This window comes from Lytechinus pictus, chromosome 5 (assembly GCF_037042905.1).
Source record: "Lytechinus pictus isolate F3 Inbred chromosome 5, Lp3.0, whole genome shotgun sequence".
Classification (NCBI taxonomy): domain Eukaryota; kingdom Metazoa; phylum Echinodermata; class Echinoidea; order Temnopleuroida; family Toxopneustidae; genus Lytechinus; species Lytechinus pictus.
The window spans coordinates 9,014,939-9,075,886 of NC_087249.1; the positions used below are offsets into that span (position 1 = coordinate 9,014,939).

At 38.2% G+C, this 60,948-nt stretch overlaps 2 protein-coding genes across 2 annotated transcripts; both read left to right on the plus strand.

The window, feature by feature from the left end:
- Positions 1-32,213: 32,213 nt before the first annotated feature.
- LOC129260540 (germ cell nuclear acidic protein-like) lies at positions 32,214-38,503 on the plus strand. Its single transcript, XM_064099318.1, has 4 exons — positions 32,214-32,346; positions 33,477-34,928; positions 37,309-37,446; positions 38,438-38,503. Exons 2-4 carry the CDS (start codon positions 33,732-33,734, stop codon positions 38,501-38,503), a joined length of 1,401 nt encoding a protein of 466 aa, XP_063955388.1. The 5' UTR covers positions 32,214-32,346; positions 33,477-33,731.
- Positions 38,504-50,081: 11,578 nt separating this feature from the next.
- On the plus strand, positions 50,082-60,705 carry LOC129262464 (mucin-4-like). Its single transcript, XM_064099761.1, has 2 exons — positions 50,082-50,242; positions 54,979-60,705. Exons 1-2 carry the CDS (start codon positions 50,102-50,104, stop codon positions 60,682-60,684), a joined length of 5,847 nt encoding a protein of 1,948 aa, XP_063955831.1. The 5' UTR covers positions 50,082-50,101; the 3' UTR covers positions 60,685-60,705.
- The last annotated feature ends 243 nt before the right edge of the window (positions 60,706-60,948 follow it).

The following is a 60,948-nucleotide window of genomic DNA, read 5'->3' on the forward strand; positions in this document are numbered from 1 at the left end:
GTCTTCTCTTAGCATTGTCTACTAGATACATGAATGGATACTTGCGTATCATAGCAAATTTTATCATTTACAAAACATGAAGAAATGTAGGTGCTCGTAATGGGGATGCATTGTCCAACATTGACAGCCCTTTGCTTACATGCAATTCCTTGGCTATGGGAACGTGATTTGTGGCTAAAAGCCTCAGAATGAAAAGGAGATGAAGAAATGAAAGTACGCTCGGTAAGCAACATCCACGGGAACCGCAAAGCAACTTTCGATTGATGTTTGTGAAATGTGGGATTATGCGGTGCTTAGGAAAATTGTGGTTTTTTTAAGGGATGAGAACATGTAGAAGCGATTCTTGGCATTTTTTTTTTGGCTACAGACCTGGGAAAACTAATTGTCGCTCTTGAAAAAACAGGAATACAAGGAAAATGTTACGCCTCAAATTAACCATTGTATCACTATCGCAGCGAAATTCTTTACTTTTGAGATGTACTTCTTACAAACAAATCCACACAACACAACGCCATGGTTAGGTTCACACTTGCTGATGTTTTTTGAGGTGACACAACATATTGCTCCTGCGACAATTGCTCTGGGTTTAAATTTGTCTAAGATGAAGAGTTAGGCTTAGGGTTGCATTAGGGTTTTTTAAATTTAGGTTTAGGGTTGGGAATAGTGTTAAACCCAGGGTTGATGTTGTTCATTTGATTAGTGTGTGGAATTTAGAGCGGAGCAATTCTCACAGGAGCAAATGTCACGGAACCGATTTTTTATAATCGTAAGATGGCTGCAGACAAAATACAAAGAGAGAGGTGATCTTGAAGCCATCTTGTTGTGGGTGGTTACCTTGGCGAAGGAGGAAGTTTAAAAAAAAGAGAAGAGATTGAACAAATTTATATGACTCCTACATTAAGTCTGTTTAGCTAACAAGTGTCAGTTTCACATTATAGAGAATAAGTAAGTAGGTAAAAGAAATGCTCATAATCTGGAATGGAATGGAAAGTAAACTAAAAAATAAAAAAAAATCCATATCCTGGTTCTAAAAACAGTTGAGAATGGTGGAAGAACGATGGTTGAAATGCGTCATCCCGTGCCGAAGCTCTTGAATTAATCTTGGCATTTTAAGTGCATTATGTTGCCTGACTGTCTGCATTTCTACCTTGCTGTATAAAAGTGATGGTGATTATATTTGAAAGTGAACAGAGTACTATGAATGGAACAGTCGTGAAAGATGGCTCAAGAATATTTGGTCAGCTATAGCATTTATTCTGAAGGATTTGATTCATATAATCGTAGAATTATTTCATGACTCATCATCATGATGGTCATCTTTATTTTCATGCATTGACCATGTTTATTTGCCATTTCTTTTTCTTGATATATATATATATATATATATATATAGAGAGAGAGAGAGAGAGAGAGAGAGAGAGAGAGAGAGAGAGAGAGATTCTGTTAGGAAGAGAGCAGGAAAGAAAAACACGGGGGCTTAGGGGATACGCCCCTGAAACACAAAAACGGTCCTTATCCTTAATACTGCCCACTATGCCTCCCAGCATGGTGGGCGGCAATGAAGTATCTCATTCTCAGATCTTGGTGATTTTTGGTCCTGGTTAGTTAGTTGGTAGACATTCTGGGATTAAATTATGCTTTTATTTGTAAGTGTGCATGCAGTTAAATGAAGAAAAATTATCTGTAGACATGGGCTAGCATGGGAGTGCATGTACAGTGTATGTCCTTAGAGCGTCGTATCTGAGTTTGGTTATTTTTGTCCTTTCCTGCTCACGACTAATTTCCAAAATGACTGGCTGAATGATGACTATATTGTGTTTCGTGGGATTACTCCATTTCGTCCGCGGGTTAATCGTCCCAACCATGTGTGTACAAGACCTTAACCTCTGTCTCTCTCTCTTTCTCTCTCCACGACACATCCAGTTAGCAAACCTGTTCATCTCCTGATACACCCCTAATGAATTTATCAACCGAATACCTTGTCTGTGTAGAGCGTGACTCACATCACGCAATCCTCCCCGGCCCGACCTCGAAACCCGCATTCTTGTGCTCGCAAAGAATCGTTAATTACTTGCCTCTCGTCCATAATTGTTGGTTTTAGTCATTTTCAGCATGCTGATATAACAACATGGCATTCATTGGACATGGTTTTGTTTCAAAGCCAATGACTCCAATTTCCATTGGGTGTCATTGTGTAACATTTGTGTTGATTGAACGTCCATGGCAAGTGTCACAAAATGACAAATCAAACCCTTATATACTGTAGGAAATATAGGAAACAATGAAAGTGCGTTGCTTCTAACATTTGGCCATTTCTTCTTTCTCGGCTGTTGATTTGATTTCAGGTCAACATTTCAGTATTTTGAGTAGGTCGACATCTAAAGTAGATGCAGAGTGGCACAGTTAACATGAAATACTCCCGTTTCAGTCAGTCTACACAAATACTTTTCAGGTCAAACGGCCGTATGGTGTGTTGTGGGTGGGCTTGAAATGCAAGGGAATCGATTCTAATGGCAAACACAAAAAATAATTCAAACGCTCTTGCAGTAACCATGCACTTTGTTTGTGTTTTCCTATTCATATTTGTGATTCTTCATGAAATCACTTGAATAACGTACTCTTGCCTGACTGGAGCATGTATGCAGAAACTAATCAGGTCGTAGAATCACATCAATCCAGATAGGTTAACGAGTCAAATGGAATAATGGATCATATCACAATGTTTTTCTTCTGCAGGGCAAAGAAATATGATAGAAATGATCAATTGCATGCTTGAAAAATGATGATTGAATCATGTAAGACGATCACAGACGTGTCAGGCTTGGGAATTTTCTTCCTTTTGGTGATGATTAAAGCTTTGATGGATCTCTTTATGTGTACTATAACCACTGGGGGCGACCTACAATGTATCAGCCACTACAAGATCTGATAGCCTTTTGATACTCACTACTTTAATGGGGGGGGGGGGAGAATGGTCATCATAGAAAAGCAATGAAATCACCAAAATTTGTTCAATTGTGCATTAACCTGTCTCAAAGCAAATTTTTAAAAATATTTTGAAATTAGTGAAAACTTGACTCTACATGAGACTCCCCTCCCCCAACCCTTGCACTTGTTTCATCTTCTTTTTCACTTTTTCTAGATATTTATTTGTTTATTTATTTATTTGTTCATTTACTTCTTTTATTTATTTATTTATTTCATTATTTATTTATTTTCTTTATTTATTTCTTTATTTATTTATTCAGTTATTTATTTATTTATTTATTTATTCATATTCCACAAATCCTCAAAGTACATTTCATAATAAATCATTTACAATGAAGAAATACATCAACTGCGTAACATATGCAGGGTTGAAACGTACCAATGAAATGAAAAAAGTGGGCGGGCCTACTGAAAAGCAAAGCTTGTAAGATGTAGACCCCCTATCAAAATTTTTTACAAGGGTAATGTGATATAAGTATAGTAGAAATAATCAGCAAAATTCTATAAATTTATATAGATATAAATATTGTAACATGAATGTATATACACTTTATAAAAATTTGCACAAAATTTGACTTTAAAATACACAATTTGCTCTACAGAATGCTGACTGGTAGTCTACAGTGCAAAGCCAGTTTCTATGATTTTCAAGCCATTTACCTGTTCAGTGAAATGGACACTTAATTTTTTGTCCTATTGTGATTTATTCTAGCTTGAATTTGCAACACACCTGGAGGGTGTTTCATAAAGCTGTTCGTAAGTTAAGAGTGACTTAAGAACGACTGGTGAACCTTTCTTATGCGCTAAATAATCACCAATGAACATTTAATGTTGAATATCATTTACCACAAGAAAGGATCACCAGTCGTTCTTAAAGTCACTCCTACGAACAGCTTTATGAAATGCCCCCGTGTTCATTTAAGCAATTTTAATGCTTTCATGAGATTATGGAAACAGTTTATTTATGTGGAGCGTTGTGGCTCAGTGGATTAGTCTTCTGACTATGAAACAGAAGGTTGTGAGTTCGAATCCCAGCCATGGCATAATTTCATTCAGCAAGAAATTCATCCACATTGTGCTGCACTCAACCCAGGTGAGATGAATGGGTACCTGACAGAAATGCCACTGCGCTGTAAAAGGCTGCAGGGCTAAAGCCAGGGTAATAATATCCAAGTCCTTTGGAAGTGCATAGGGACGTTATGACATAATGTAATATGCGCTATAAAAGAACTGCGTTATCATTTTTATTATTTCCAGCAGCAATATGATATTGCTATTATCCAATCCATAATATTAGCAAAGTGATTCGATATACTAATTGTTTGCTTTAGGAGAAGTAGGCCTATATTGTTGAGCGAGTGAGATTGCAATCATACTACTCAAACAAATATTTATATCGATATGAGTGAGATATTTAAGCAGTGCAGTGTTTAAACAACTGAAAAATCCAGTCATTTTGTACGAATCTTTAAACGAAAGTAAACTTCATGGACCGATGTACTGTCTGCCGGCTGTGTGGTTTTGAAGCAGTTGTGTATCATCGTTTGGCAAGCCATTAAGAAATATATGTATCTACTTCAAAGATCAAAGGTCTATATTTGAAATTGAGCAATTCGAGGATATGAACATGCGAACCGCCCAAAACTAACAAGCGTAACCGAAGAAGGTAGAAAAGAGAGAGAGAGAAAAAAAATGAGTGTTTGTATTTAAATTACAATGTACACCGCAGCCGAAGTGTCGTGCATACAAGAGGCGCGAACTGTCTTGCTTTGGAGGTTTATGTTTTATAGATGACTTTTTGACAATGATTTGGATCGAATTTGAGGTAATGTAAATGGTAACCGATTGTAAACTTTCCCAGCCCTGTTGATTCGAGGTACGTGATGGGGTTTTCGTAATGTCCTTGTATTCATATTCCATCAAACTTCCTCCTCTTTCTTAATTCGAATCCAAGCGCAACATATATGCGGCATAGAACATTTATGTACATGATGTATGTTTTAGTGTACATTGGTGTGTGCATGGTTGTGTGCATTGTAGTATGCCATTGTGTCGGATGTTACGACGCACTAAAAATCAATCTCTGTGCACATTTTCTTTCATGATTATGAGCCACCGTAACACATTGGATACATTCAGCCCATGAATGTATTGATTTTTTTAATGTTGTCATGCACATTCTGCCAAACTAATCATTCTCGACATCTGTCAAATCGTGATAGATGTGTAACAGGATTTTACGTCGTTAATTACCTACTGTGAATCTCTTACCAGTTGTATCAATTCAGGGGGGGGGGGATGCTGTGAATAAATATACGTACATCATGGGCTCTCCTGGTGCATTATATTTTCTTTCCCCATAAATTAGGAAATTTGAATGATGTCATTGGCGACTGGTACATTGCCCCGCATTAATTAAAAGAACCGTTCTCTCGCAATGCATGTTTGCACATTATCCATCATGGTATTCTTATTCTACCAGTCTGAACTGCCCCCCCCCCTCCCCGCCCGCCCGCCTACCATGCTTCATTCTTTGATACATATGTAGTGTACCCATGTCAGCATCCCGTCTCCTCTCTGAGGGGGCCTAACACGCGCCCATCCACCACTCACCTTGCCCCTCAACAAGCGGGGATGACTCAAGCCTTGGGCCATGTAAGGCGATACGTCTCATAAATTATTTGGATTGCCTCGTGACTAATATGTTTGCGCCATTCCAAAAACGGGACATTTGTATGAATTCCAGTATCCACCACAATTATGGATTCCACACCCGGCCATCTTCCACCAGTAAATTATGCCACGCATATATGCTGATAAATGGCCTGTCCCAATTCATGGTAGTTTTGTATTCAGGCTCATTGTAACAATGGTAGCATCTATTGTTTTACATGTAGACCTATGGAGAACACTGGATAAAAAAGATGCTCTTTGGTACTCTATATTTGGATAATATTGTCATTAATATTATAAAATATACATGTATGCCCTGAAGTGCCTTTTCAGGCTAACAACTTAGTATGGTGCACCAATATAATGCTGTATTACTTTTATTATCAACTTTTGAAATATGACTTGATCCTATTTTTAACTGCAGATTTTGTAATGACTTTTAAAAAAAAGTAAGACTACACTCTTGGTGATTGCCGGTTGGATTATTTGAGGTTGAATTATATTTCAGATTATCTAATTATAAATGTCTAGATTTGAATTTTAATATGTAATTCAATATCAGGTTTTAAATTCTTTCATTTAACCTACCACTTAACAATGGCCGGGTTTTTGTGTTTTATTTCCTAGACAAGAAATATCTTGAATAGTGAATCAAACGGTAAATTGCCATTTCGTCTACTGCCATTCCGTCCCTCAACATTTCGTCCAATAACCATTTGATCCAATTATCACTTCGTCTAATCATCATTTCGTCTATAATCTTTTGTCTCATAACAACTTGGTCTAATATCCATTTCATTTCATTCATTTTGCACAATTAAGACTTTGTCCATGGAAATCAATAACCAGATGTTTCATGAAACACCTTTTAATATCGCGTATGGAGAGGTCACTTTTATTATCATTATAAGTGTCATAGGGTGTTCAAATTTATTATTAGACCTTGTATGGTTTTGATTCAGTACTTTCTTGAAAGTATTCTTTTATTTTTGCATTGGTTAGTCAAATTGAAAGGTAGGCATGTATATTTTTGTAGAGATTCTGCTTGTTTTGAAATTTGTTTTATTTCATAATGAATTTGTTTAATGTCACATGAGATTCTGTATGAGTTTTGCAGTTTAAAATGCTATCTTTGTATAGAATCTTTTAAAGCAACAATAAATCATAAGATAAGAGAGAAGAAAGTATTACTGTGAGAAAGAACGGGGGAGTGTGTGATAACGAAAGAGAAATTAGAGAAAAAGAGTCGAGCGATGAAAAACAACAGAGGAAGAAAAACATTTTCCAACGTTCTTGTTTGCATTAATCAATAAATGGGACACGGGCCAGCAATAAAGAGCTTCCCTTCGTAAACAGAATGCTTTCCTCTCCCGTTTCCCCTCACGCGAATCTCATCATAACCGACCGGGGATGCCAGGACCTTTCCGCCATATTTGAAGAAAAAGAAAGAAGAAAAAAAAATCCAGTAGACGTTATTAGAGGGACCTGGTGATCCCAGGCAACTTGATTGAATGTAGTCGACCTTTCATGTTGGGAAGTAGAACGAAAGAAGATTTAAAGGTAATGTTCACTTTCAGAAAAAGACAAACATGCGTTGATTCCTTGTGCATGATATACTTTCTTATTGGATGTTTAAGTAACTCACTAGTGGATACGAATGGAATGGAGGATGATTTCCATATTTAAAAAAAAGCATCAGTCAAATGTAACTTAATTCTGATGTACATACTACATAGTAGACTGTGAAGATTGTGCATTAGTTTTCGCAAGTAACAGATTCAAAGCAATTAATTAATACATTAAAGGTTCAGCGTGTGATGGAAAATTACACATTCAGGAATACAAGGGACTAAATTATTAATTTGATGTTGTAGAATTTTAATAGAATATGCTCAATCTTGAATTTAATAGGATAATATAATAATAATAACGCAGTTCTTGTATAGCGCATATCACATTATGTTATAACGTCCCTATGCGCTTCCAAAGGACTTGGATTGTATAACCCTGGCTTTAGCTCCGCAGCCTTTTACAGTGCGGTGGCATTTTAAGGAATTAATTCCTGCCAGGTGCCATTCACCTCACCTGGGTTGAGTGCAGCACATCGTGGATGAATTTCTTGCTGAAGGAAATTACGCCATGGCTGGGATTTGAACCCACGTTTCAAAGTTTAGAAGACTAATCCACTGGGCCAAAACGCTCCGCAATTTCATTATTGACAGCATAATTCATGACTGGACATTTTTTTAAACATTTTTATGCTTACGCAGTGTCTTCTTTTTGTTGAAAGAATGCAAATGACTGAAAAGCGAATGAAAATCTCAACCATTCTGTGGCATGGATTTTATATCTTTGTATATAGGGAAAAACATGAATTGTGGAGATAGAAATGAAGAGAGAGAGAGGGGGGGGGGATAGACAGTAGATGAACAATGTTGGGGGGGGGGGGGTTATCATGTAACCAACGCTAGAATGGTATGGAGGTAGGCGACCTGGGAGACCTCTGCGTTCCATCCCTTATAAGTCATTTTTCTAGGGTGCTTTTAGATCTTAGCACATTTTTCCCAGTTTGAGTTGGACCAGTGCCCAATGAAAGAACTTAAAGGGATGTACCAACATTGTCAAAAGTAGACAAATTTGCCCTTGATGGAATAAGAAGTACTATATACTGTTTAATCTTTTCATAGTTTAACAGTACCTGAACATTTTAAAGTGGAGCCTTGTGGCCCAGTGGATTAGTCGTCTGACTTTGAAACAGAGGGTCGTGGGTTCGAATCCCAGCCATGGCGTAATTTCCTTCAGCAAGAAAATTATCCACATTGTGTTGCACTCAACCCAGGTGAGGTGAATGGGTACCCGGTAGGAAGAAATTCCTTGAACGCTTGAGCGCCTAGGCAGCCCAGCTACAGCCGGGGTAATAATAGTAGGGCCCGCTGGGAGAACAGTTTTCAGAACTGAAGTGGCTTCCCTGGGTAAATATACCTATATTTTTATTATTATTAAGTCATTCACTAAAACAAAAAGCATGAAAAGGTGAAGGTCACCTTCCACTTGGTCTGAGTGTGCCTAATGAGTGTGCCTAGGCACACACCTCTGGTTTTCACAATCCGCTTTAATAGTGCATAACGCAGAGTCTGAAGTATTGAGACTAGAGTACTGCGGCTGGCTCTACCAAGGCACAGACAGAGCCGTTGGCATTTAGTCTTTGCTAGTAGACATGGTATGATTGGTTAAAGTGTCAAATATGGGTCTGTGCTTGGGAGACTAGAGTGTGCCTACCAAAACAATTGTTATTGTTATGGTATTATGTCATCAGTATCTATTATGGATATTAATTTTATTTATTTAGTATTTATTCGGCACCACATATTCAAGATTACAAAGCAATATCAAACTACATAAAATGGCATAAAAATTATACAGGTACATGCAATGTTTGATAGCAGTTTGCCCAGTGCATCAGTTGGTGGCCAGGGAAGAGGAGAGCAAACCTGATGGTGCACTGGGAATACTGGTAAAATATAGAATGGATTAAGAAAAAATATATATATATATAAAAATATAGCATGCATGAAGAAAAATACAATGACAATGAGGGAATTATGATACATAATAAAGGCAAAAATAAATAATACGCCTTTATAACAAAGAAAAAAAAAGATATATTCAAGAAAGAAAATCATAAAATTTGAAATATGATGTTATAAAACAAAATGTGAAATCGTGCGAAGTATATCATAATATTATATTAATGTCCACCTACAGTAATAGTCTAATGCCTTTGATGATACCTATCTGAAAAAAAAATGAATTACAGTTTAACAGTAGCTGGAATGGCAACTTTGAACTTTGTCTTTGAAGTAACTTGGCAGGCAGTAAGGAACTGTTGGCCAGGTTTTTTTTGTGGCATGCCGACTTGTTGATCTGCAATTTTGTAATTGTAGATTCTGATTTGCAATTCCTTTGTGAGGTGGGTCTTTTGCCTTTAAGATTATTGTCAGTTGTTACCATAATCTTAGGGTCTATTCAGATCTGAAATAATTAATATAAACCGACTCTCTGAAAGAATGAAATCTAGACTGAAACAAATGACACCAATATGCACATGTAAACAAATGTAATTGTTATTGCATGAATCCTACTAGAACATGGTTATTGCTAGGAAAAAGACCCCTGTACCCGACAGAGTGCCTTGCTTTTTTGCTGATTTATCTACAGTTACTCTTTTTTTATCGGAATTGTTTGTCACATTACATAATTTTGTTATATGATATTTATTTTGCAGAAACATTGATGGGCATGTAGTTGGATTCTGTTCCAATTGATCTTATTGCTGATCCATCTGGAACTAAAAGTTTAATCTATTTAACACAAGATTAAACTCTGAAAGTGTAACATTGCATAAATCACTTTTCCATTCTTTGAGCATGATTACTCTCTATAATAATGAAAGAAAAAAATTTACTCAACAGTTTGCAACTTTGCATTCCATCATATTTCTACGAAATTCATATTTTGGGTAAATGCCAAACTTTGGGGGAAAAAGACTCCAGCCTGGTATTTTTCAGGCCAATAGCTTTCTATTTTTAGGAAGAAACTATTGTACAAATTGCATGAAAATGATGAATTCTCTCTTCCATTTCATATCGCTTCACAAATATTTGTAGCGTACCCATTTGGCATTAAGCAAACAAAGGAACAGTGCTGAAGCTTTTGGTTTGTATTGTCATTGAATCAAATCGAAATGAATTATATTGTCTACTAGTTTGATTAAAATATTATTGTAGGAGCATGCATAGATAGCCATCTGGTATGGCGCTATAACACGTGGGCTAAAATTTATATAATTACTCTACCAAATTGTTTCAAAACAACTGTTTCAAACAACCAACTGAAACCAACTGTTTAAAAAAAAAAAAAATGAAGAGTTATGCAAGCAAGTGGAGGGTCAAGGGTGGGTTACTTCTTGAGATGAAAATTTGAAGTTACAGTCACCCATTACTGCCTTGTAAAAAAATATGATTTCTATAGGGCCTACTCTGAAGGCATATATTACAATAGCCTGACATAACTTTCTGCAGTTGGTCTTTGTGAGTTGGCTTCCGTGCAAGCACATATATTAACAAAGTTGTAGATTTGTTCAGGAGAAGGCGATAGGTTTGCTCCAGAAATAATTTTGTGCATAAATATTGTATAAAAAGTATTCAGAATAGGTTCCATGAGATTTTCTCCGGCGACAATTGCTCCGCTGTAAATTCCACACACTAATGGAATGACCAACTTCAACCTTAACACTATACCCTATCCTAAACCTAACCCTTAACCTAACATAAAACCCAACCATAACCCTAACCCTACATCTTAGACGAAATTAAGCCCCTGAATTGTCGCAGGAGCAAATGTTGTGTCATCTCTGAATCATCCAATATATTTTTGTCTCGCCTGCATAGCAGAGCGAGACTATAGACGCCGCTTTTCCGACGGCGAAAGCAGTGGCGTCGTCGTCAACATTGAAATCTTAACCAAGGTTAAGTTTTTGAAATGTCATCGTAACTTAGAAAGTATATGGACCTAGTTCATGAAACTTAAAGGATAATCAAGTATTACTGAACATCTTGCCTTAGTTTTAGGTCACATGACTAAGGTCAAAGGTCATCAAAATCGGATGTAAAATAAGAAAGTTGTGACATTTTAAAGTTCTGTCTATTTTTCACAAAGTAGTTATATGCACAGGTTAGTCACATGCAAATGAGAGTATTGCTGATGTCCTTCACTCACTATTTCTTTAGTTTTTTATTGTTTGAATTATACATTATTTCAATTTTTACAGATTTGACAATAAGGACCAACTTGACTGAACAATAAAATGTTAAACAATGGTAAATCCACATGTTCAGGGAGAAATAAAACTTTGTTTCACAGGGCAATGAGGAGAAAATTAAAATATTCCATATTTCATATAATAAAATACAAAAGAAATAGTGAGTGAGTGATGTCATCAGTTCCCTCATTTGCATACCAACCGGGATGCATATAACTATTTTGTGAAATTAAGTTCATAATAAGGTTCATAAGGTAGTATTTATTGTCCAGATAAATAAATAAGTGGAAATTTGCATTTTTACATGGTATTGAACATACATAGCATAGCATAGAAAATGAACATATTTACAGAAAATCAAACAATCACAGATAGTCAATTATGATATACACGTGCAAATGCTACCCCCTGGGTAGCATTTGAAAAAAATACTGTTATTGACATTAAAATTAAGATTGAAATGGAAATCTGAACTGAAAGTTAGATATCGGAAATTGAATTGAAATTACATTAGAATTGTAATAAATCAGTACTATAAATATTCACAGCATTGTCCACTTGTAATTGTTATTGTTATCAGTATTTACATATTATTTTTATTTTCAATTTTGTTGTTTTAAGGAATTAACATCAACTACCCGACAAGGTAAATTTACATTATTAGGCATATTATTATTCTTACATAATCCCTTCCTCATTCAGCATTCGGATTGAGCTTGGCACGAATGAGTTTAAGAACCTATTTGTTCGACAACGTGCTGACCGTAGTCTATTACCAGATCTCATCCTTTCGTAGTTTACATTCAATGGGTGATCATTATTGTATAGTATTTCTTTTGCCTTTTCAAGTATTCTGTTTCGACATACATCAGTGAGGTTTAGGTCGTGTCCAGTTATTTTTTCTGCTTGTCTGACCATTCTACATAGTATATTCAGATCTTTTTTGCGACAGCTTGTGAACCAAACCACACAATCAAATATGAGGATGCTTTCAATAAGTGATCTATAGAATAAAACCATTATGGTGCGGTCAACATGGAATGACTTCAATTTTCTTATGAAATACATCCTTTGTATTGCCTTCTTGTAAATTGAATTGCATTGATCTCCCCATTTTAATCCATCGTCAATAATGGTACCTAAGTATTTGAACTTATGAACTATTTCGATTTCCTCTTCATTGATTCTAACACGACAATCACTTGGTTCTACTTGTTTATTATTTCTAAAGTCAAATATCATTTCTCTGGTTTTTGTTGCATTGAGATCTAAGAAATTGTCATTACACCAGTCGGTAAACCATTTTACACAGTTTAGATACTCAAGTTCACATTCCTTAATTAGACCAACTATAACTGTGTCATCTGCGTATTTAAGAATAGAGACATTTTGAGAAAGGTAACGACAGTCATTGGTATATAGAACAAATAGGATTGCAGAGAGCACACAGCCTTGGGGTGAACCTGTATTCGTTACTATGGGATCGCTCAAAGCATCTTGGACGCGCACGCGCTGGATTCTATTCCGAAGAAAGTCAGTTAGCCATAAAATTAGGGACGGTTTCACATCCAGACATTTCAGCTTCTCGACAAGTCGATGGGGTTGAATAGTGTTAAATGCGGACGAAAAGTCAACAAACAAAGTGCGAGCGTACGATTTCTTTTCATCTGTGTGCTTGCAGAGAATATGTGTCAAATAAAGAATCGCATCTTGAACGGACTTCTTTGGCTGATAGGCGTACTGATGGGGGTCAACCAGGTGCTTTATGGGTTGGAGAATATACTTCAGTATAATTCGTTCTAGGCACTTCATCGCTATTGAAGTCAATGCTACCGGACGATAGTCGTTATGTTCAGAGGGGCGGGGCTTTTTGGCTACAGGGATAACAATAGAAGACTTCCAGCAAAGGGGTATCACTTGTTTATCTAACGACATTTGGAACAAAACGCAAAACGGCAATGCCAGTTCTCTCGAGCAATTACGTAGTACCTTTCCGGTAATTAGATCGGGCCCGGATGCCTTCCTTGGATTGATTCTATTGAATTGGACTAATACATCTCTTTCTTTAATCTTAACAGTATCATCTCGAGAGTCAGTTAATTCAGCTATCTGTCCGTCTATTATATCACTGAAGTTATGGGTATCAAACCGTCCGTAGAACCTATTAAGTTCATTTGCAATCTTAAAAGGGTCATCAACATTCGCGAGTGATTGATCTCTTTTGGGAACATAGTCGGTCATTGATTGCAAACACTGCCACGCTGCTCGCGGATTATTATTTTGAAAGTGATTTTCGAGCTTTCTTCGGTAGTCTCGTTTCGCTCTGTTTATTTCCTGACGCAGTCTAGCGTGAAACGACTTTACGATTAGTCGATCACCGGCATCGAATGCTTCCTTTCTTGCTTTGATGATTCCTTTAATATCTTTAGTAATCCAGGGTTTACTATTTGGGTACACCTTAATCGTTTTACTTTGTATATGTAAATCCTGACAAAAGACGATGTAGTCATTAACGGCACTTGTAATTTCGTTTATGTCGTCCGAAGCTTCAAAGAACACATTCCAATCAGTTATTTGAAAGCACGTTTTGAGGTTGTCAATTGTTTCATTATTCCACACTTGTACCACTCGTTTCTGTACTTTTTGCGTTTTAAGTTTCTGCCGATATTTTGGTAGCAAGTGTATTACGTTATGATCCGAAAGTCCTATTCCAGGTCGAACTACGGTCTTATAGGAATCTTTAACAGAACAATAACATCTATCCAATATATTCCCTTCTCGTGTCGGCTTGTCAATTACTTGACAATAGTTCGGCAACATAGCTTCCAGTCTACAGTGATTAAAATCACCGAGTACAATTTTGGGGGAGTCCGGTGATTCAGCTTCCATCTCCCTAACTTTATTTTGAATAAGCTGTTCTGCTTCATTTTGATTAGCATCGGGAGCAATGTAGACCAGAAATAAATGAACTTGGGGAAATTCTCTGGGCAAGTAGAACGGGCGAAGTGACACACATAGCATTTCCAGATTTTCGTTGCATATAGAATTTTTAATTGTAAAGTTCGTACACCATCTATCATTTACATAGAGACATATCCCACCACCGCGTCTTTTCTTGGTTTGTTGAAATGAACGATCCAATCTCGCTACATTAAAACCATCTATTCGTATACAATCGTCATTAATGTCAGGGTTTAGCCATGTCTCTGTAAAACATATTATACTCGAATTCCGGAAATCATTAATGTACCTTGTTAGGGCTTGAATCTCATCCAGTTTATTGTACAGTGAACGGACGTTGCTTAGTGTAATTGCAGGTAATGGGGGTCTGTTTCCCCTTTTCCGAATTCTGTTGCGGATCCCTCCGCGTTTCCCTCTCCGCTTTTGCTGAGGTATGCCATTATCATCCTCGCGGGTCGGTGTCCATTCTGGGAGATTCAATGGGCTAGACTTGGACGTTGTGTAGTCGGCTAGGTAATACAAGTATTCTCGCGAATACTTGATAGTAGTAGTCTGTCCGGGTGATGCATATACATGACTATTTTGTGGTAGAACGATTACGAAAAGTAGCACAAAACATACCCAGATGCACGAGATGGATTTGACGAACATGATGACATAAACATAACTTCAAAGACAAATCACGAAATCCAGAAAATAAGCGACAAAAACAGAGACAAAATACCATGTAACAGGTCGCCGTAGTACAGCGCCCTCTATTAAAAACTTAAAAACATAACTTTCTTATTCTGCATCCGATTTTAATGAATTTTTGTGTGCTATGCTTGTTGGATTTTTCTCTTTTCATTTAAATAATCTTTTTGTTGGGGTGGACTTGTCCTTTAAACATAAGAGCAATCAAGTATCCCTGAAAATCCTGTGCAAGTTTTAGGTCACATGACCAAGGTCAAAGGTAATTTAGGGTCAATGAACTTTGGTAATGTTGGGGGTATTTGTGGAATTATCATCATAACTTTATTGCTTATTGATCTAGTTCATAAAACATAGACATAAGGGTAAGTATGAATGATTGTTTTGCACACATCTTTATAGGTCACATGATCATGGTCAAAGGCCATTTTGGGTCAATGGACATAGTAGTTTATTGATTGTTTTCTTTTGGGAATAACTATTCAATAGCTGTTTTTAAAGTCAGCACTGCTGCTATATCAAATTGCGTAATGCAAGAGACTGACAGAGGCGTTCCACTTGTTACAATTTTAATTTTAATATTTCAAGATAACAATTTGCATTGTGAATGGGACCTTGAACACCAACAAGAAACATACATTGGTACGCTTCAATGACATGGTCACTCAATAGTGCGGGCAGTGGGTCTGGATCTTGTGCCTGTCATCAAGTACTTTGAAGAAGCAATAAACATTTGTATTCCTTGGCTTGTTTTATATGTTTAGGGGGGAGACATATCTATAGGCCTGATATAGTTTTATGATCCCGGTTTCATCTTCACCTCATTTCCTTTCCATCATTGTCCTGCATTGATCTCGAGCCGTTACCTCACACCCATGATCCAATCTCGTAAAGTATGATGTACGCCAGGGCGAGTGAGCGTAATCCACGTCAGCTCTTAAAACTTGATATCCTGACGAATAGCAATGTCTCACTTTATCTGTAAGCCAATATTTTTTGTTGCAAGCTCTCCCCGCCTCCTCCTCCTCTTCCTCCACCCAGCTGCCTGACCTCTCAGCGCCGAAATTCCAGTGATCAACAACACCGGCATGCCCAGGTCACCAGTGTGAGAGTTTGTTCTACTGGTTGAGTAAATAATATGTCTGTGCATTTTGTGTTGAGCGGTTTGGTATCACCTTGCATTTCATGTCGAGGTCTCCACCATCAGACCCTGCGTCACAGTCACATTCAATTATGCATTTATCCTCGCCCCATTCACACAGGGCGAAACGTTGCATGAAAAGTCGTTTGCAAAAACGTTGCGGTTTTATCAGGACGGCATGCGGTACCTTCGTACAAGTTCAAACCAGGGGGTTGTTTCACAAATAATTAAGTATGTCTTAGAGTCGCATTTAAATGTCTTATTACATGCCATTTAAAAGGCATCACCGCATTGGTCAAATCATGCCAAGGGGATGCGCCCTACTGCTAATGATATTATTAATTAACAAGATTGCTTGTTACATATCATGTGTGCGTCAGCACCAAGCATGACCTTAAGTCACACTGAACTCTTTATGAAACACCCCCCAGTTCTGATTTCAACTGGTGGGTGTTTCATGAAGCTGTTCGTAAAGTTACGAAAGACTTTGCGCACCACTGGAACATGTTCTTAGGTCATAAATCAATTACATAAGGATATCACGCAGGACTGGAACATGTTCTTAGGTCATAAATCAATTACATAATGATATCACATAGCACAAGAAAGGATCACCAGTCATTCGTAAAGTCATTCGTATCTTACGAACAGCTTTATGAAACATCCACCAGGAATCTTGCTGAGTGTCCATGGACAAGACAATTCGGGGGTGGGGGAATCAGGAAAGTTCATAAGGTACATGTACTATTAAATGGAAATGTAAAAAGTGGATGGCTTGATAAAGAAATATATCTGTTTGTTTGTGTTGTCCATTTTCTGCTGTAGGCCCTGTAGCTATGTTGCATGACTTAAAATTATAATGGCATATTTTAAAATTTTTGGTACAAGAATGTACCTGTTATATTTAAAAAATTTTTGGTACAGGAGTCCCTCTGTTGGCCTACATGAACTACCCCTAAATATTGAGTTGTTTATGGACTTTATAAAATAATGATATGGATGCTAATTAAATGATTGACTGAATCTGTCATGTGACCAGGCATTATTTTTAATAGCTAACAGGCAAATTTGCTTATGACCAGTACTAATGACTGGTTCTACATGTATTGACCAGTCATGGCTTTAAGTCGAGGATATTTGATCAAATAACAAGGATCCACATATCATACCTTTACCTTGTACTTTACATGTGGAATAGTTCAAATGGGTAACTGTTCCAAAGGTATCCTGTGCATCTGTGCATGTATAATTCTTACTATTGCCCTGGATGATGTGCATTATATTTATACTAGTAAATTGTAAGGCCAAGGGAACTATATATCAAGCCTTACATTTGTATTTCATTCAAAGTAGGGGGAGGGGTTGATTGTTGATAATTTGATCTCCAGTGCTTTGGTCAATTTACCAGTGTAAATCGGGTGAATTTCGTGTGAGAACGTTATATTTGAGAAACCATATCATGTCTGCTCGGTAAGACTAGCTTTTGTCATGTCATTATGTAGTACAAGTATGTAGATAGTATCCCATTGCTTGGTGTGTGTTAATGTTTGTCAAGTGCAGTGTGTGCAGGAGCACTCCGAGCTATGATATGAATGTGTGTGTGTGGGTGGGTGTGTGTCAACTAGTCCCTATAATGCTGAACCAACAGGCAGGAAAGCACGCTCTTTACACTCACCTCATACACTCACACACACACACACACACAAATGTTCGCTGCTCCATTTGTGCATGATTAGTTACAGTACACTTTGCCCAACCAATTCCCCCAGCTGGTGGTGAGAGGGGGAGAGAGAGGGAGAGAGGGGGGAGAAGAGGAAGCGCGACAACTCTTGCCAACCCATACATCCACCCGCGACGGGACGGTGGACACTGGTGAATTATCGGGTATATTTGCGTCAGGACGTCTTGTCGTCATCAATTCTGTTCGTGCGCTTCTCAGGTTTGCTTGTGCTCCGGCAGCTCTTGATATTTGGATTAGCGTGGAAACATACATTAACTGGAGTATCTAATTCATACATGGACTTCCTTTCAATTCTTGGATTGTGTATCACGTGCTAGTCTTTGTTGAAAGGTAAATATGGATATTATTTTTTAACACTCATCAATAAGCAATTGAATCAGATGATCTGACACCCCCCCCCCCCCCTCTGTTTAAATTTCTGAGTCAAATGTTTTTCAAATCAACATTGCTTTTTGTTCACAAGTTTGGAAACAATGACAGTTAAAAAGTCGATACGCAGCATGGCATCGCGATGCCACGAGGGACATGTCACATGCTGAGGGCTATGTCTATTATGACGCCCCCCCCCCCCGTTGTACTTTAAAGGATGTTAATCAGTATTTCAATACATTTGTACGATTGAACAATTCTCAGTGTTTACCTTTGATCAATGCATGCCGTATAGTTAGTTAATAAATATCCAGACATGTTTGAAAACTATGTGTGACTTTGTGCTTCACATTTCCCATGTGTTGACGTCTGTTACAATTGTGTATGTCATGGTGATGGGAAGATTTTTTTTCTCCAATTGGACTTTGATTCTTTCAATAGAATTCAAAACAAAACCACCCCCTCCAGGTTAAGTGATATGATGGCTCTTCGGTCTGGGAATATTTATTCCTTTGCTTTTTTAAAGATCCAGATAATCGTTACATAAACCTTGTTGACCCTTTAAAAGTTCCTGGATCGGACCTTAAGTGAAATTATGTGTCTGGGCCGGGCCCTTCTTGGCGTAAAAATAACCCTCAAATTTCGCATGATTTACTAAGAAGCTAGAACAAGTAATAGTTGACCAATGTGTATATATAGACTATATAATAGGGGTGTCGTGGTCTAGTGGTTACGACTCTTGTCTCGCAACCAGAGGGACCTGGGTATGATTCCCAGCAATGGCATGTTTTCCTTCAGCAAGAAATTTACCCACATTTTGCTGCACCTGACCCAGGTGAGATGAATGGGTACCCAGCAGAATTAATTCCTTGAAATGCACTGAGTGCTGAAAGGCTGCTTGAGCTATCGTGGGTAATAACAATGATAATAATAACAATGTGCCTCGGAATAGATTATTTCTAGATAGATGTCGCAGTGTGAATGCCTATTATAAGTATCATTGTTATTGTTATTATAATTATAAGGTTTTCTATATAAAGCTTTTTAAACCTACTGTCCATTAAAAGTCTTTTTCACTGTTTTGCAACTTTGCAAGTTGATAATCAAATTTTTTTTTGTGAGAGTATCAATGACAAAATTGCTTTCACAGTTAGTTGTGTGACGGCTTGCGATCAATTAGTTATGATATCACTCCTATAATCTTAATTGCTGCAAATAGTCACAAAACCAATTGTGAAAGCTCCTTTATTTACAAATATTTATTTGAGAGGCAGCACTACTGTCTATTTTGGAGTAAGGTTAATTGAGACGATAGCCTTCATGTCGTGTTCAAGAATGATTAGTACAAGTATCTTGTTTGCCACTTACTGGGTAGCTTTAATATAGGAATTATCAACAGCCTTGATGTCCGTGATAAGCCTAGTGGATCTGGGAAGTGTTGTCTGGAGCATCTTGCCAGTGATTTTGATTGACAAATGTGCTCTTAGCCAATCAGATGCAAGGATTTCAGTATCTTATAACGGATAGTCAGTGAAAATCACCAACTTGCTGTTTCATGAAATCTGCCCTGTTGCTTTGTTTATTCATGGCTTCTTAAAAGATATGTGTCGAGTTAGCAGTTTATCTAAAGACTCATCTATTATTTACTGTAGTAGGCCTGTGTTTTGCTGAATATGCTCTTTGTTTGAACATTGCTTATGGCTTCAGTTTTTGCAATATTTGATCATTGACTTTATTTTGCTCCTCTATTTGCCTGATAATATTATTTTTTTAGACTGAATTGTATCTTGGTTCTATATACTGAACTATGCATAGTCAGTGATTATACATTTAAATATTGAATCTGAGTTTATACCACCTTCTATTAATCTCTTGAGTATGTGTTGAATATTTTCTATTATATCCCTTACTTAAGATTGTTGTATTGAGAGTGTACACAAGGAGAAAAAGAATAGTTTTACTACGAAAAAACGTTTGCCATGAAATAGTTCATTTTCCTTGCTGACGTCACGCATAGTCCTTTTTTTCCCTAGGGAAAAGTGAACAATACGTTTTTTTGACCCCCCCTACCTCTATTCTCGCGAGCTGTGCGGCGCGATGCGAGCAGAGCGCTGCTCAGCCCAACGGTACTCTTCACTGCATGCCACGGGAAACTTTCGGCAAGCTGCACTAACCAGGTGCGCTCGCTGAACAGACGATCCATACGGCAAGGCTTATTATTTTCTCAACTTATTGATTGTTCTATATCGACTTATTAAAAATCTTTTCGCTGTAAAAGTCAGGTATCAACGAAGAATATATTAGTGGAAGGGATATAAAACAAATATACAATGACCCATTCTCGGAACAGGCTAAAACTATTCGCACTCAGGAACATCACATAGTGATGTTCAGGAACATCACGTAAGGCGGTGCTGCACCATCCCGAGTTTGCTCAATCTCGAGATTTTAGCCCGATCAGCCCTCTTCGCGATTAATCTCGAGATTCAAGAAACCCCGTCTGCACCATCCCACGAGGAGCTATATCTGCTCGAGCGAGGCAACAAGCCCGATATTCCGGGCATGCGCACTTTCGGATCTTGGAGTTTCAATGGCCCGCGCTTTTGAATAACTTCCCGCGATATGCAAGCAATGAACTCCTTTCACTAGTACTTTTGCCGAATTCAACCGGTGTTATGCAACAATCCTTTCAGCTCAGCGAGTGAAGAAGTGATGTATTCTTCGTGAAATATGATGGCGGAGTAGGAGGCAACGACAGAGAGAGAGAGAGAGAGGGAGAAGGAGGAAAGAAATGCTATTTGCTCACATTTTGCGAAGGAATAAGACAACACTGCTGTCAGTGTTGTTATTGAATATGACCATCGTCGATGCGATGAGCGCCTCCCCCTTCGGTCTGGTCTCTCCCGGGGTCTCTCCCAAAATCCATTCACTGGTGGGGACACCATCGTTGCTTATGAACGCTATTCGCATGTGTAAAGTTGACTTTCGCACGTGTTTATGTTTTGACCAAGGCGGAAGTGGAACGCGAATTGCATTATGGACTGACGTCATGAATAAATTACCCCGAGTCCAATCTCGAGTGCGTCTGCACCGACGAATTAGCGGGATAATTCGTAAAATAGCGCGCTATTTTGCAAATAAACCCGAGTTGACTTGGGATTGCAATCTCGAGATTAATCCTACGAACTAGCGCGATAATTGCGTCTGTACCGTCAACTATCTCGAGATTTTTCAGATCGGGATAATTTGCCGGATCAGAAATAGCGCGCTAATTTGAAACTTCGGGATGGTGCAGACGGCCCTGTAGTGATGTTCAGGAACATCACATAGTACTATTCTCCCTCGGGCCGATGGCCCTCAGGAGAATAGTACTATGTGATGTTCGTTCGATGCGAATAGTTTTAGCCAGATCCTCGAGTGTCATCGTATATTTGTATACTATCAACCTTTCAGGTGTTCATAGGATCCAACCACAAGAAAAGGTTGTGAAAAGGTGTTATGTATCTAGGCCTACCTATATATATAGGATCATGGACTGGTCCATTACAAGTCATTTAACTTTGTTGATGTTGTGGTTTGGCCACCAATATAGTCTTGAATTCAGACATGTGTCTAAATATTTCATGGTTATTTTAAAGTTCAATAGTATGACTCGGTCACCAGACTTCCAAGTAGCCCAGCCTATTTCTCCTATTCCTATTGGATATCGCTATTTCTGAGGATGACGTCAGTCATCGAACCACGTTCTTGCAAAGTTACAGATAATTTTACACTCCTTGTGTGAGAGGAGAGATGGGGGGAGTCTGTTTGAAAGGGGTTTGGGATCATAGACTAGCTGATGAAGTGTATCGCTGTAAAGGATCTGTGAGAGGGTTATCTTATCAGTTTATCCCTGGGGGCAGTCTGGTTTTTATAGCCCCTCACAGCTTGATGGTATCTTCAATGTTTACAAGAATTCCCCCCAGTCAAGGTAAATTTGCACTGACCTTAATTACCTGACCTTGTTCAGGGTCAGTTAAGGACACAAGAGACCCTGGTTGCTGGTAGGTTTGGGGGAAATGGTGAGGGGGCGAATGAGTGGGTGATTTACAGGAAAGGGATAGGAAGCTATCGGTAGTCTTGGAAGCTCTACCTCTTTCTGTCAACTGTGGATATGGAATTTCGAATTTTAAAATGCGTGGGCCCCTCCCACTCTTTCTTCATCCATTTCCCATTGCGATTTGTTTCTTCTTATTTTTAATATTCATTTTCCAGAAATAATTCCTTCCATATCAAAGCTACGTTGTAGGCCCACAACTTGACTATTTCATTTTCACTTCTTTTCCAGTTTCTTTTTCAGTCTCCCTGTTTCCTTTTATTCAGTTGATGTTTCTTTTCTCATCACTCTTTATTTATTCATACCTATCACCTTTGTCCTCAATTTAATTCTTTATTCCCCTGAAATCCTCCCTTTTAATATTTTGCTATCATTTCCAGCTTTTACATGTACTTTTACATGTATCTCCATTTCTTTCTCTTTGTTGATAATCCTTTTCTCATTTCTCTCTCTCTCTCCACTAAAAATTTAAGTGCTACATATTAATGCTGGTGTCTCTTGATTAATTGATGATGATTATGTTCAGTCAATGGTAAATTTATTGTTGTAAATAATTTTTTTTGTTTTGTATAGGTCTTGATGTAGGCTTTGGTATCTACTTAATCTGGTCTGAACTAGAATAGCCTACTGTACAAACACAAACATTGAAAGTTTTGTATCATTTCCTCGTTACAAGATAACTTTACCCATTGTTTTCAAATGTGTTTCTTTTTTGACAGATCATTCCTTGTAAATGCCAAAGGCTACTCTCTCATTTCATCATCATTTTGACAGTGTAATCTGCTTGCAATAAAAGTTTACACAGCGATTTAGATGATGTTGATGGATTTTTTGGCAGGACTGGCTGGAATTTCTAGGAAGTCATTTTGTAGACCCAGGGTCATTTCAGGACACTTGGGTTGTGTACTGTCAAAAGGTCATGAGTAACTTCAGCCTTTGCTCAAGGATGGCTCTCAAGGTAGTCTTGAAAATCAGACCCGCTTTACAGTGATATCCCCATTCGAGGAGCGACTATATTCAAAATTTAAGATCGACATTCTACCTGTCATAGAATCAACGGAGTGGTGAATTCAGCCATTATTACTTTTGAATAGGGAAAATTACACAGGGTCTGGGGGCAATTTGGCCCCCAAAATGCTCAAAAGAGATGAAACTAAAAAAAAGAGCCCTGGAATTCCCCATTCATCACAGTTTTTAAGCTTATCCAGTGTTGCAGATTTAGGCAGTAAGTTGTGAAAAGTAGCCACTTGAATTTTTTTTACCTCATGTTGAATGTAAATGTAGAATGTTGGAAGTGTTCACTTTAAAAAATGTGCTTTTGTACCACTTTGCCCTTTGAGCATAATGATTTAATGAACATGTTTTTATTTGAGTGTATGAGTTAATTATCTTGTTAATTTGTATACAGTGATTTTATTTTAATTCACAGAATATAGTAGCAGTATATTTTTCTATAAAAAAAGAAGATTACATTATGTTTGTACCGACCAGCCTTTGGTATTAATTGATAATAACAGATTAAATGAAATATGTTTTTATGGTTTATGTAATGATTTTGAGGGCCCAATATGACTCTTATTGTGGAGATTACCCTTTACAAAATAACAATATATTTTGTATTTATTGGGCCTACATGTGTTTCTGCAACAGCTTTATAGGTATGTGCAACTTTGAAGAAAAAGTCAATTGCAGTGAAAAAAAATGATAGGATTTAGAGGGTGTTTAAATTTACAAGTGATTTAGTATTTTTTTAAACAAATCAATTCAGCAATGCAATTGCTGTTGTGGATGCAATAAGCAGACCATCAATAAATTATAGTTTGCAACTTTCGATTGATCTTAGACCTAAAATTGACTTGTGATCAATTGCAAGTATCTCCTTGCGACACCCCATTAGATTGAGAGGGAGAGTAGGAGAGAACATGGAAATGAATTGGAAGGATTACATCCCTACCATAAATACCTGCATGCATTGCATTTGAACCTACATAATTATCAACCCTAATGTAATGTAGAGGCCTATTCGTGATTTCCTGGTGTGATGTGAAATGATAGCTGTCGGTGCATGAATCAGTTGTTGACATGCCAGACGTGTCACCGTAGACGGTGGAACGGTTAGGAAAAGAGGGGGTAGAGTTGTATACTTGCAGATACGTTAAACGTATCCTGTGAACATGGTAGAACATGCCGAGTGTCCATGCATGCGTGTGCACGGTGGATGCCATTGGGCAGGCCTGCGGCGCTTAGCGACAACCGATCGCTTGTTTGCGATGGAGTAAGCTCCCTTGGACCAGCAGCCATGTTGAGAGATCATTGAAGATGGCATTTTGAAAACAAACAAGAGGGAGAAAGAATGAAAGACAAAGATACAGACAGACAGAGTGGGAGAGAGGGGAAGAGAAAGAGGGAGAATAGAAGACATACAGACTACAGAGAGAGAGACTGTAAGAGAGAGAAAGAAAAATAAACAGAGAGAGAGTGTGTGTGTTAGAAAGAGGGAGGAAGAGAAAGAGGGAGAGTGAAAGACATACAGAGAGCAAGAGTGAGAGAGATAGAAGGAGAAATGAGAAAGAAATATAAACAGAGAGAGAAATGGACTCTGTATAGGACTGTTTTGAGAAAGAACAAGAAGATTCCAGAGATTCATTGGAGATCGATAGGATAGCGCCATAAACCCTTTAGACAACAAGTAAACAACGAGAAGAGATTTTGAATAATTTGGGAGTTACAGACACCTGTCATGGAGTCATGAAATTAAGACATTCAACTGAAAAAATACTAATTAAGGAAGATGAGAAGGGAAAAGAAAGAGAGAAAGAAAGAGAGTGTGGAGAGACAGAGGGGTAGAGGGCATATGTGGACTTGACTGCAGGAAAATAAAATATTCAGAAGAAATTGAACCGAAATCTGTTTATCCAAGTTGCAGTAAATGAACCGTTAATCATAGATTGTGATTGAATGTCACATATCAGGAAGATGAAGGCATGTAACCGTTCATGCAACTCCGGATCCTCAGGGGTTTCCATCCGTCTTATCCTTAACCCCTTCCCCCTCAATCCCCCTCCTAATTGTTGGATAATGAATTAATTGAATGATTTCAGCCAATGGAGAAGGATTACGATCTGCTTAACCCCTACCTATCGCAAGGTATCAGGAATCGCCGCAGGGGAGGTGTAATATCTGCTCCCGTCGTCGTGGAGTGTGGGTTATAAACATGGCTGGGTACGAGGACAGATAGATAATTGATGGCCTGCGCTCATACAAGCGGCACAGTTCAATTATAGGCTCTGTCTCCTTGGGCCACCGTTCACACCTACGATTTAACAACGTTTGGATGGCATAAATATGACTTTGAGCAACTTTGATGTGATTGAGAACTGAGATAATTCTTTATCAAAGTAAAGGTAACCCTGGGACCTGTTCTCATCTCTAATTATAGCATTGTTTTGATGAACTGGACCTTGGGGCCTTGTGGTCTAATTAAAAATTATGGATACCTTTTTTAAATGACTGAAATTGAATGAATTTGAATTATTTAGGTTCATTTATTTTTCGAACGCTATTTTTTACTTAAGTTTATTTTCATGTATGATATGATGATTTCTGTTGTTCTGGTCATTAATGAAAAACAGTTATATGTTGATCTTTTTTACCTGAATAAATATGTTCTAATAAATAAATAAATGAATTTCATGTTTACCAGATTTGGAACCTCAACATACATATCCCTGTACAATTTTTGAATATTCTGATATTAAAGTTATGCATTATCCATGCCTTATTTTCTTCTTTCAAGTAACATTCTAATGATATTAAATGATGAATGGGGCTTAGTACATGTAGGTCTCATGAAAGAAATGTGATCTGAAGTTCTGAACTATCAATGTTGCTTCTGTTGCATTTTTTAAAAGGATGAACTATGTAATAAAGACACACAGTTTACACTTTTACAGTGTAGGCCTATGCGTTTGTCTTGGTCGGCAAATTTTTTTAAAATTCTTGTTTGAAGAATGATTAGAACTTGATTCAATTGTCTGACAGGTTTATTCCTATTCTGCCTTTGATCATGCGTTGAAGAAATATCGTAAGAATATTTAATGGAATGAGTCATTTTATAACTTTGCATAATAGATTTCTCTATCTATTGTCATATTTCAGAGAAATGGATGGGGTAGTATATGAAAGCTGTATCTCAAACGTAGTTAAGTTGGGAGTGTGAACATTAGCAATTACTGCATTTTTGGAGGGTACAGTCTTATGGGTCACGCTGTCCATGAATCATCCCTCTTACCCTAGCCTTTGGCTGATTACCAGCAACTGACACCCTTGTGGAATGGCTAGGAAATGATAAAAGAAATCTCCATCTTTTTTTCCAAAGCCACTTGCCTCAGGATGTAGTCTACAAAAGAAGTCAACTTTTAAGGAGAAAAAAAAGACTTGTTTGGTTGTATGGTTCAATATAAATGTGAGGGTTAAGAAAATTGGGGAGGGGGGGGGGGGGTATTGCTCCATATGTTGCATATGCATTTATTGATTGCTAGATCCTGAATTTTGAAGAAGGTGATTTTGTTTGAGCAAAAGTAGGTGGTTTCAAACCGCCTCGATCACAAGAATCGCCGGTAAATTACAAGAACATTTTTAGGCTAAAAAATACCCATTAATTATTCTGCATTCACACCGCCCCGAAACATACTCTTCGGGATAAATTCCTGAAGTTAGGAGCATGCGCAGTATGGTCTAATAAGCAGGCAAGGCGCGAGATTCAAAACCACTAGCCCAGCAGCCACCCACGGCGCCCGCGCCCAACGACACGCTGGGCTAAAAGTTTCCGTAAATTGCTTTCACATTGCCAAAATACCTGCGACCTTGGAAAAATCCCCGCGAAAGTTCTCGTAATTTCGCCAAGTACCTACTATTTAGCGGGTATTTTCTTTCGGGGAAATTACGCGTAGTTTGCTTTCACATTACCAAAATACCTGGTATTTTCTGATCGGGGTCAATTTCCCGATCAGAGAATACCTGGAACTGACGAACTTCGAGGCGGTCTGAAACCACCTATTGGTTCAGAGATGAATGAAATATCCCAGATATAATAAATATTGAGTATCCTGCATATACCATTTGGAGATTTTTCATTATATACGATTATGTGGAGCGTTGGGCCCTGTGGATTAGTCTCTGGACTTAGGTTATAAACTGATGATGAGTTCGAATCCCAGCCATGGTGTAGTTTCCTTCAGCAAGAAATTGATTCACGTTGTGCTGCACTCGACCCAGGTGAGGTAAATGGGTACCTGGCAGGAATTGATTCCTTGAAATGCTTAATATGCTCTGTATTAAGACCTCAATGATAAAGCTGGGGTAGTGATATCCAAGTCATTTGGAAACGCTAGAGTTGTTATATTATGATGTGATATGATCTATATACAAGAACTGTTTATTGTTATTATTTCAGACAAAAATCAGGTTTCTTACTGTAGACCCTCAAACCAGTGTACACAAGTCAAAGTGTACATGTAGGTCTAAATATGAAATGTAACATTTTACCCTGTAAATTTGACAACAAATATTTACATTTGGGAAAGGCCTATTTCTCTTGGATAATGTCAAAGTTGGTATCAAGACAGTGTACAATTCTGGGTCCCGTTTCATAAAGACGTGTTATAATAACAAATGATCAGTTTCTATTACAAATTCACTATCAGCCAATCACGTCAAAGGATTTCAGTAGCTTTTAACAGTTTTAAGTATAACATTTTTTTATGAAACAGGGCCCTGGCTATAATACACATTCATTTATAGAGATATGTTGTACTTAATATTCATTCATTGTAATTCTACTTTAAAAAGAGTTTTGCCAAGTTAACTCAACTTAACGTGTCTGAATTTGGAGACTACAGCCGATGGCTATGCAAAAGAAAAATTTGTTCACTTTGATGGCCCTCTCTTGATCCATTCTTCAGCCCCAGTTGCTCTTTCCTGAGGATATTGGTAAATGACCGTTTTCCTGACTGGAGCCCCTGACAGCTCAGGATACAGAAAGGTACTTATGTGAATGGATAGCTTAGTTGCCATGGAAACAGGTAGCTTAATGAGGATTTCATCCAGTCATAGCAAAATGTTGATTTTTGGTAGGGAAAGGGCAAATCCGTCCTCCATTTTGTCCATTAGTAGATTTTGTTTCTAGATGAATGCGAAGTGATTAACCACAGGGGTGTCGTGCAAAGCTTCATCAAGTAATCCTAGAATTGCGATTGCTGCATGCAACTAAATGTGAAGGACGTACGCATCCCCCTCCCTCCTCTTGTAGATACAATCCCTCTCTAGATCACTAATCCAAGGGATAGCCTGAAGATGGTCTGGGAGATGAAGAGGTCATCGCTAACAAAAGGGAATCTCTGCGGTATCAGATGTCAGCTAGTCATTTGGTTTTATTACTTATCCACCGTAACCCCCTTGTGGACGTGGCACTTAGCGCTGATGGGTACAGATCATTTCGCGACCTTGCTCGGTGGCTGAGTCCATTGACAAGGAGGACAGGGGCATTACCCCAGATGCGGTTCAAGTGGTGGACCAGTTCACACTGATGGGAATTTCAGTAGGTGATCTTTTTGAAAGAATATTAGAATAATCATCAAAATAATGGTAAAAGGGCTGAAGTGACCGGTCAGCAGGGTGGGAGAAAGAAATTGGACAAAGGTGCTTGTTTTGAAGAGGTCATCTGAATTCATGTCAATCATTGCCAGTCGGTCAGCCATTGCGAATTATGCTTTAAAATAAAAAAGATAGAAAATAACATAACAATCAGGTAACATTTATTGGTGTGAGTCAATGTGCAGGTTTGAATAGCATGTTTACTCTTTTTGAAGTAAGGTTTTGAAAATGATGCTGATTCATACCTAAATCATGATTATTAGGATTTTTTCATTCATGTCAAGGACCCTACTGGAAATAGGCTTTCAAGCTTTCTTGGGTTATCCGTTCAGACCTACTGGTTTTATTCTTTGATGTATAAAGTCCATTGATATCTGACTTGGCAAGTAAGCAAATAAAATCAATCAAAATGCTGCTGTGTCTGAAATCCTTTGTTACATTGTATTAAAATAGCCATGTGACAACATTTTTTTGTTTGGTCTGAATGACGGGAGGCTCCTTCTAGATGTCGATGCCTGGATAATCTTCTCTTTGCTTAAAACAAGTGTAGGGTGACGATCCTGTTACTGAGTCAAGTTCACTGCCATCTGCTAGATTTTTGATCAGTGGCGAACCGTTGACCAGACGTGGTGGTTTGGGTGTGCTCTAGGCATCGTTTTGAGACCTTCATCTGAGGAGAGTTTTATGAGACTTGCTCTCATCAGTCAATCACATGCAAGGATTTCAGTAGCTTTTAACAGTTGTCAATGAAAAACAGTGACAAATTTCTTCATGAAACGCTCCCCTGGTCTTTTTCTCTGTTTAATATTTGGAGTCATAAAAAAACAGGCTGTGAAGTGAGAAACTACAGTATATCTTTAAAGTACGCAAAGTAGTTTGCTGCACTTCTAATTTGAATTGAATTAAATTTATTTCCACATTTATTTCTTCATTCTCATTAAAAACAATAATTTGTATATACAAAGCAAATCTGGAAACTACCGAGCCAAATAGGCCTATACTGGCATCACAGTGTACTTAATCAGGAATCTCTTAACTAAACTGGGGAAAAATTGCGCCGGGAGGGGGGGGGGGGGTGATTAAGTACCCAAAATGCTCTAAAGTGTCCAGGAAACTGAAAGGAGAGCTGGAAATCCCCATTCATTGCAATGTTAAATCTTAATATAATATGTTGCAGATTTGTGCAGAAAGTTATGAAAAGTATTCCCCGAAATTTAATAAGTATTTTTTTTTTGCCTGCTGCGAAATACATTATAAAGAGGACTACTATTACACCCTTACCAGGTAAATAGTATGTACTATGAACCATACAATGATGGGGCTATTCAATAATAATGATAATGACCTTTATATTTGTGTGTCAGAGGGATTGCTGTGTGGGTGAGCCTACTTTACATCTCGTTGAAAACGGGATTGTTTGCGTGGCACCTGCACACACATAGCTTCATGTGATTTCGTTATGCTTTTGGAGTATCATCTGACTTGAAGAAGCCTTGTGGTTTCCATCTAAAACAGAAGAGAGAGAGAGAGAGAGAGAGAGGTAGTTGTTTTGTTACAGCACCCCACCTTTTTCACTAAATGTTTACAAAAATGTAAAAATGACCATCTGACTGTGTTTTTTTTTTTTCATGGTCGCCCCCAACTTTTTCAAAATAGATAATCGTAAATATCAATCAATAAACATTTGTTATTTTACTTGCTTACAAATAAATAGTGTTGCGTGTTTTCATGATGTTATGTCAGATATTGTAGGAGCTTGCATAGTGATAATCTCTTGATCTTATCCTATTTGCCATCACTGGTTAAAATGGGGAAAAATCTGGCATTAGTCCCATTATCAGTCTAGAGGATAACAGAAGTACATGTATACAATAGCACAATCAAAATAGCAGGATATGACAACCATCTTCACTTGGATCACATCCCGTTCGCACGATACTTAAAGGACAAGTCCACCCCAACAAATAGTTGATTTGAATAAAAAGAGAAAAATCAAATTAGCATAACACTGAAAATTTCATCAAAATCGGATGAAAAATAAGAAAGTTATGACATTTCTAAGTTTCGCTTGATTTCAGAAAATAGTTATATGCACATCCCGATCGGTATGCAAATGAGGGAGCTGATGACATCACTCACTCACTATTTCTTTTGTGTTTTATTATATGAAATATGAAATATTCTAATTTTCTCCTCATTGTCCTGTGAAACAAAGTTTTATTTCTCCCTGAACATGTGGAATTACCCTTGTTCAACATTTTATGGTTCAGTCAGTTTTGTCCTTCTTGTCAAATTTGTAAAAATTGAAATTTGTATAATTCAAACAATAAAAAACAAAAGAAATAGTGATTGAGGGACATCATTGATTCTCTCCTTTGCATGTACCTAAATTGTGCATATAACTATTTTTTTAAAAATAAGCGGAACTTTAAAATTTCATAACTTTCTTATTTTACAAAAACATCAGATTTTGATGAAATTTTCAGCATTATGTTTGTCTGATTTTTCTCTATTGATTCAAATCAACATTTTTCTGGAGTGGACTTGACCTTTAAAGAAAAAAAAGAAGCAAATTTCATGTGATTTTTTAGAGTCGTGTATATTGTACAACTCCCTGAATATAATGGCAAATATGTTGAGTGTGACCTATAGAGCAAGAAAAAAAAATCAACATTACAAAATACAACATAGCTGGATTTATAAAGCGCTTTTTGTCTGAGAATACAAAGCGCTGCTATTATTACCCCAGCTTTAGCTGCGCTGCCCATTTAGGAGCTCGAGCATTTGATGAATTTTTTTCCTGCTGGGTACCCATTCACCTCACCTGGGTTGAGCCCAGCACAATGTGGGTGAATTTTAAATAGGAAATTTAAAAGGATAACACGCCATGGCTGGGAATCGAACCAACGTCCCTCAGATTGAAAGACGAGTGTCATGACCACTAGACCATGATGCCCCCACAGGTAATAGATATTCAAAGAACTCAATAGCTGTGCCTATGGCAAATGAGGGTGATTTTAAGTTCATGTTGTGTTAAACTTACTGTTTGATGTTCTATTTTTTGTTCTCTATTTTATGCAGATCTTTCTTAAAACCAAACTAGAGTAGTTGCAGAGAGCATGGACATGAACTAAATTCTGACACAAATATGAAATGGAATAAGATAACTGAAAATTGAGTAAGCAGGAAATCACCTACACAGATAAGCACACGTGGGCACATGCATTTATTATACTCCCAATAACAAATTATATTACTTATTTTGCTTCTTAGCAATTACTTTGGAAATAACTGGCATTGTTTACTTTTCACACAAATAATGGTGGTCCTTATTCTGTTCGAATTCAATTGTAATCATACAACAACAGTAGTTTATCTTTAAACCCCAAAAAAGCCCTTTTCCTCTCCTATATTTTTCTTGAAGGTGTTTTTTTTTTTTTGGGGGGGGGGGTGCTGCTTTTGTCCACAATAAAATTGTATGTCTTATTAGGTGTACTGACCTCATTTAATGGATCCCATTACCCGACTTTGTTGCATTTAAATGGCTCAAATCATCAATAGCGCTGGTCCTATTATTGCAATTATGTTCAAAGTTGTACAAGTGAGATCAAGAACTGTGGTCTATCGGGGACTTTTCTCATTGCTATATGTAACAGTCTATAATATTTCAGACCCTTCTTTTGAAATGGCATTACTAGTCTGTGATATCTCAGACTCAGTTTGCATTGATGATACATATGCATGGGCCATGCAGAATGATATTCACTTTTTTCAGATTGATATTCACTTTTTCAAAAACATAATTGAATTGGTCTAAAGATATATGTCTCCCATTCAGTTGCGGAAGTATTGATTGACCGTTTTGTGATAGCTGTATATCTCGGATGATTTGACATGTAAGCAGTGCCACGAAAGTTCCTCTTACAAATTCCCATGGTCTGTTCCAAGTTCTACATAACAATGCACGTTTTTTTTTTCATTTTTAAAGCGTTTTCCTGAAAGGAAAATGCGCCATCTCATGCTGTGTGGCTGTGGTTGTAAACGTGGCTCCCAATTTTGTTTACTTCGTCGAATTTGGTTGCCGCCCATTTTCTATTGTCATTTCGAATTATGCTTCGTTTATCATCATATAGGAACAATAGTATGTGCAATAGTGCATGGATTGCTCGCAGAGAATAATAAGCTCAGGATGGGATATTCATATTTTTCTTTACACCCCACCCCTTTAACTCTTCATCTCTCACCCTCTCTCTCTCCATCTCCATCTCTCTCTCTCACATCTATATTGTTATGGATTGGTGGCATTTTATTCTTTGGCTTTTCAAATTGTTTTTTTCAAAAGAGTTTTTCAAAAAGGCCTTGAGATAGATGAGATTGTGATTATGAACTACAGAACAAGTGCACTGACCCGTGTTGTAGGCACAGATTTATTTGTGCATTCATGGAGGTGTAGCCATAGAGAACGATCAGGTACCATTATTGCGGCTATTCTGTTGATGGATATGATGCCATTTGTGAAGTGTTGCACTGGCAAAGGGCATTAGTGCCATGACTAGGTGACTCTGTATCTGTAACTGAGTCGTTGCGACTTTTCCACATGGAGTTGAACTTGATTTGCAACTGCGAGACACTACCACCGAACATCTTCAAGAGCCGGGTGGTGCTTCGGAGAATGGATCTCGATCGACTGGAAGATGATCAGTTGGAAGTTAAACCCCTGCAAGATGAGACTGAGGTTGAAGAAAGAGTGAGGGAAGGCAATCACCTGGAAGATGATCGACTGGTAGATGGTCAAGAAGAAGATGATCGATTGGAAGTTAAACCCCTGCAAGATGAGACTGAGGATGAAGAAAGAGTGAGGGAAGATGATCAAGTGGAAGATGATCACCTGGAAGATAACCGCCTGGAAGAGGATCGCCTGGAAGATGATTGCCTGGAAGATGATAATCTGGAAGATAATCGAGTGGAAGATGATCAAGAAGAAGATGATCCACTGGAAGGTAAACCAATGGAAGATGAGACTGATGATGAAGAACTAATTTTTAAAGCATGTTGGGATAAATATCGACTTGAAGTTGATCGACCAGAAGATGAGACTGATGATGAAGATAGAGCTTCAAGATCATCTTTGGAGGATGATAGAATGGATGATGGTCATCTGGAAGATAATCGACTGGAAGATTATCAAGAAGAAGATGACCAACTGGAAGTTAAACCAGTGGAAGATGAGACTGATGATGAAGAAAGGTTTTCAAAATCATCTTTGGATGATGATAGACTAGGAGATGATCATCTGGAATTTAAGTCACTGGAAGATGAAACTGAAGATGAAGAAACAGTTTGGGAGGATGATCATCTGGAAGAGGATCAATCGGAAGTTAAGCTACAGGAAGAAGAAACCGATGATGAAGGAGTTTTGGAAGATGATCAACTTGAAGATGAAACTGATGATGAAGAAGGAGATTTGGAAGATGATCAATCGGAAGGTATGCCAGCGGAAGATGACTCTGATGATGAAGAAGAAGTTTTGGAAGATGACTCACTGGAAGACGATCAACTGGAAGATGGTCAATCGGAAGGTATGCCAGCGGAAGATGACTCTGATGATGAAGGAGTTTTGGAGGACGATCCGCTGGAAGACAATCGACTGGAAGATGATCAAACAGAAGATTATTCACTGGAAGAAGAGACTGATGGTGAAGAAAGGATTTGGGGACACGATCGACCTGAAGATGTCCAACAGGAAGATGAACAACTGCAAGTAAAGCCACTGGTAGAAGAGTCTGATGAAGAAGTAAGAGTTTTAAAAGCATTTTAGGAACTCACCCCTACTATAGTTACATGTAATTGTTTGCTGCATGCGTGTCATTTTCAGTGTGTATTTAGCAGCCTACATATACAAGTGCAATGTGCACTCCATATGGATGTTTTAACTTGTTGATTGCAAATGGCGCTACCATATTTTCATGGGATTAATACCCTCTACAGCTTCTTGACCCTGTCTGCAGTTCCTTTCCTTGATCAATCCATTGAACTGGTCTTGGTACATTTCTTTCCCGTTCAGTCATAATAGTAACTTTTACCAATCATGTCGATATGGAAGCACTTAAAGCATTGTGCAGTGACAGCAGGTCAAAGGTTCAGCGCCTGATTTTAAAAAGTGGACACTTTACTGCCTGCTGTAGGCGGTTGCCGCAGGCATTACGTTTTTGGGTCATTCGTGCGTCCGTCCCATTTTCGTTCTCATGATAACTAAAAAACCTTTATATGGATTAACTTTGAACTTGGTCCAAGTGTTCATATAGAAGTGAGGATTATCTGATTACATTTTTAGTATCAAGGTCAAATGTCAAAGGTCACAGAGGTCATTATGTACATAGAAATTTATTCTTGTGAAAACCAAATAACAATTTTAAGGATAAACTTCAAACTTGGCTTACATGTATGTACACGTCCTTATGTGAGAGATGATGTGATTAGATTTAGGGTCACATAGGGCATTATACAAAAAACATCTTAATTGTTTAATTACTGAAGGGGTAAACTTGTGAGCCAAGATGATTGAATTAGATTTTGAGGTCACACGTTCATGACTCAAAGGTCATAGAGGTCTTTGCATTCATGAAAATATCATGTTATTGTTTTTGCAATAATCAAATAAACATGGAGGGATGAATTTCAAACCTGGCTCATGTATGCATATGGAAATAGCAATCATGGCAAGGGCAGAAGGATGAATTTTGACTGAGTGTAGTAGTCGAGAATGGGGGCCTTCTGTATCGGTTCATAGGGTCACCATAGATCACTTCTTGGATCACTTCGAGAGTTCAGTACTGCTAGACCAGTGTATTGGATCGTCTTGAAAAGTGGCTTTCAACAGGGTCTTTTTGCTGATGATCATATGAAACATTAAATATCCTGATTGATACCCTTTATGCAATAAAATCATGAGCTGGAAAATACTGCGATTCTACAGGGAAGGAATCGGATGTGTCAGTTCTCTTTGCACTTGTTCTGGTGGCGCCCATTGCATTTTAACCTACCGTAAGATAGGCAGTCTATTCAGAGCTTTGATCTGATCAATGAAGACGTGATTTCTGTGAATTGTCTTTTTGCAGGAATTCTGCTCAGCCTCTTTCACTGCGGCTTCCTCAGATTTCCAATTGCTTTGTCAATGCTGAAGTGGGAAGATATACGGAGAGAAAAGACACTGAGGAGGATTCCAGCAGGAAGACACGACACAAATTTCTGTCTTGTGTTAATGTTTTACAGTCATGCATACAGGGGTGTGAGAGTTTAGATTTTTAGCCGATTTAAGATTTTTTTTGTTTTGTAATTCACCTATAGCTTATTTTTGGCTTTTCTCTGTACAAAAAATATTTCTGAATTTTTCAACACTCTAGCTTATTTTCAGATCTTTTTATTTGTGACCACTCACACCCCTGTGTGTAGGCCCCTATGTGCTGCAGTGTGGTTCATTTTATCTAATGAATCATACCTGCTCCCGTTTAGGGTTAGAATGAAGATGGGGGGGGGGGGTTCATTTGCACACAGTATTATTCAAATTCTGATTTGAAAATCAATTTTGGTTAACCACAATCATTGGCGGGGTAAACAAGTACCTGCAGTCAGCGATCCGAGCTCGCTGAATGTACACATCAGCGATCAGCTGATTGAAGATCACAGACATTGAAATGGACGTTTGTGATCACGTGCTTGCTTTTGCATTTTTGCACGGTATGATGGGATATGTGATGGCATTCAGACCATGATTTTTGTCATCATACTTTATTTTATTTACTTGACCCAACCAACCAACATCATACAAATCATGAATATCTTTTGGTACACTCCTGTGCTTCTTTCGATCATGATTAGAGTCAAGAGCAAATGTATATTATGACCTTATAGGATGCGTACAGCACCTTGGATATTTTTTTGTCATGATTCAAATTATCAAACTGTGATTTCTTGTGTGTGAATGACCCCCCTTCTCCCTGCATTATGGTCCTGTTATTACCCTATTCATAAATTCCCCCCACCATGTGTGGTGTCTTATAGTTATTATGATGTAAAGCAAACTTAGTTTCTTTGTAGGTCGCGCATGGATGGCAAGTATGGAAATAACGAGCATGTTTCTTTCTCGATGTTTCTTTTGATTGTATCTGCTGCAGTGGGGGAGAACTTTGGCTTCTATTGTTGGTTCAGAGAGTGAGTGGGGAAAATCAGCCATGCGGAACCTGCCATTACCTGAGCTGAAGCCATGTTTGCATGGCGGGAATCTTGACAATACTCCCACACCGTATCCATTGGTATTTGTTATTCCTACATTTCATTATTTCAATTTTATTTTTTTATGGATCTATTTCTTATGTTGGGATGATGTGGTATGTGCGTTGTGTGGGGACGCTGCTAAGTGAATATTGAACATTATCACCCGTATCAGACATCTGAGCTGGTCATTTACAAAACCGTATTTCCCTGTATTTTATTATTATCAGGAAGGGATAGGTATATTGTTTGTATTTTCCTCGGTCTCAATGTGCGTATTGACTTTGCATGCAGAGACGACGCAAAATATACCTATGTATTTTCCCTGGTCTCACATCCGGGCCTTTGAGGATGCGAATGAAGTGATACGCTTCATAATGTTCCGCGCACCAACGATCTACGTCATAATAAAGACAACGCTGGATCTGGGCGCTTGCAAGTACGTCATAATGGTAAAGTGCAGAGCCTAGACACTGATATTATCATGACACAACAGAACTCTATTCTTAAAAGATATCACTGTTATCATGATTTTTGCTCTAGATATCTGATTTGGATGATAATAAAAATATTGACTGCCCTTCTTTCGGGGAACATCAAATATATTGCCCTTAAAAGACCCATATTGCCCTCGTCTAAAGACTCGGGCCAATATGATTCTTTTGCTGGCAATATATTTGATGTTCCCCTCAAGACCAGTCAATATTATATAAATATCCCTGCTCTTTGTCTGTTATTGCAAATGTTTTCTTTTGTGAATAATTATTCAAAAGCTGTTTTCAAAGTCAGCACTTCTGCTGTATCGAACCGCGTAATGCATGCAAGACTGCCAGAGGCATTCCACTTGTTTATTTATTTTTTTTTTTAATTGTAATTTAAAAAAAAACAGGATTCAATCACTTTGAATTGAAATCTACTCTGAATTAGGAAGAATCTACTTCAATGTATGATAGAATTCAATCTGAAATTATTGGAATCCATTCTACATTAAAGTAGAATCCACTCTTAGATATTTATCATATAATCATTTAGAGTAGATTTCATGACATTTTATTTGACTTTGTGAACAGTAAGCTGAAGCAGAAGTTTGCTGTTTGATCCAATGATTGGTCAGTTCCATATCTTCCAATCTATAGAAAAGGTATATTTTATAGCCTCTTTGCGATTTAAAAACAAAAATTGTCTGATATTTTCTTATTTCAGGTCTTATTTTTCCATTGGATCATGTCTCTGACCAGATTTTCAATTCCCCTCTTTGCATTTTGCATACTAATGCTCACTACATGTTGTTCAAAATGGTAGGGTATTGTAAAATGAATGTTCTCATTTGAAGTGTACTTGCACTGTGTAAAACAGGAAAGCGAAACTGAAATTACACTCATAATCAGCACTTGTTTGCTTAGCAAACAGCTGTAACAGAAGTCATCCTTAGAGTTATAATATACGGTAGATCTATGAAAGAGGAAAATGAACTTTCGCCCCTCGCATCATGACGCATCCAAGCTAAAATGTTCTGAAACGGAAGGGGCCCGGAGATCATTTCTGGGGAAGCATCAGAGGTGAGGGTGATCACTGACTTGAAATCGATATGAAGCCACCACGTAATGAAGTGTCTTTGGTGCCTATAAAGTGTATCTTGCAGGCTCGGACTTCCGTTTTGTTGAAACACACAATCGGGGTCTGAAATTTTAGACTACCAGAGGCAATTGGGTATCATGTACTGTAGCTTCTTCAATCTGTGCATTGGCATAGTGAGTGTTAAACATGTGCTGCCTAGACTTCTGTCAAGACTCATTTGTTAATTTAAGGATGGATGTTTATGCCTGCAAAGCACATTAGATGCAATCATTGGAAAGTGAAGAGAACATAGAAAGACAGAAGGAATTGATGAACTCTTTTTCATCCTTTTTTAATAAATATTTTTAAAGTGAGATTTAAATGAAACTAACAAACATGAGGGATGATTTTAGACAAATTTTTTCTTAGGATCCCAGTTCTGATAAGAATTGTAGCCATTTGGATATGCCTATTCAAATGGCAAAGGATTCTCCCCAACATGTAGGTGAAGGATAATTAATTCTTGGTCATTTTTTTTTCATTAAAAGAGTGAGGGGGGAAGAAAGGCAGAGAATATGAGGAGATAGAGATTGAGGGAGATGTCAGTGTTTTTTTTGTGTGCAGTTGTACTTATTTTACTGTAAATTAAATGCTTTGCTATGATGGCCAGCACAAAGGGCAATAATTATTTGGGGATTACTGGACAACCATATAACTGTACTAGCACAATAGGTAGGCCTACATGTTTTGCCTTCTTAAAATTTCACCAAAGTATCGACCAGCACTAGTTGTAAAAGCAGGTAAAGAGTGTAATCTTATTAAGTCTTCCAACAAATCATGATGTATTTAAAAAAAAAAACAGAACTCACATAGCATTTGAGTGAAAACTAACTTTTTGAATTGTTCAATTGTTGTGAAGCCCTCAGTCAGACTGTATGAAACTTTTATGAATAAGAATTTTTTTTTTTGCTTTCATACATGAAGACATTTTTCATGATTTGTTATTCAAAACATAGATTTTAAAATGTATATAATGCACAAAGTATTGTGGATTTTTTTACCTGTACATGTTTCGAAAGTATAATTCTGGGCTTAAAGAATATCCCTTGAAGTCTAATACTTTGTTCATAGTAATCTCTTACTGGAAAGCAGTCAATTTTTTTTATTTTTGTGGGCTACTTTTTCACAAACTGCTGCCTAAATGTGAAGCAATGGCTATTAAAGCTTTTCCATTGCAGTGAATGTAGATTTCCCAGGGCTCTTTTTAGCATTTCAGGGGTAAATTACCCCGTGCCCCCTGTATTTTTCCACGAGTGAAAGTTTCCCTGTTGAACTGCTTCTTTTCCCCACCTGTGCCATTCGTACTACACATTTCACTGCTTTTCCCCCGCTTTAAGTTCAATGTGGAAGAGTTCAGTGTGAAAGGGGTATATTTTCTTTGCCAGTAAAGTTGAGTCTTGAGCTCAATGGGTATAGCGGAGAAGAATTCATTATGAAAGGGTATGAAGAGTGTAGCTGCATTGACTTCAATGTCATGTCTAGCTTTTTGACAAGGCCTTGCGACTTGGCTCTATTCTTCGTCAGTAGTGGCTTAGACGAGACTAGCGGCCGACGAAGTGAATCGGCGATACCCGAGTGAGCGCGAGAGACTTAGCTCGAAATCCTCGCACTCACCCGGATTTTCGCGAATAGTCGTTTTTCAGTCGGTAGCTATGTGATATATTAATATCACAACAGACACAATGCCTTGTTTAAAGGCTATGTCACATCCGTCCTGGTATCAAGGAAAGTAGAATTTTTTCTCTTCCCCCTCTCTCCCTTCCTACCCCTCCCCTTGCTGTGACATTCAATGTCACTCCCTTTCCTGAAAATTCCGACCCTTGGGGCGACCTTGACTGTTATCATGGCAACCAGTGACTCTGGAGTCCCCTAAAGGGGTGATTGATGATGTTTTGCTTGGGATCTGAAAGACATGATATTTTTACACAAGTGCAGAAGGCTTGGGAATCAGAAACGGCTTCTGTCATGTTGCCGACTTTCATGTGGTATGTTTTTTTTTTTTTAATTCGTGCCAATGGAATGGCCAGCATGATATTTAAAAAGAATATATCTCGGAATGAATGTGAATAATTTGAAGATAAACTGTATTTCATTATTTTCTACTGCACTCCCCCCATGTACATACTGTCTAATATGTTTGTGCTATGTTCCAAGAAATGGCGGAATCTACTGTAAGTAGATTGCTGTTCATTCGTTTATGGTAAAAAAAAATACACAGAAAATGCGGTTATTGATAAAAAAATCCAGCAAATAAACGTAGAAAAAAAGATGTGATCATGTTGCTTCAATACAGCCAGTCAACAAGTGTGAACATTGTTCACTCTCATTTGTTAATATATCCCAGTTATCTTTGAAGTGTCTACTTTGTTTACGATCTTTCTGTTATCCAAACAATTCTAGGTATATTTCTGGAGGTCAGTTAAGGTCACCCAGACTTCAAACCTTGCTATTTTTCTTTCAAGCATCTTCACCAATAAAGTAGACTTCATACCTAGGTGGACTTTGTGGTTGAGTTGTTAATAGAGATGTACTCTCGGAGATAAGACAAGACTGTATTGTTTGTTGAGTAAACCCTTTGTCTGGCCAAAGATTGCTTGTTAAAAGATGTTCTCTTCTAGACCTATCAACAATAGCGATAGTGCCGTCATTATTGTGAAACCGCAGGACTACTGCGTCAATGCGTGTGCGTGCAGGTGAGATGACGATTGCCCGGCATTGTCAAATGGAGAGTTGTTTGAGGGAATTTGCTTGATAATCTTTCTGTGGAGGGGGGATCCTGTGGTGAGTTGGATTGGATAATCTCTTTCAATGTCTATAGGGCTATATCATTTCTTTATGCTACTTCTACATGTAATCCTTCTGTAGTAGTAGTCTATCACTTCAGCCTTTTTTATTCTACATGTAGATCTAAAAACAGTAAGAGAGTACTTTATTTTCTCCTTAGTTATTGATCAATTGATTTGTCGTGATACACGTGAGTGACTATAATTTTACATTCATCCATGGAAATGTCTGCAGAATTGCTGTAATACAACTTTCCAAATAGGTCTAATAATGGAAGGATTGATCTTAGGAAACAAAGAAATTTTATCAATCTGTATGTAACTGCCTATTCATTCACTCCTACATGTGTACATATAGCTACTCATTTAAAACAACACCTCCTTCATTATACATGTATGATGCTCATAATCAAGAAAGTATTGGGTTTTTTTATAGATGGTTTTGAAGCATCTAGTGGCTTTATTTAAATTTAATTTTTTTTTTGTTTCCAACTGACCACTATTATTGCACCAGTGCTTGATGTACAGTACTACTTTACTAACCACAGATAAAGTCAATATGTCCATTGTTAAGTCATACAGTTGCTGTTTTCATTCTTTCTCAAGCGACACTTTATTTCCAATTGTCCAACGCAATCTGCTCTGTGGAGCGATTCAACTCAGAAGTGTGCTTAATCCCCAGACGACACCACTCTGCTACACACGTACCCCATTCATTGAATTGTCCACGTTCTAAAGTGGTTGGATGCCGGAATTGCTGGCTACCCTATATAAACCTATTCTGGATCTATTTCCTCATGATGTCGTCTCCTTTTGACAGTTTTTAGTCAAAACATTTCGTGATGTTCCGCCTGTTTTTGGCAGAAGTGGTTGTTTATTTTGGAACATGGGAACATGTCTGCTCAGAACACATCTGAGGTAAGAACATGTTAATTGACAGACCTGTCTAAATCAACTGTATTGCAGTATTATGTAGCCTACACTGTATATAGTGCAACAATAGCAATGTGTAGGTCCAGGTACCTGTGGTTTTCTGTTAGAATAAATAGAATCCTATTCGTGCTAAGATATTAGGCCTATAGGGTTCGCTCAGGTGTTTCAAAATAATGCACTAACACTTACTACACTGTACCATTGGAAAATATTTGTTAGGCAACTCACAAGTTATCTTTATGGTATGAACAGCAAATAATAATAATCAGCTTTTATTTAGCACTTAATACATCGGAACGACGTGTCTAAGCGCTTTACAGATATATTATTACCCCGGTCATCGGATTCAATCAGTCATTCCCGCACACAATGTGTGCACATCCTCCACTCCCAGCACAGAAGCTGCATAAGCCTATTCACAGTCATAACATGAGTTAAGTCTTGAGGGGAAGCTTGTTCTATTCAAGCCATTGAAAAATTCAATTATACCACGATTAGACTGTGTCAACAACAATTAAACGTAATTATTGCAGCAGCTGTTCAAATTCATATAGGATTGTCTTGTCTTGACTTTGTCCAGGTGATATGGGAATTCCCCTTGAATTTTCAAACATACTTCCTTAAGATGTTATATGAAGTGAGAATTAGACAAATTCAATATTTCCTTCTATTCATTTTAAAGCACTGATAATGCATTTTCTTTAGCCAACCTTGTAATTATCTCGAGATAAATGGTTGATGAATTAAAAATATTTGATGATATTTCCTTGACTGTTCTGTATAGACTGTGTGGAGCATAAGCAGCAGTCATTCCTATTTACATTTGAAATAGGAACAATGGTTGCTGAATTCAAATTTGTTTCTGTCATCGAAAAGTTTGAATTGTTAGCAGAAGTTGGTAAATATCTTTTTTGGTACCGGTAGTTTTCTTTGAACCACGTAACTTGTATTTCAAATTTTGAATAAATATGTAGCTCTTTTGTTTCTAACAGCGTCCTTCTTTTCAAATACATGGGGGAAATAAGGGAAAAGGCGATTCCCTGTTTTAGGCTAATGGGAATTTAAGAATTAATTAGTATAATTATATGGAAAGAGCCAGACTTTCACAACTGCAAGAGTTTTGCAACTGCAGGAACCCGACTTACAAGGCCTTTCTCTCCTACCTGGGGAGTGTTTCACGAAGAATCTTGTTAGTGATAATAACTGACAAACTTGCTCTGAGCCAATGATATACCTGGATTTCAGTAGCTTATAGCAATATTCAGTAAAAGTATTTGTATAATGGAATGTTCCCTGTAGGTCTATGCTGCAGTTTCTCCAAGATGCCTGCTGATCACATTGTTGTAATGGTTTCTGTATTCAGCAAGTCATTGGCAGTTGACACTGTAGGTCCATGTGCTGCCAATAAGCCAGTTCGTAGTTCCACTCTGCGCATGATCAGAGGAAGGTCATTTGTACTAAAGTGACATGGTGGTTTAAAATTTAATGAGATAAGCACCAAATTCGATGTCTTGATTATTCATATTTTCTTTTGAATTGTGTTTTTCATTCACATCCACAAAAAATGCGTCCACGAATGACTGGTATATTTCACAGTTTGCCAAGTACATTGTACAACATCCTCTAGTATGCATTCAAAGTAGAAATGCAACAAATAACTTCATAGAGTGTTCATTGATGTGCTATTCTAGTCGCCTGGTCTATTCAATTTCTTCATCCCGCTATGTAAGGCATGCATACGTAATATCTTGCTTTGAAATCTACCTATCTTAATGAAAGAAATGAAAGGTCATTTGACCAAAATTGTCCCAGAAGTAACTAAGAACTGGTCTATAGAGCTTGCTCCAAAGTTTCTTTTGAAAGAATGCTGAATGCTTTATGATCCCCTGTTGGAGTAATGATCTCTGTAAACCCATTACAGAGTCACTACACTCGGCCATTGTTCCGAAGCAGAATGATGGCGTATTCAGAGATCCTAAGTACCCATGAAAACATGTAGCTGTTGCTGAATCCAGTTTTGAGTGAGGTTAGCTTAGCGCTTCCCTTTTGTCCTCTCCTGACCTTGAAAACAAAGAAGGTTGCAGGCCTCTTGTTAACTCCTATTGTGTTCTCTTCCCCCCTGTCCCTTTGAGCAGGAGTTTCTGGAAAGGGAGTGTATCCATGTGAGGAGGATGATTGTCCCAATTTAGCCTTGAAGACAAAAGAATATCCTTCTCTTGTTAAACCCTATTGTGTAGATTTCCCTCCAAAGTTGTGCAGTGGGGGTGCTGTTAAAAATGGCACATTGGTTGTGTATGTGTCTCTATGAAGTGATAATTGTTGATCAAATCACTAATACTAACCCTGTTTAGTACGCCAATGTGATAAATAAGCACTAGGTGGGGGGGGGGGGTACTCTAGTGGACTTAGTCTCATTTCCCCAAATGGCCTAAAATACAAAACTAAGTCATAAAGCTAAGAGTATGGTCATGCGCTGACTATTGGAAGAAAGTCTTTCAGTGTGATCAGGATGGGGCTATGATGCACCTGCATGTGTATGCTGTTGATTTTGGAATGTACTGTACACAGAAATGAATGTTTGGGACTAGGTATTTTTTTAAATCAACCACAAGGGTACCCTTAATCCTTTGCAATTTATTCATTTATTTTTTATTTTTTATTTTTGTGTGCAAACTTGTAAAGAGTTTGAGAGTTTATTTATTCCAGTTTTCACTGTTTCTTTATATCTTGAATTTCTCTTTAGTCAGAATATTAATAAAAACATTGTTATGATAATGTTGAATCAAATCTTGCTGTAATAGTTGATGAAAGCCTATGAGATTTGTTTCATCCATATGATTATGTGATTTGATGTTAATTGTTATATTCATTTTCTCTAAAGAATGTACATAAAAACCAGCCTTTTATGTGATTACAGAACTACTTGAAAATATTAATACTAATGATTCATCCAACAACAAACTTTATTTCCTGTTACCCAAAATAATAACTCTAGAATGAAATGAACCCATTTTTAAAGGTCAAATTTTTGTTGTCTTCTGCCCATGGTCATAAAAGTTGAGTAATTTGTTAATTGAAATTCCGATCGATTCACTTTGACTAAATTACCCATAACTCAGAGTTGGAAAGCACATTAGACTTAATGTCTATGGAAATTACAGTTTTGAATTATATGATTGTGATTTAAATAGGATTGGAGAAAAAGGGGTGAAGTTCCAAATTTAAACAAAAAAATCTGGTCTTCTATTAACAAATGAGTACCTGTCCTGATCGGAATAATAGAAATTGATCATTCACAATTCCCTACGGACCTCTAGGACACAGGTGCAGTCCCACACATTTTATTTCATGTCTGTAGCTGTGGCAACATTTAATCAAAGTGAGACAGATTGGAGCATGGTCTGCAAGTATCATGAGCTGTCATCTCCGGGGCTTGTTGATAAGAGTATTGGGTTTCATCATGTGTCATCCAGGGCCTTATATCTGCCATGGTGTTCACAAGAAAGGATAAGGTTTCGTAGAAGGGGTAGTGAACTGACTGATAATGTGTGTTTTCTTCTCATTGATTGTGCGGTATAGAATATTATCATCATTATTATCAGCAGCAGCAGCAGCATCATTATCATCATCACTATCATCATCATCTTCATCATCATCATCTTCATTATCATCTTCATCAGCATCATCATCATCATCCATTCATGATCATCATCATCAGCAGCATCATCGTCATTTATACCTCAGTCACATTTGCTCCACCGCGGCCATTGGGCGAGTCGAAAACAATGGTCTTAACATTTATTGTAACAGTTACATATAGGTGCTTGAATAAAAATGAATAAAACAACTTTTTTTGACTCACAATATGGCCGCCGTATAGCAAATGTGACCGAGGTATAAGATGTGATTAAACTGCATTTTGATGATGCTCTAAATGAAAGTCTGCTCGTTACTATTTCCTTGTATCATTTGTTCAATGCCCGCTGGAGAATCATAATTGAAAAAAAGAAAAATTCTTATTCATTCCTTATTAGGCTTCAGGCTATAGTGTTCCAGAGCTTTTAAGAGATGCGTGTCAAGTCATTGATAATTAATTATATGCCCTCTGAAAAAAAAAAGACAATCAGATACCGGTATTCTCAACTTGAGCTACCCGTGTGCAAAAACATGTACACGCTGCAGACGTTTCTATTTCTCTTGGCATTATTTTGTTGGTAATAATATTGCTTTGCAACAGATTTATTCCCCGTTTGTACTCTGTATTATGTGCTCTTCATTGTTCATGAATGTTTCATGGGCTTTTCATTTCACTCGATACTGCTTCTATTTACTTATCCTATCTATTCATTCCGTAACACACCTCTTCTTCCCTTATATCCTACCCTGGTGTTACCAGTGGCAACATCAGCGACACTCGTATTACCTCGGATAGACCTTAATGTTGCATCATCTTTATCCCTATCACGCCAAGGTGTTGCTCCGATCCCGATGACCCCTGGGGCTTTTGAGAGCTTGCATTTCGGAAATGAAGTGGAAAGAAATGTGAATAAATGCCTCCCAAGTTGACATTTAGAACCGTCAGGAGCTCGATCGGATCTGGGGGCTGAAATGTGCGATAAGCAAATCCTGTTAATGAAATTGCCCGAGGGGTGGCTTATTCCTGCTCATCACAAGACACTAAGTATGCATTAGGATCGGAAAGCATCTTTATATCCGTTGCCTCGCTGTCGTCATCGGTCTTCAGTTTAAAAAAAATAATAATAAGCGCCAGAAAGATACATGAAGTTAATGTGGAGAATGTCAAAATGGCGCACCTGTATCAACAAGGCCTGCTAGATTTGCTTTCCAATTATCACCCCGGTGAAATGTGATTAAAATTCCCTGCGTTTTCTGCAGCCCTGCTCAGATTGCGAAGGGGTATCCAATGTTCTGACCCTTGACCCCTTGATTGATTTGACGAGTCGAGATGCAGGTGATAAAAGGCTGTTGGTACCGTATCTTTGATAATGAAACGTTGACAGAGAGGTATGGGGAAGAGGTAATTTTAGAATGTAAAATTTGCTCTCACCTTTTTGTGTCAAATTAGTTGCCAATTTGAGGATGTTTGAAGAAAGATGAAATCGGAAAGTAAGATGAAACCTTTTGTTATGTTAGTCTCATATAAAAAGGCACGGATTAACCATAATTGTCTTGAAAAAAAATATTAGTAGAAAGGAAAAGGTGGATAGTTTATAGCATAATCATTATACTTCCAATCTTAACCTTTGAAAATTAAACTTAAGATAATTCTTGAAACATGTGGGCCTTCACCAAAGACTATCACAATTACAACTTGCTGTTTGAATGAGAGGAACCTTCTGTACACAGGTCATTATAGGCTGCTCATCCAGTCAGGGGTGTGCACAGCAGACTACCTAGCTTTCGCATTATTCAGATTTTTAGACCAAATGTTATTGGACCAAATGGCACTAGACCAAGCTGCTATAAGCCCCATCTATTCGTTTGCAATTCATAATGGATATCATTTGATGTGTATTGATTTCTGTCACCCTATACCCTTGAGATTCAAGCGATGTTGGCTTTAGACGAGTATTGTGCTTGATGGGAAATTAGCTGTGTGCATATTGATAGTGATCAGCGTGTGTGTATGCTTATTTTTCAATCGGCAAAGTCTAATCGATTCTTCTGTAAAGCTGCCAGCGGAACTGCGCTGCAGGCAAAGAGATTGAATTGATTTCATATCAACACACTAAGTTGACTCATTCAAGCATGGCAGTATTACAGCTATTCAGTTTATTCTTAGAAGTGATATCAATTATGTGCAAGGTTATATTAGGAAAATCGCACTTGTAATTTCTATCCTTCAAAATGTTAAATGTGATTCATTTCTTGATGAATCATGATGAATTGTGTATTTTGTGGATTTAATTGTGTTATATCCACTATATGTAGTCATTGAAATTGTTACACCCCAAGAAAGTAAACAAGATATTGATTTTAAAAAACATTTGTTTTGGATTAAGCTTTCCAAATCCAAATCCAAAAAACCAATATTCACAATCATGTCAATTATGTTTGTTGGAGGAATAGATTACAATTTCTCTCTCAGTTTCTGACTCGAATTGCATGACACAAAGGGATGTATTATTTTAAGGTTAATGTAATTGTGTCATTATCAGCATTATATTTCAAATTTGGCATTTAATTTTGTAAGTACTTAAATGGATTAGTCACTGTGAGGACAGTTTTCAATTAGTTCATAGAGCTAAAGTGTGGGGGGGTGCTAGGAGGGAGAAGGAAAGAGATGAAGATGCAGATGAAGCAAAAGTGTCATTGATAACTGGTCTTTCATTTCCCAGCATGCATTGAGATTAGCAGATAAACACACACAGAGACCCCAGCTCCCCACACTCGTGTAATAATGCTAATTGCCCGACATGATGCGAGGCATGCATCGTGCAAAATGATGCGATAATAGCATGTGGTCAATTGGCTGCGTAAACTTGTATGGATTTTAATTTTTTGAGCTGAGCGGAATGGCCTCCGAGAGAAATATGCGCTGGGTGAGGGCATTGTTCTGGTATGAAGGTCAATTAGCCACGATGAGCATCGCTTTAGAAGTTGAAAATATCAATAGTGAAAGGGATTGTTTGCTGTTTGTGGAGGGAAGTGATTAAAAGAGAGAAATGTATGGGAGGGATGGTGAGAGAAGTGGGAGGGGGGTGTCGAGGGCGTGAGGGGTGGGATGAGGGAGGGGTAGGTGAGGGAAGGAAAGAGATGGTTTTGCAAAATGGGAAATTTTGAACCTGAACTACATATACAAAATATGAATACATAATCATTTTTTGGAGGAGGAAATTATGAATGTATCTACCTTGTAAGGATGATGGATGAAAGAAAGAGAGAGAGGGAGTTTATAATAAAGAACAAAAATGATAGAAAGGGATTAAAATATAACCTATAAAAGTTAAAATAGGCAAGATGACAAGTTAGAGACAGATGTGTCTGTGTGTCAGAGACTTGATGGATGGGCCGATGAAGGACAGAAAGAGTAAGGAAAGATGAAGAAGTAAATGGAGGAGGAGGAGGTGGAGAAGATGGAAAGGTAGAATATGAAAAATTAGGAGGAAGGCAGAAATAGATAGAGAATGAGAGAGAGAGACAGAGATAAAGGATAATAAGATCTAGGATAATCATTGTCATTATTGATTTCTACATTACATCGCTGCTGCCTCCAATTTTCTCATGCGGAGATACGGCCGTTGTGATTGGATGGTTTACGCAGCCCATCAGATTTTGGCCTGCTTGCCCTTTCACACCGCCTCAAATGACCGTCCTCGACCAAAATTGAAAAGCACGTCTAATGATGAGGCATGAGGATGAGATCGGGAGTGAGATAAATAATGGGATGATAGCTATCGCGTACATTAATAGAGCTTCTGCATTTACGGGAGTCGTCGCTGGCTGCCTGTTTGCGCCAAGGACATGTATGACTACTGCAATGGTATGTGATAAGCTCTTTGTAGCTCTGAATTATGCACAGCGCAGTCATTTCCAGGCCATGCTATTTTTGTATCTTTTGTAATGGTTGCTGTTTATCACACAGACTGTATTCAAGTTTCCACACAGAAATGTTGAAAGGAATGCCTGATGTTCGTCTGGACTGATCTGTTTATTGTGTTGTCTGCGATGAGGGCCGTTTACTCATAATATATCATTTGGTTATTACTCTTTACAGTTACATGTTTTAATTGTATGGTTGATTTTAATGTATGACGATAGTAATTTAGATCACTTCCTGAAGATTACTTTACATGCATACTCTCCGATTGAGGTCAGTTACTAATATTTGCATTGAACTGTATGAATGTAATTTATAGTTGTGGTAAAGATATCAACATGTGTTAGAATGAAGCAACAAATTGACAACTGAAATGTTTGTATATACATGTGTGGATAAAAACTTGTGTGCCTCATGATTATGTCAGATTAATTGCCCAGTATCATGTGAAATGAGCATGACATTCTTTTATATCTCCCCCCCCAAATTATAATAAATACATGTGCCCATGTGTACTATCCTGTGTTATTAATGTTCAGCATGATATGCAAGGGGTTTCAATGTAGATCCATTATTGCACAGCATTTGGTTTGCAGAAACTCTGTAAAACTTACTTGATCTCTTCCTATGTTGAAGTTAATGATGGTTTTAAGGACTCAATCTTAAAATTTATGCTCCCTGCGACTCCCTGAGTTTCAGTTCAGAGAAAATTTTCAGATCTCAATTATTGAAAATTTTATGTGCATGAGGGTTCAAAACTTGGGAGTTACCATCTCAAAAATCTAGTATACTGTGTCCTGTGGTCCACATATAATACATTGACAGCTAACCTAAATTCATATTGAGCATTGTTGATTGACCACGGTAATGGTGCAACTTAGAAGATTCTACTTGAATAGATGGGTGTAATTGTGACCGTCTTGACCCAATTTTCAGAAGATTTCACCATCTGCTCCTGTTAGAATTAACAGAAGGACCTGCCCGTTGCCAAACCAGGATGTGATTCTCGTTGATGGACATCTTACTTTCAATGTCTTGAGCCATTGTCCAGCTCTCAGTGAGCAAGGGAGTTTCAGTTTCAGAATGAATTACAATACGGATGTAACACTGTTCTAATATCTGTGCTATTGCCGCACCCAAGACAGTGCTTTGATTTACATCCTGTTAGTGATGGCAAGGATGAATTTAAAGGGAATTTGTCTAAAGTAATTTGTCAGAACCTGTGAATCGGTAGAGCATTTTTTTCCCTTTATTTTCCTTACCTAAATGAATTCATGGTAAAACCCCCTCCATTTGTTGGATGATAATCAAATTAATCAAGACCATCAGCTTAACTCAAGTGTCTCATTTTGACTGTGGGCGATTCCTGTACTTGTTTTCTTTGTTGTTTTTGCAAATGCATAGCCTATTGTGTATTTGTATTGTATTTTGTGTTATAGGTGTATCCCGTCACAAGCTTTTGCTTTCAGGGAAGTATATGCTTTCTTCTATTAATAAATATGATATATATATGTATTTTTTAACAATTGATTTTGTATAATTCATATTGAAAAATCATCTTTTGTGAAAAACAGAAGAAAATAAATGTTTATTTGAATTGAATTGAATTGAATTGCCTCATGAATTCTTAATAACAAGAAATTATATTTATTGGGTCATGGGTCATGAGTCCATCTGCTTTTTTTTGTCTTATGTTTTTTTTGGGTGTGTTTTAGGATGTGCAACTCAAGTTCCATTGACCCTACAGCTATGACGCTTAGTAGATTATTAGCTATATTCAGCTTAATTGAAATGATACCGAATTTGTTGGAATAGCCCCCTTTGGTTTTGAAAATAATTAAGAATAACTCCAGGAATGAACCAAAATATGTAACAGCGCCACCCTCTTTGGTGGACAACTTAAGGGTGCACGGCCCTAGTCTAGTTCTTAAATAGGATGACCTCAAGCAGTTTGAGTTTAAATGCTGTGTTATTCATAGAAATATTTACCAATGGGTTTATCAGGGTCAGATGTGTAGTTACTTGAAGAACAAGTTCTCTTTGGGTTAGTGTATTCTTTCCAGAGTTGCTTGGAGAACATACTATTTGCATTAAAATGAAACCCCTTTAGGCCTATATTTATAAGTTTACACATTTGAAAGGTTGACGTATACCTATAATGTAAATGGCTATGTAGAATCACCTATTTTATTTAATATATTTTGGTCTTATAATTATACTTCATAAAAACAATGGTCTGTGTCAAAGATGTAACAGTAATTCAAAATGTTATGCTTTACTATGTACAGACAGGAGTTCTTTGACTTGGTTCCAAATTGAGGTTACCCAGTTATATGAAGGTGTCTTTTGTGACTATTCCTATAGCTCTGACTGGATGTAGTCACTTTGCAAAAGCATTGAGAATATTAACACACATACACGCAGGGGGTATGCTTCCCACGCTCACTCGACTCGCGTCATCATCGACTGCACTAATTGCAGTGTGTCTAAATCCCTGGTCTAGTTGATTAAGACTGATTAGGTTCTCATTCATCAGATCAACGGCCTTTGTCTCTGTTCCATCCAGGCCATTGACTTTGGCTTCTATCTTGGTATCGGGTTTTATGAGCTTCAATTAGGACCAGATCCTCAAGGGTGCTTCAGTTTCAGGAGATTTTCACCCAGACATATGTGTAGAATTAGGTCTGCTTATGTAGCTAGCTGGTGGGACAGGATGACTTACAGGGTAGGAGTATCTGGTTGGCAGAAATCTATTTCAATAAACTGACATTGCAGTGAAACCTTTCAATGAAGACTAAGTAGCCATAGCTGACAATAAATTCATTTGAAATATAAAGTGTCTTTAAGAACAGGTTTCTTTCTTAAATGCTGTTCATTCAAGTTGTTTAGAGAACATGGTCTTTATGAACAGCTGTTTTCTTGTAGGACTGAGTCTTTTTCATATGACCTATGCAAGCCCAACAAAGAAACTAAATTGTATTTTCTACCTTTCTATAATATCTTTTTATATACATGTTTCTATGTGACCGACCAACGGCTTAACCCCGAACATGCGGGATCATCAATTAGCTCCACCAAATATACATAAAGCCCATATGCCTTCTCTGGCAAGATAAAGAGTTGACATCTATCCTTTTTTTTGTAACTTAATTGGATATCATTATTACAAATATTATTTTTTTAAATAAAAGTGAAATGTGTATTATGAAAAGTGGATATTACGAACACATATCTGTACTTCTCTTCAAGAGTTTTCTGTTTTTACTTGTTGACAGTGGGCTGAAGACACAAGAACTTGATATGTTCCAATTCGTTTTCATGTATGAAGGATATTTCAGTGTGTTTTATTATTCCTGGGCCCCGTCTTATAAAGAGTTGCGATTGATTTGATCAATCGCAACTATGGACGGCCAGCAACGTCAACATCTATTATGCATGTTTGTTCAAGATATTTTCTAGCTATGATGCATATTTATGCATTAATTGTTTTCTTAAAAAAAATTCACTGTGCTTCTCTTTGTTTACAAACGACATTGAGCAAATTTCCTTTAGAAAAATTTATGACACTGATGGATTTCCATAGAGTTACAATTGATTAGTTCAATCGTAACTCTTTGTAAGATGGGCCCCTGGTGTGCCTCCATTGTGATGTGAAGCCTTGGGATCGATTCCTTTTTGATGCATTTGGAGTTACATTTAAAGATTAGGAAGAGAAAACAATTTGAGCTGTGTACAGTAGTGGAAACCATGCCTCATCCTCCCCATTGAAAGAACCTGTTTTTGCCATCAGATGATATTTCGTTAGGATTGATGTATGTTTATGACTTGCAGCAGTGTTATTGAAACTCAAATGTCAACAGACTATCATCAATATTGAAGAGAGCGTGGATGGGGAGGATGGGTCATATCCGATCTCCAATCATAATGAAGCGGGAGCCACAAATAGAGATTCCCCCTTTTTCCCTCACATCTCCCTTGCGTAAATTGCTCTGGGAGCTGGATACAGGTATAATTGGGAAGCACAGGAAGCAGTGTCTCGGTTCCATAAGAGTGCGTGGTTTTGTGTTGGGTAGGGGCTCGCCTAATAAAATTGCAACACTGTCCCTGGGGAAGTCAGCGTGCGAAGTTAGCCTTGGCGAGGTTGGCTTTTATAGTCAAAAGGCAATGCAGCGTTGTTTCATTGTAGCCTTCTCTGGAATGATTTCCACCAGTTTTCCTGCGCTCTGTTTTCTATGTAGATAAGGGATCGTGTTTCTGGCTGGCTATTAAAACATCCAGAGTGCGATGACTTTTTTTGTGCAATTATGGGCTCTTTCACAGTAGAATAAACAAGTATTATAGTAATGGCAGTTAGCAGGAAATTGATGTGGTAATGCAAGCATGTACTATTGGTTCTCAAGTGTAAATGGACATGGTAGAGGCGATTTGTGAGATTGTTAGGCTTCTGACATATCTAGAGAGGGATTATTCTGAATACTATCCTATCAAGTTAAAATTTCACCACACTTCAATCTTTGTGCATTTTCAAGTACATGTTATTCTTTTTTTTACAGCTGAATATATAAATGATTTTATTTATGATTTGCAGTAAATATTACTTTTTCTTATATTTTGCAGTCAAATCTAGGAAAACACTTTGTTAATTTCTTGTTTTTCATTTTGTCTTTCCTTTGTATTAGATTCAACATGCAAGAATAGATCCAGGGACTGTACCTGGACACGTCACCGCCACCCACAACAACAACAACAACTCACTAGACAAAGACACATCTCATCAGGATAGCAACACCGGAAACACTGCCCCATGCCACCAGATCAAGAAAGATACAATGGAGAGCTGCGTGGGACTACAGCTTCAGTTTGACCATAGTCATCCTGCCCACGGAGATGGCCCAGTACAGGTGTCCCTGGCAGATGTCGATGCTGTCGTCAATGCTGATGTTGGTACAAGTGCCCCAAACGATCTCTCGCTCACACAGTGTCAAGGGGTCATGGTCCAGGCAGGAGGCAACGAAGAGACCAACAATTCCCTCTTGCAGGAAGTTGATGACAACCTCCTGCAGGCCCTTGTCAACTCAGGTGCAACGGAACAGCTGGAGATGGAATCCTTAGCTCATCAACTTATGAATGATTCCATTGAGTTTTCGGAAGCAGAGATCCAGCAACATTTGCAGACGGATACTATTAATGTGGATTACTGCAAACAACTTACCAATGGCCCAGCTGTCAACAATATGGGTGTCATGGGGATGCCACCTGTAGCTATGGTGTCGCAGTCATTGACATCCCAGACCCCTGGTGGGATGGTTTCCCAGCCTTCTTTGATGGGGTCCAATCAGCATCAACCACAGCACCAGCAGCAAGTACCTATGCCTATGAAACATAATCACACAAATCAACCTGACAATGTGCAGGTAACTTCAAATTCATATGCTATGGACACCAGCATGATGATAGAATCAGTTCTTGAAGTGCGTGAAGGGGAGGATGCCACCACAGCTTTAGTGGCGCCCCCTCCTCAACATCCAGGCTTTGGATACCAGTCTTATGCGCATAATTTTGGAGCAGATGCACTTGTGAGTGAAAAGGAATCTGATAATACACCTAATGTAACTAGTGATGAGCAAGACCAGGACCTGTTTGCCAAAAAGGTGTGCCAAATGCAACAAGGTCATGGATCAGAATATACTGTCGCGACAGGGTATAGTCCTAAATATAAGCAGGTCTATCAGCATCAAGGACAGCTCAGCCAGCAACAAAGTCCAAAGGCTGGCACAAAGGCTAAAAAGTCCAAGAGCCCAACTCAGTATCCCACTCAGCCAGTCACCAGTGATTCCACACTGTCAAGTCCGTCATCAACAAATAAAGGAATGCTCACTAAGAACCACTTGGTCTCAAAGACAAAGGAGGTTATGAAAACCTCTAAAGCAAGGACAAAAGATAAACATGTGACATCCACAAAGAAGTCTGAAGTAAGTCACAAAAAGTCGCCAAAACATAGTGTAAAAGTTGTATCATCTCCGAAAGTTCAAGGTTGTAAACTGAAACATAAAGAACACAAAGGACACAAAGTGACAAAGTCACCATCGATATCTCCAGTGTTGTCAGAGGGCAGCAGCAAATCGACAAAGAAGATCATTAAGAAAGTTAGTTTGTCCCCTCATCGGTTTGTCCCCCCATCGTTAAGTTCATCCGATGATGAAACGAGTAATGTACTAGAATGCAAAAGCAAAGGCAGTGCTCAAAAGACAAAGAAATCAAAGATGAAACTTTCAGTATCACCCAATGACCAGTCTAAGACAAAGAAAACAAAAAAGAGGGACACCAAAGTGAAAACAAAGAAAAAATCCAAGTCTATGAGCCCTTCGTCATCGAAGTTGGGCTCAAAGAGTGTAAACAGTACTCCTAAGCTAAAAAAGAAATCTCTGAAATCAAGTCCAAGTGGATCGTCGTCATCATCATCATCACCATCTTCATCATGCCATAGTGAGAAGTCATGTAGTAGTAACAGTTCAAGTCCCATCTCTTCAAAAAGTGGAAAGTTAAAGAAGAAGAAGGTTAAGAAATTACACAAAAGTGGTGAGGATAGTCCTAAAAGAGTCGGCATTTTGAGCAGTAGTGGCTCTGGAAAAATAGTTCGAAAAAAGAAGAAGCTAAAAACAAAGGTCTTGAATTCAGACAGTGTCCATTCTTTGATCAAGAGTGGCAGATTGTCACCCACTATGGCAGCTTCTGTCCTTATGAACAATATAGACAGTGATGATGACAATAGAGATGTTGGATATGACAGCAGTACACAAAAATCACTTAATGGGAAAAATAGAAAGATTGCCCATCTGCCCAAGCTCTCAGTAACCTTACCAACAAGTAGTCTTTCTCATCCAGAACTTTTGCTGAAGACAGTGCCAAAGACCAAAAAGACAACCAACAAGAAAGTAAAACAAAGTCAGTCACCGTCACCTCCTGTAAAGGGTGATAAAGTTGTGAAAAAGACAAAAAAGATTAAAAGTAAGAACTCAGTGAAGAAGAATTTATTAGAAGAATCTAAGACTTTGAGCCCAACGACCCCACTTCACATTGACATTCCTGATTCTGAGCATACCTTTACCCCCATCACTAAACCAGCATTTTCTAATGACAGCATTTCTAATTCACACAAAAAGGCCAAAACAAGGAAAGTTGGAAGACCAAAGAAAAATGCACCGCCCTCTAGATCTGAAGATCATGGAAAATCCTCTCATAACAAAAAAGATACACATGTGTTCACTGAGCCAGATCACTCTTCTGCCATTGGCTTAGGGAAAGGAAAGAAAGTGAGTGAGAATGGACCGGCAGAAGGACAATCAAAGCATAAAGAGCAGACCCCTTCCCCACAAAGTGCCACAACTTGTGTCAGTGAGGAAACCCTCTTTAGTGACAGTGGCATAGGTACTGATAACAATAGCAATCCTGATCAACAATTAAGTGACAAACACAAACAAATACTATCTGTCCCACCCACAAATGAAACTGAAATACCCACCGAGGTTTTGGAATCACATCCTCTAGCCACTTCAGATCATGGACTTTATGGTTTTGGGAAGCGGGAAAAACATAGAAAATTGAAACATGCTCAATGGCAGTACTTGAATCTGCATTGCAAGAAGAGAAGGAAAAGATACCACATGTCACGTATGCTTGGCCGTGTTAGTCCAACCTTCCTATTTGAGATGGATTCTTTAGCAATGACGATGGCCGAACTTTCCCTTATAAGTGTTCCACAGAGTCCGCACCCCGCAAACCTTGCAAAGAAACCTGTAGAAAACTATCTTACTTCTGTTGCCAAAATGAACACTACATACAACTCCTATCCTCTGAGACCGTCATACCTGGCTACTGCCTTGAGGTATAAGAAGCTCTATCTCTGGAACAAACTCCGGAAGAAGAAGAGGCGGGAGCGTGAGAAGAATCTCTGCCAAGGTGAGACAGATGAATCATCATACTATGTAGACTCTTGTGATTCTGAACCTGTTTTTGGTATGTTTGATCAAAGCACGGGTAGTTCGGCAGCCAGAAAAGCACCAATATCATTTGCCATGGCCAAATCACCTTGCACAAGCATGTCACAGGTCAATAGAGGGCATGAAAGGACAACCATAGCTCAGATACCCTTGAGAGATGGATTGACGCCGATCCTTGATCATGGCAAACTGAACAGTTTGTCAGTCACTGATTTTCAGATCCCAAAGAGTGTACCTACTCCAAAGAAAGGAAGAAAGAAACAAATCCCTGAGTCATTGCCTGTCCAAGTGAGTTTGGCCAAAGCAAAAGTTGTGAAGAAAAAGAGTCCAGGAAGGCCCAGGGGGAGGCCAAGGAAAGTACCAATTGTTGCCTCGGAAGTTGTTGACAATCCACCTGCATTAGTGTTTCCCACTCTTTCAGCTCCTAATCAGACACTGGCCCTCCAGGTGTCAGACAACCCTTTTCCAACAGTACAGGTGCCAGACCAACAACCCCTTCCATCAGTGCAGGTGTCTGGTCAACTTCCTCAACCAAAGCGAAGAGGTCGTCCACCTAAAAAACTTCTCGATATGCCAAATACTTTGCCAGTAAAACTGCCCCAGCCAAAGGGCACTACAGGTAGGAAGCGAAAAATCCAAAGTACTATCGATCCTGATACATTGATCTTTGATTCTGCAAACAGTACTATTTGTGATGATCACATTATGCCATCAATAACGACAGGTGGTGTCATTAATGATAGGACAACTGAAATTTGCCATGTGGACCACCTTGCATCAGACAATTCAATCAACATTGCAGAAAAGGTCACTAAACAACCTAACAAGATACCAAAGAGGAGAGGCCGCCCTCCTGGAAAATCAAAGGCATCAAATGACATAAAACAGCAGAATGTGGTGGACAAACCAGTGCAAATAGAAACTGTTGCTTGTGCAGAGAAAGAGTCTTTCATTCAGAGTGTCACTATTGCCAAAAGAAAACGCAGAAAACGAGGACCTAAAAAGGGTTGGAAGAAACTACTATTGACCGCAAAAACAGTTGCAGAAACTACAAAGGACAGTATTGGAAGTGAAACAGCAAGTATTGATAATTTAACTGATTTGGCTCTCCAAAGTAAGTCTAGGACAGAAACATCTCTCGAAGTACCAAATTCACCTGTTCAAATGGTGGAAAGTGCCTCTAATTCTTTCATTACTTCTCCCCAAGAAGCTGTAGACCTTGCTTCACCTGAAAATAGGTTGGGTGAAGGAACGCCAACCAAAGTCCCAGCAACAAAAGGGACATCTAGAAAAACAGTCCCTGCCAAAGTGGTGGCTTCAAACAAGAAGGTGCCAAATAAGGGAGTTTCATCAAAAGGAGATTCACCAAAAGATGAAAAGACCAAAGCATTATCAACAAAAACAAAGAACAAAGTTATTCCATCCAAATCAGATTCAAATAGGACTGGACCAGTCAAAAAATCAAAACATTCAGGCAAATCAACACAACCACCTATACCTGAATCAACAGACATCTCACCTGAAACTTCCCCCAAGGTCTCTCCTAAGATGTCCCCTAAGAAATTGAAATTGTCTCCCAAAAAACTGAGATTACTTGAAAAGAAAAAATCAAAGAGAGTCATTGGTGGAAGGGTGAAAAAATCAAAGGAACGAACTAACAGAAAACTGAATGTTGAAAACCTTGAAGAACTACCCGATGAAGAGCCTTTGTCTTCTCTCGTTACGGGCAAAATGTCATTGATAACCGGCCTGTCACAGCAGACTTTGCCTGCTGCTTGTTCTACCAGTAAAAAAGCTTCCAAATTAGCAGAACCTTTAGATGCGCAGCCCTCAGAATCTGCGATCGTGCCAGTTGATTCCAAAACTAAGAAGTCATCTGACATGAAAGATGGTTCTGTAGCACCTAAAGGAACAGTGAACAGTGCAAAACCTGATGTTGTTTCACATGAGGGAAGTACAGCAGATGCCAAAGATATTGCCAAGGAATCTTCATCGGTTTCATCTGCAGTGGAGAGTACATCCACCCCAGAGCCTCACACCATTTCCTCACCACCCTCTGCCTCAGCTTCCACCACCAAACCCATACCCTCTAAGTCCATTCCATCTACCCCCGTTGCCCCATCCTCTGCCCCTGTTTCTCCCCCACCCGTTCCAGTCGCAATGTCTGAAAGTTCCAAACTCCAGGCAGCATCACTGCCGAAGGCTTATGTCAGGGTGAAGAAGACATCTCAACAGGTACTGAAGGTCGCCAAGAAGAAGGTTCCAGAGACTGCTGTGGCGAAAGCAACATCTCCAGTGCTGGATGAGTCATCCATCCCCCTCAAAAAGAGGAAACTGATGAAGGAGCCCCCTCCTCAGCTGACAGAACAGGATCCTAAAGGGTGAGTCCTTTGTGATGATACAAATTTCTATTAACACTTGCTATTGTTCTAGAAAAAATATTCTTATTATTGACCAACAGGACAAGTGGACTTCAGCTCTTCAATCTGAGAACATCTGGAACAAGGTATTAAGGGTTGACAAATAGAAGGCCTTAACTGAAAATGGTGAATCACATCCAATGATATGAACTGAAGTGTTATCTTGCTTTATTGGCGATAGGAAATAGAAATGAATTTAGGCCTTATTGTTTTAAAATATGAATGATAA

Bases quoted from the DNA above. Each gene is read 5' to 3' on its own strand.
- LOC129262464 (XM_064099761.1), top strand. From the start codon at position 50,102: ATGATGAGGCATGAGGATGAGATCGGGAGTGAGATAAATAATGGGATG. The intron at 50,243-54,978 runs GTATGTGATAAG...CCTTTGTATTAG, and splicing joins CATGTATGACTACTGCAATG to ATTCAACATGCAAGAATAGA.
- LOC129260540 (XM_064099318.1), top strand. From the start codon at position 33,732: ATGGAGTTGAACTTGATTTGCAACTGCGAGACACTACCACCGAACATC. The intron at 34,929-37,308 runs GTAAGAGTTTTA...TATCTGCTGCAG, and splicing joins TAGAAGAGTCTGATGAAGAA to TGGGGGAGAACTTTGGCTTC. The intron at 37,447-38,437 runs GTATTTGTTATT...ATAATCATTTAG, and splicing joins CTCCCACACCGTATCCATTG to AGTAGATTTCATGACATTTT.